The 72,089-nt window shown below is 47.9% G+C and overlaps 1 protein-coding gene and 1 long non-coding RNA gene across 2 annotated transcripts in view; one reads left to right on the top strand and one right to left on the bottom strand.

Moving 5' to 3' along the window:
- The window catches only part of LOC142589947 (uncharacterized), a 3,304-nt gene extending 278 nt beyond the window's left edge, over window positions 1-3,026 (top strand). The window contains exons 1-3 of the long non-coding RNA XR_012830007.1: window positions 1-142; window positions 1,894-2,103; window positions 2,934-3,026. The exon at window positions 1-142 is cut by the window's left edge and continues 278 nt beyond it. This is a non-coding gene — a long non-coding RNA (uncharacterized LOC142589947). The remainder of the gene's footprint in view (window positions 143-1,893; window positions 2,104-2,933) is intronic.
- Window positions 3,027-41,216: 38,190 nt separating this feature from the next.
- Window positions 41,217-71,684, bottom strand: LOC142589946 (uncharacterized). Its single transcript, XM_075701676.1, has 9 exons — window positions 71,424-71,684; window positions 63,829-64,021; window positions 57,479-57,747; window positions 53,062-53,188; window positions 51,390-51,772; window positions 47,645-48,085; window positions 45,631-46,058; window positions 43,513-43,836; window positions 41,217-41,633 (listed from the first exon to the last, which is right to left on the bottom strand). The coding sequence occupies exons 1-9, from the start codon at window positions 71,481-71,483 to the stop codon at window positions 41,384-41,386; spliced, it is 2,475 nt and encodes an 824-aa protein (XP_075557791.1). The 5' UTR covers window positions 71,484-71,684; the 3' UTR covers window positions 41,217-41,383.
- Between the last annotated feature and the right edge of the window lie 405 nt (window positions 71,685-72,089).

Here is a 72,089-nt window from a genome sequence, read left to right as displayed (position 1 = left end):
CGAATCGTAGTGTATGGAAGACTGTTGAAGGTTGTGCTTTTGTGGAGCTGGAGTTCATCGGAAGTTCTACAGTGCTTGCGCCAGAGAAACGTCGGTGCCTCTGTACCTGTTCGACGAAGGAGCGTTTGCCAAGTCTTGAAAGGTAAGCAAATTTGGCGCTTGCGCGCATTCTTGAAGCTTATGATTTACGTAATGAGCGTTGTGTAACTAGCTAGAGCAGAGCGCTTTCCTATCGTATGTTAGCCATGTTGCTGTGCACATTTAGCAAGCAATTTCACGAAAGCTTCCTCTGATGTTACAGCGTACTTGCATTCTGCTACCCGCCTTGATTGCTATGCCTGAATGGGCACACAATTATGAAAACACATTGAAAGTTGGTGTTCGTTCGGTAGTTTCCTGGCAAGAAGTTATTCGCTATATAGGCATTCCCGCAAGTACAGTACATCTGTAATGTATACGTCGATGTATCATGGTATTCGCGCGTTGACACACGATTGCTATGTTTGACGCTTAAGCAGATAGAAGCTTGTATGAAGGTTTTTGTATGTATACAGTTCGGTTTGGAGGTCCGCGTCGCGAGAACCTGTGTGTATTTATGTTCTTGAGTGTCTTCGCGTATTTGTCTTCTATGTTACAGAGCGTATATAGGCCGATATTACAATAACGAGGTTTATTTTTAATCTAGACATTTCAATCAGACGCCGGCCCTTAAGAAACACAGACCAACCAAATCTTAATAACGAGATGTCAGCTCTTGCAATCGTAGGTTACGGCAGTGCGTAATAATTTAAAGACTGCGATTCTATATCACTCTTCTCGCCCACCGCTAACGGCCGGCAGTTGCAGTACGTAGCACGGGCCGGGGCGTCGGTCAGACTACTAACGAATAGCGAAAAGGAATAGCATCGCTACAAAGTCGTGGTCTTTGAATTATTACGCAAATTTTTTGCACAATAAGATGTTATAAACACATCTTGCATGTACATGAAAAAAAAGTTTACAACAGAGATAACATATATGCATGGGCACATATATGTGTCAATAAAATACTCGAGCCTCTTTCTGCCTACAGGAAAAGAAGTTATGTCTCCTGGAGGGCATGGCTGCTTGCACTAATGAACCTCTAAGGGAAGGTTTTCTCTAATCCCTATTTTTGATATCTAAATGCTTATGTGACATGTCATGTACAAACTGCTTGCATCAATTTCTCATTGGGATGAGCTGTCTAAAATTTAATTTTCAGTAATAATTGCAATAATTAACTCCTTTCACCTGTCTTCTAATGACTATAAAGTTCTATGCTTCTACCTTGACAAACCTTTTATGAAATTAGTTTGATGAGGCCCAATATACAGGGCTTTCTAAATTGAAGGTGTCAGTACCTATTAAAGACTATGCTAACTATGAAAATGCTGCTTGTGTATGTGGTTTATTCGCTCTGTCAGACAAAATCTTTACACCCAAGTGCAGTCAGTAAATTGAAAACTGTATGTCTGTAAAGGGAAGTCAGAATTGTATGTGAAGACAACTGCATCTTGTTTGATAGTTCTCGAGCACAGCTTGGCCCAATACTCGATGAGGCTTGAAGTTTTGAATGTCTGCTAATCACTAAAACAGCACCAGATCTCACTCTGTGTCAAGGGGTGGCACACATTTGCTTAGTTCTAGGCAGATGCATGTCTTTCTTTCGCATTGAAGTTCCCAATACTTTCTAGTCTTACGTAAAAGTACACAGCTCAGTACAATGCATGTATGGTATACGTAAGGCTGCTTTGTTCTTTAAACCGAATCAACAAGAGCAGCTACTTCTGTTTTTGCAAACCTTACCCTATTTCCTAACCATTCCTTGATCATACGTGTATAAAATGAATCTGTGCTTGTATTGTTTCACAGGTAGACATCGGTGGCGGTGTATATGTTGAAAAGGACCTGCTGAAGAGGCTGTGCCTGGATGCTAACAACTCAGGCTTTCACTTCGCGGAGGGCCTCCTTAAAGCCCCTTTTTCAATAGAAGACGTTGAAGGGAGGTGCTTCTTTGGGCGGCTGTCAAATGCCTTCCACAGAAGGATCCGTTGGATTCCAACAAGGTCAACACCACACTAAGTATGTGTGTTACAAAGAAGCATCTTAATATTCTTTGTGCAGTTTTCAACAAAACTCCTTTCATGGCAATTTCAGTGCTATCTTAGGGTATACTCCTTTCTTTCCAGCTAAAATAGCTATTAACCTGATTATAATAGCATATTATAATGCAAGCTTTGCCACCATAACTAGAAAATTGTCATTACTGTTGGCATATGTATTTTTGTGATAGAGGCCCTGGTCATATGAATGCACTGATAATATAATATCCTGTCTTGTGGAAAGCTAACATGTTTAGTAGCAAGCTCGCTTTGACAATGTCTGCCTGCACAGCAAAGGCATTTTCTAATCTTGCTGTAGAACGTCCATAATGCCTGTTCAACTGCTTACATGTTGCTTGTATCATTTCGTGGTTCTTAAGTCCAACACAAAAGTCAACTCTTCTATGTACCTGTGCCCAAGCAAAGCTGCAGCACAGTTCTGAGTGGCACCTTGCCTTGCTAAGATAATTCACACATGAAACTTCCATGTACTGGTCACAATACGAATATCGAAGTTCATTAAACTGAAGTTGATTTACAGCTTTTGTTTGTAGATGACAATTGGTATGATAGAGCTTATGTGTCATGCATCTGTTGGTGTTACGCACATTCATCACGCTCCCAGCTCTAGTGCACTAATTCAGTCATTTCATGCATTTTAGGACTTTGCAAAAAACAGGTGGAGATGTTTAGAGCTCACAGGGTTGAAAACTTGTCTTGTGCACTTCCTTTTTAAGAAACAGATGCATGGTGTGTTGCAATGTCACTGTAGCAAAACTAATATATTGCCTTTTTTCTTCTCTTTTCTAGACTACATAACGCAACATTTCAGCCTACTTCCAGGGCAGCTGGAGAACTCGTCCTCGTTACTAGCCCGGGGATATTAAATGGATTTGTTCAAGCACAAATGTAAACCTGTCTTCTTCTGTTGCATGTCACACCTAGCCACTTGGCAATCGCTATTCGCCACAAACAGATAGTTGACAGGATGTTACTAGCAAGTCGTTAGGATATATAAAGGTGGTTAATAAATAGTCACTGCACAGCTTTTAGGAAGTACATAAAGATTTTATTCAGAGATAATTAAAGCTTATTTTTGCAATATATAATTGCAAAAGTAATTACCTCTGAATAAAATTTTTATGTACTTTCTAAAAACTGTGAAGCAACTTTTTATTAACCACCTTTATACATCCTAACGACTTCCTAGTAACATCCTGTCAACTATTTGTCTGTGGCGAATAGTCGACAGGATGTTACTAGCATGTTGTTAGGATGTATAAAGGTAGTCAATAAAAAGTCGCTTCACAGTTGACACTTTCTACCGACATAAGATAATAAGCAGTCTATCGACATTTTATATCTATACTTTCAATTCAATATCGGTGGCCAATAGTCGGTAGGAGTTTACTAGGAAGTTGTTACGGTGTCTAAAGACGGTTTATAGAATGTCGATAGGTTCTAGTAACATTTGTCTAAAGACTGTTTATAAAATGTTACTAAAAATTTTTGTAAGGGATGGTATGGCGCGTACCATATCTCTCTGCAGCGCTCGTCATGTCTGAATATTGAATTGATTGAATTGTGCGTTGTGTATTTTGCGTTGCTCGTTTCCGAGGATGATAATCTAGGCACTCCACCGGAAGCACCACTGGTCTCGCCTTGCCCCTTTTTTTTTTGTACTGGAGGTGTTTGCCTTCTAGCACTTATCAACGCAGCTTCAAAGTAGGTTGCTGCAGCAATGGCATTACAAGCAGAAGACAGGCGAGCGTGCGTAAATATAGTAATCTACGTCGACAGTTTTTAACTTTCGCAAGAAACACGGAACTCAAGAGAAGAGGAGGTGCACGCGCACGCACATGCGCGCACACAAACACACGCACGCACGATGGCTGCATTCATAACTGAATTCGTATTAGGAACTGAAGAGCTTCAAAGGTCGGTTTATGCCAACTCCCCCAATTTGTTATTATTGCGAGCGGAAATATATGGACACTCCAGGCGCATTTCTGCCGTCGTCGTCTTCATAACCGTCGCCGTGATGTTTGGTATGAGCTCCAAGGGAGACAGCATAGTCTCCGCGAGCCGTATGCAGTATGTGCGTGTCAGAGGGTGCGAGAGTGAGCCGACGATGACGGCTCAATCTAGCGCACGCAAAGAAGGAAAACAGGGAGGAAGCGGGCCTAAAAGCGCGCCGTCTTCCCTCCCGCGCAATGCGCCGGCGGAGTGGGTGCGCGTTCTTCTCCAGGCGGCTCGGGCAGCCGGGCGCGCAAGCCCGGACCTCTGTGTCTTGAAAGCCATCTGCGACATGGACAGAGTACGAAAAGGCGGGGGGGATGGGAGATGGTGTTCTATTCCGGCTGCTGCTGAGCATGGCCCTATCTTTAAAGCGATCTGCGGTCTAGACAGAGGGCACCGAATGCTGATAGTTTTGCTGGTGCCGGGCTTCCTCCCGTCAGCGTTTTGACGGCGAGTTTCTGCGGTCATCGAGTGACATGTGTTCACATTTGCTTGCGTGCGCCTGACACCATGCTTGTTCATTTAGTTAGCAAGCGAATGTTTACAAGTTTATACGGCAGATGAAACTACTATTCTTCCCTCGTATAGCTGTCTACTATATAAGTTATCGCAATCGCTGCTGCGCCTTTTAAGCGAAACAGCGACTTTCTTTTTCTGCTTAATCGGCGTCGGGTTTAATCAACATGATGTCGTTTCTCTTCAGCAAAACTCCGTTTTCTCCACTGATAGCCAACTTTTTCTTTTTTTTTTCGCTAAATAAATGTAACTCGATTCCATGGACTAAAAAGAAGAAATGTCACCAAGCACATATGATATTTCTTTTAAATGTACTTCAACCTAAATGCGAGCCATAGCTCCATGCTCTACAAAAATGTCCATTGCCATATGTTCAACTCAACAACCACTTCAGCCAGTGAGCTTTAATCTCTCGTGACACACATATTTATCACATGATGTCCGGCGCGGGGTCATATCCTTGGCATCGACCGTCTCGTCCGCCGAGCTCCCCGGTTTCGCGAAAGTTTCGAAGAAGGACGCGCCCTGGATGCCGGTACAGCGTTGCTGGCCTGGGCCCAGGATGAGAACCACCGCGTTTCCATCGGTCAGATAGCGCGTGACGTAGCTCGTCCTCGGCGTGTGTCCTTTCGGCTGCGGGCGCTCCTCGTTGGACCGAAGGCCGTGCTGGGTCGCGTGTCCTCCGGGTGCATCGATGACGACCAGGGCCGCGGCGACACGGAGGACCGCATGCAGGAGGCCGATCACGCGGCGCTGCGTGGGGCTCACGGTGCCGTCCTGAAGAGGCACGGTGTAGGCCCCCGTCGTGAGCGGCGGCTGCCGGTCCCGGTTCGAGGCCGCCGCAGCGGTGCGTGCGACGCGGTTGGTAGATGGCCGCCTGTGGGTCGTCGCCCGCGGAGCGCAGTATTCTGGAGGCGTGGACGGGGAGCCGGCCGTTACGTGCCTGTAATGCTCCGTGCAGCTGGCCGGCCCGCCGTACGGTGTGCTGATTAGAAGGCGGTCCCGTACGCGCGATGGCAATCGGGTTGGAAGGCGTCGGTTGCCCGTCGCCGGGAGCCGCCGGTGGCGACGTCGTCCGGGTTCAAGCACCCGGTCGACTTCGTGACAGCTGCCCGTCGCCATAGCTTGTTCTTCTTCTTCTTCTACTTGTGTCCAAACACTGCCTCATATCCACTGTACACGGGGGATGGGCCGAGAAGATGATGATCGTGATCCCTTGTTTAATTGCACAAACTCACTGTGGGGGGAAAGGCCACGAACCGGGTGGTAACATGATAAAAAAAAAAGAAGAAGAGACAGCAGGTGGTTTCACGTGTTTGATAGGACTGCAGACCACTTTGTATTCGTCGCGCGGATTGGCGTTGCTGTTTTAGAGCGCAATCGAGGAATCCTCCATGAGGGATAGCTGCAGTGGGGGCGCGGTTACGAGTGGAGAATACAAACAAGAAGATATTTAAAAGAAAAAGTTCAAGTAACTGAAAAAAGAAAAACCCGGTAGACTGAATCCGTGCGACATTACAGTGAAGAGGACAGTTGAATACAGAAATATATAACTCTTAAAAGAGAGAATAAGGAAGCAGTGGCACTCAAGCATCCCTTTCCAAAGAATTGAATACGTAATTACAAATATTCGTGCGGCTAACGTTAGGATTGCAACCATTGGGGCGGAGCGAGTGGCCCTGATGAGCCGGGAACCAGACTAGGTGCGAGCTATCCAGTTGCTCGTAAGTATGAGTATTAAGACTGTGTATACGTAACTTAATTGTGTGCTTCCATTGAAACGAATCCTAACGAGCAAGCTCACTCTGCTGTGCGAAATCTCACATGCCGCGCAGGAACTGCTCCAGGATAACTGCGGCTCCTACAAAGACCCACTTAGCGCTTTTCACGAGATGACCTCACACTATAGGGACGGCAGGAGGTTTCTTCCTCCCCCCTCCCATCAGAAGCTCAACCGAGCTCAGGCAGTCACATTAAGAATGATTCAAGCTAAATCTTATCCCACAACTTTCTGCTTAACAATATTGACCAGGACTTTTCCGCGGTATGTAAAAGTTGTGGACTCATGTACTCCGTGTCTATTTGCTCATATGTTCTAGCTGTGCCCCAACCAAAGGGCTTCGGATCTCAAGAGTGTGGAGGCCTGAAGTCGGCGCAAATCCAGCGAAGCCCTCCAAGATCAACTGCTGACCGTCCGGAGAGCTCACAACATCGCGAAAGCCTTTGGCCTACCGGTGCCTACGTGGGCGGAGCCACCGACTTAGCCTGGAGGCTTTTGCCCTCGGGCCCTAGTTTCTCTGGACCAAAATAAAGCTCTTGCGGTGCCATGCCATGCTAACGTCTGGCACTCAGTGTTTCCATACTTCTTTTACTGATGTCGCTAAGCAAAAAAAAAAAAGGTCGCTTGTTTTCCGCTAAATCTTGCTTCAAGGTCGCTAAACTTCTCGCTAGAACTGAGCAAAATTTCTATGTAATTGACGCTTTGGAATAATATAATATGGGCAAATGTTGCGCAGATCATCTACCGAAGCGCTTTATGTTTGTCTGTAGTGTCTGTGAAAGTGAGAAACAACAACTTTGACGGCGGGGTGTACATGACATTTAAGTTACTAGTACCCGTATAGCTACATGGCATCGAGGTTAAATACGTAGGGGTATAAGAAAATTACGGGTAGCCTTATCTTACACACCAAAATTTTAAAAACTTGAAGCAGATTTTACCCTCGTAAAAGAAGAACAAGACATTTCGACACGCGTTCTTTCGTATGCTGTTATCAAGGCGATGAAAATTGCATCATCTTTATACGTGCGCGGCCAGTCAGCGCGCGCACCTATCTGACAACGGCGCGTGCGTTTGCGCGGCAGAGTTCGCGTTGATGCGAGGCGCAGCACGAAGGTCAGCACGAAAGGTGAGGGGGGTTCTACTCCGGCGGCAGCGGCGTGTGGCGCTTCCGCGAGCGATCGCCTGCGCTGTACCTTGAAATCGATCTGCGATGCCGACACAGTGCACCGAGCTCTGATCGTGCTGCCGCTGCCGCGCTTCCTCTCGCCAGCGCTCAGTTGATAGTGAGCTTCCGCGGTCATCGAGTGAGGTATGTTCCTATTTGCAAGTGGGCGCTTGACACTATGCTTGTTAATTTAGTTAGTAAGCGAACGTTCACCAAGTTTGTACGGCCGGTGAAACTGCTATCTTAACTTCATTTATCCGTCTACTACATTTGCAATCGCAACCGAAGCTTCGCCTTTTAGGCGAGACTGCGAGTTTTATTTTTTTTTTTTGCTGAATCAATGTGTTGTTCAACCAACATGGTGTCGTTTGTCTTCAGTGAAACTGAGGTATAACTTTAGGGGGCAGCGTCCTCTGTCAGACTTTGCGCGTCTCTTTAGTGCCTGCTTCCTCTCGAGTGTTCGATAAGTTAATAAATGACATCAAATGAAAAGCTGTCGCGTTCCCCGCATACATATACACACAAGAAATAGAGATCCCGTATGAACATTTCTGCCCTTGCAGCCATTAAAATGCCTTAATCAATCAATCGAAGATTACATCGGAATCTGTAACGTCATACTGACCCATCCAAGCTGGGTATAGGATCGAAATTCTAGAGAAGATAATGCTTGTGCGCTGATCATTTTCTTCGCATATGGCCACCTTTTCTTCCGCCAGATAAAAGTACGTACATCGATTTCATGGAGAAAAAAAAAGCGTTACCAGATTTAGATTATATTTTTTTCAAGTTTACTTCAGCCTAAATCCGACTCGTCATAGCTCCATGCTCAACAAAAATGTTGTTCATCACCACATATGTTCAACTCAACATTCACTTCAACCAGAGAGCTTTAATACTTCGCGTCACACAAATTTATGACGTGGTATCAGGCGCGGGGCCATCCTTGGCAGCGACCGTCTCGTCCGCCGAGCTCCCTGGTTCGCGAAAATACAGAAGACAGCCGTTCCCTCGACACCGGTAGAGCGTTGCTCGCCTGGGCGCAGGATGGCCACCACAGCCTTCCCATCGGTCAGATCGTGCGTGTCGTAGCTCGGCCTCGGTGGGTGTCCTTTCGGCTGCGGACGCTCCTCACTGGCCTGAAGGCCGTGCTGGTTCGCGTGTCCTCCGGGTGGATCGAAGACGACCAGGGCCACGGCGACACGGAAGACCGCATGCAGGAGGCCGATCATGCAGCACTGCATGGGACTCACGGTGCCGTCCTGAAGAGGCACGGTGTAGACGTCCGTCGTGAGCAGCGGCTGTCAGTCCCGGTTCGAGGCCGCCGCAGCGGTGCGTGCAACGCGGTTGGTGGAGGGCCGCCTGTGGGTCGTCGCCCGCGGAGCGTAGTATTCTGGCGGTGTGGACGGGGAGCCGGCCGTTACGTGCCTGTACTGCTCCGTGTAGCCGGCCGGCCCGCCGTACGGTGCGCTCATCGGAAGGCGGTCCCGTAAGCCCGATGGCGATCGCGTTGGGCGGCGTCGGTTGCCCGTCGCCGGCAGTCGACGGTGGCGACGTCGTCCGGGTTCAAGCACCCGGGAACGGTCGTCTCCGTGACGGCTATCCGTCCCCATAGCTTCTTCTTCTTCTTCTTCTTCTTGTGTCCAAACAATGCCTTATATCCACTGTATACGGGGGCTGGGCCGAGAAGAAGATGATCATGATTCCTTATTTAATTGCACAAACTCAGTATGGGGGATACGCTACGAACCGGGCGGTAACATGATAAAAAGATGAAGAAAAAAAACAGCTGCTGGTTTAACGTGTTTGTTAGGACTACAGACCGCTTTGTACTCGTTTCGCGGATTGGCCTTGCTGCTCTAGAGAGCAATGGGGAAGTCCTCTGTGAGGGACAACTGTTGTGGGGGCATGGTTACGAGGGGACACTACAACCAAGAAAATATTTAAAAGAAAAGGCTCAAGTAAAAAAGAAAAATAAGCCGATGGACTGAATCCGTGCGACATTACCCTGACGAGGAAACTGGAAACAGGAATGTATAGCTCTTAAAAGAGAGAATAAGGAAATAGTGGCACTGAAGCATCCCTTTCCAAGGAAGGAAGGAAATAAACTTTATTCAAGGTCCGGCAGGCCACGAGAGCTTTGGGGCTCTCGTGGAGCCGGCGTATTTGACGACGGAACCGGGAGGTTGAGTTTCCTGGCGGCTTCGTGGACCTGCTGGACGGCCCAGAGTTGGGGAGCGAGTTCTTCGCTCCGGATTGCTTCCTCAAACTTGCGCTTGTCCGGTTCGGAGTTTATGTGAGCTTGCGAGCACGGCCAGAGTAAATAATAGACGTTAAAGGATGTATTCCAAATGGTGCAATAAGACTTGTCGTAGAGCTCAGGCATGTAGGGGTGCAGATTGTTTTGCGTGGGGTATGTGTCTGTTTGTAGCATTCTGAGTGTAACCGTTTGAGCTCGAGTAAGCGTGCGGTGTGGCGTGCTATACTCTTACGTTGCAGGTAGTAGAGTTTAGTGATTTCATTGTATGTAGTGGGGGCGTCCTTGTTCTCCGAGTGGTCGGGTGAAGCCGAGCGGTCTGTAAGCTTGAGCGTAGCCTCGTGTGCCGCCTCGTTAACGTTGGGGACAGTCGCCTATCTTTGGTCCTAAAGGTGCCGGGGACCATTATATGACGTCGTTCTTAATCTCTTTCTTTGTGACAATTCTGAGAGCCTGTGCGCAGACCGTGCCCTCTTGAAAAGCTCTGATAGTGGCTATGGAGTCGCTGTAGATGTGAGAAAGATTGTAGTCGGTGAGCGCAACGGTGATGGCAACCTGCTCGGCCTGTTTAAGCTTCCTTGCAATTACCGTGCCTGCATGTCTTGTGGATCCGCGGCCGTCCTCAACCGCCACTGCGAAAGTTCGTTTCCCGCGTATGTCGCCGCGTCCACAAAATCTGAGCGTTATCGGCACGCCAAGGCTTGGTTAAGGAGGAATTGTCCTCTCGCTTGTCGTCTGCCCCTGTTGTTTTCGGGGTGTACGTTTCTGGGTATAGGCCGGACCGTGATCTTGGCGCGGATGTCCCGTGGGAGGTCCGCAAAGTCTTTTTCTCTGTTTCCTTGCGCAAAGCCCAGCTTCATTATGATCGTGCGCCCTGGGGGCGTCGTCGAAAGCCTAGCAAGCTGGGTGCGCTGCTGGGCTTCGGCAATTTCTTCCAGGGTGTTCTGCATGGCCAGGTGCCCCAGCTTCTCGTTACTGGTGCTGGTCGGAATACCGAGAGCTTGCTTGGTGACCTTCCTGATTTCGGCATTGAGTCTGTCTCTTTCGGATCATGACCAATTCAGCATTGCTGCAATGTTTGCGAAGTGACAGGTGACGAACGCGTGTACGAGTTTGATGTGATTATGTTCCTTGAGGCCCCTGTGTCTATTGGATATTCTTCTGATGAGCCCGATAGCGTTGTTGGTTTTGGCGATGAGCTTCTGAACCGTAGAGGTATCGACGTCTTTAGTCTCTACGATCCTGCCCAGGACTCTGATTTTGTTGACGCACGGGATGGTGTGTCCCGAATTGGTTTGTACGGTAATTTCCTGATTATAATCGAAGTCTGACCAGTATGGCCTGCGGATCTTCTGCGTGGATCTGCGTACGGGCAGCTCCGACTTGGTAGGCGAGCATTTGAGTCCTGTGGGAATTAGAAATTCTTCGACGGCGTTCACTGCTTCTTGCAAGATGTCCTGCACAATGCACGGGGTTCCTTTGGACACCCACATGGTGATGTCATCTGCGTATATGGTGTGCTCGAGCCCGTGGATCTGTCCTAGTTTCTCAGCAAGTCCCGCCATGGCAAGGATGAAAAGCATAGGGGAGATGACCGAGCCTTGGGGGGTGCCCCTGCTCCCCAGTGAGAGTGTCTCCGTGGAGAAGTCGGCAAATCGGAGCGTAGCCGTCCTTTCCAAAGCAAAGAACTGAAGACTTGAGTACAAAGGTTCGTGAGTCTAAAGTCTGGCGCTCGGGGTTTCCATATTTCGTTGACTGATGCCGCAAAGCAAAGACAAAAAGTTGCTAGTCTTCCGCTAACTATTGCTTCAAGATCGCTAAACTTCTAGCTTAAATCGAGAAAAAATATAAATGTGATTGACGTTTTGGAATAATATAATATAGGCAAACGGGGCGCAGATCATCTGCCGAAGCGCTTCATGTTTCTCTGTAGTGCCTGCGAAGGGGAGGAACAATAAGTTGGGTGGACATGACATTGAAGTTACTAGTACTTGTATATCTACATAGCATCGTCGTTATAAAAACGTAGGGGTATAAGAAAATAACGGGTAGTGGTATTTTAGACACCAAAATTAGGGAACTTGAAGCAAATTGCACCCTCGTAAGGGAAGAACAAAACATTTCGACACGTTTTCGTTCGTAAGATGTTATCACGGCGATGAAAATTGCATCATCTTTATACGTGCGCGGCCAGTCAGCGCGCGCACCTATCTGACAACGGCGCGTGCGTTTGCGCGGCAGAGTTCGCGTTGATGCGAGGCGCAGCACGAAGGTCAGCACGAAAGGTGAGGGGGGTTATACTCCGGCGGCAGCGGCGTATGGCACCGCCGCAAGCGACCGCCTGGGCTCTACCTCGAAATCCATCTGCGATGCAGACACAGTGCACCGAGCTCTGATCGTGCTGCCGCTGCCGCGCTTCCTCGCGCCAGCGCCATGATAGTGAGCTTCCGCGGTCATCGAGTGAGGTATGTACCTATTTGCAAGTGGGCGCTTGATACTATGCTTGTTAATTTAGTTAGTAAGCGAACGTTCACCAAGTTTGTACGGCCGGTGAAACTGCTGTCTTAACTTCATTTATCCCGCCGACTACATTTGCAATCGCAACCGATGCTTCGCCTTTCAGAAGACACTGCGAGCTTTCTTTTTTTTTTTGCTGAAATAACGTCTTGTTCAACCAACATGAAGTCGTTTGCCTTCAGTGAAACTGAGGCAAAACTTTAGGGGGCGGGGTCCTCTGTCAGACTTTGCGCGTATCTTTGGTGCCTCCTTCCTCTCGAGTGTGCGATAAGTTAATAAATCATATCAAATGAATAGCTGTCGCGTTCCCCGCATACATATACACACAAGAAATAGAGATCCTGTATGGACATTTCTGCCCTTGTAGCCATCAAAATGCCCTATTCAATCAATCGAAGATTTTATTGGAATCTGTCACGTCATACTGACCCATCCAAGCTGGGTATAGGTGCGAAATTCTAGACAAGACATTGCTTGTTCGCTGATCATTTTCTTCACTGATGGCCACCTTTCTTTTTTCTCGCCATATAAACGTACGTACATCGATTTCACGGAGAGAAAAAAGCGTGACCAGTCTTAGATTATATTTCATTCAAGTTTACTTCAACCTAAATCGGAGTCATAGCTCCATGCTCTACAAAAATGTTCATCACCAGATATGTTCAACTCAACATTCACTTCAACCAGTGAGCTTTAATCATTCGAGTCACACTTATTTATGACATGGTATCCCGCGCGGGGCCATCCTTGGCAGCGACAGTATCGTCCATCGAGCTCCCTGGTCTCGCGAGAGCTCCGAACACGGCCGCGCCTCGGACACCGGCAGAGCGTTGCTCGCTTGGGCACAGGATGACCACCACGGCGTTTCCATCGGCCAGATCGCGGGTGTCGTAGCTCGGCCTCGGCGGGTGTCCTTTCGGCTGCGGGCGCTCCTCGTTGGACCGAAGGCCGTGCTGGGTCGCGTGTCCTCCGGGTGCATCGACGACGACCAGGGCCGCGGCGACACGGAGGACCGCATGCAGGAGGCCGATCACGCAGCGCTGCGTGGGGCTCACGGTGCCGTCCTGAAGAGGCACGGTGTAGACGTCCGTCGTGAGCAGCGGCTGCCGGTCCCGGTTGGAGGCCGCCGCAGCGGTGCGGGTGACGAGGTTGGTGGATGGCCGCCTGTGGGTCGTCGCCCGCGGAGCGTAGTATTCTGGAGGCGTGGACGGGGAGCCGGCCGTTACGTGCCTGTACTGCTCCGCGCAGCTGGCCGGCCCGCCGTACGGTGCACTCATCGGAAGGCGGTCCCGTACGCCCGATGGCAACCGGTTTGGACCGCGTCGGTTGCCCGTCGCCGGCAGCCGACGGCGGTGGCGTCGTGCGGGTTGAAGCACCCGGGGATGGTGATCTTCGTGACGGCTGTCCGCCGCCATAGCTTCTTCTTCTTCTTCTTCTTCTTGTGCCAAAACGCTGCCTTATATCCAATACGGGGGATGGGCCGAGAAGAAAATGATCATGATTCCTTATTTAACTGCACAAACTAACTGGGCGGGATAGACCGCGAACCGGGTGTTAACACGATAAAAAGAAAAAAAATAGCTGGTGGTTTCACGTGTTTGATAGGACTACAGACTCCTTTGTATTAGTCGAGCGGATTGGCGTTGCTGTTCTAGACCGCAATGGCGGAATCCTCCATGAGGGATGACTGTAGCTGGGGCGTGGTTAACGGGGGGACAATACAACCAAGAAGACATTCAAAAGAAAAGGCTCAAGTAACTCATAAAAAAGAACATTAAACCGATGGACTGAATCCGTGCGACATTACAGTGACAAGGGATATGGATACAGGAATATATAACTTTTAAAAGCGGGAATAAAGAAGCAGTGGCACTCGAGCATTCCTTTCCAAAGCAAAGAACTGAAGACGACATTACAAATGTTCGTGCGGCTAACGTCTGACGCTCAGGGTTTCCATATTTCTTTTAGTGACGTCGCTAAGCAAAGACAAGAAGTCGCTAGTTTTCCACTAAATCTTGCCTCAAGGTGGCTAAACTTCTCCCTAAAGCTGAGTAAAATTTAAATATAATTGACGTTTTGGAATAATATAATATAGGCAAACGTGGCGCAGATGATGATTGCCTTCGAGTGACTGGCTTAGAGCGGTCACGCGGCATTTACACGTCACCGTACTGATCACTCAACGTATACTGAGCGCCGCAACGAGCTGGCTTACGGAAACATACGCGTGAATAAGGATTCACTGCACGGACTTGCTTCAAAATGAGTGTTGAAAAAAATATGAAGTGCGATCGCCACAAACGAAAAGCTACTTGCTTTTGCCCGTGCATTGCAACGCATGGAGCTAGCGCTCCTCAACCTCTCAAGCCAGTTTTCCCCTAAAGTGCGTGAAGAAATCCCCTAGATTTCCCTAGATTTTTGTGAGAGAAACGTGTTTATTTTGTTAATATGGTTCCTGTAAATGCATATTTTTTGGTATGCTAATAGATTGAAAACATTGCGTGGCCACGGCGGCCGCATTTCGATGGGGGCGAAATGCGAAAACACCCGTGTGCTTTGATTTAGGTGCACGTTAAAGAACCCCAGGTGGTCAAAATTTCCGGAGTCCTCCACTACGGCGTGCCTCATAATCAGAAAGTGGTTTTGGCACGTAAAACCCCAAAATATTATTATTATTAAAACATTGCGTTCCCATTTATTCAAGCTCGTTTCATAAATTTAAGTAATGGTACATGCGCAGTCAGTGGAAAATGATGTTGCAGTGCAAGCCATACTAACCAGAGTTCTTCCTGATAACAACCGAACCTACATTTTTACAACAACTACCGCACATTTTTACTCGCGCCACACGCAAAACAAGCTTGAACAGCAGCCAAATACCTATATTGACACGGAATCTTATTTTGAATTTGACACCGGTCTACATCGAATCGAAAACGGAGCAATTTCACAACAGTGGATCTCTTGAGAGCACCTATATGAAGTATGTGCAATAAAAGTGTCTTACATGCGGCGACGCACCAGGGTAGCAGAACCACGTTTCCGCGCTTGCAATTCAATTGCAGCTAAGCACGCAGATACACGTCCAATTTGTTTTATTTCCTATATGCGAAAACAACCAAACACATGACCAGTAGAATGCTACAATGCGAGTCTATTGGCTCTGCATATGGAAGGCAACCTTTACCGCATGGTCGGCTACGCACTGCCCCGATCGCCCAGCCGTTGCTCAGCCCATAGGTGTCCTCCTGTATGTCCGCTTATATATCTGTCCGCTTATGCCCAAATTTGCAGGTGCTGCTTAGCTTGGCATTGCAACATACATTTCGTTTGCCATTTACAGATAAACATTCGCATTAAAGGGGGGGGGGGATGATCCACACCTTGTTGGACAGGAGGAGGAGGAGAAGGAAAATCTTTATTTGCCCTAATTGGTTGAAATTAGCGGTGGCAGATGGTGGTCGGCCGTCTTCACGGTCTTCTTTCATTCCCCGTAGTGGGTATGAGCGACTGTTTGGACACACGAGGAAGAAGAAGAAGAAGAATCTATGGCGACCGAACGCGGTCACGAACTCGACCGCCCCCGAGCGCTGCAACCCGCACGACGCCGTCATCGTCGGCTGCCGGCGACAGTCAACCGACGCCGTCCAACGCGACTGCCATCGGGCGTACGGGACCGCCTTCCGATGAGCGCACCGTACGGCGGGCCGGCCAGCTGCGCGAAGCAGTACAGACACGTAACGGCCGGCCCCCCGTCCACACCGCCAGAATACTACGCTCTGCGGGCGACCACCCACAGGCGGCCCTCCACCAACCGCGTCGCCCGCACCGCTGCGGCGGCCTCCAACCGGGACCGGCAGCCGCTGCTCACGACGCACGCCTACACCACGGTGCCTCTTCGGGACGGCACCGGGAGTCCCATGCAGTGCTGCGTGATCGGCGTCCCGCATGCGGTCCTCCGTGTCGCCGCGGCCCTGGCCGTCATCCATGCGCCCGGAGGACGCGCGACCCAGCACGGCCTTGAGTCCATCGAGGAGCATCCGCAGCCGAAAGGACCCCCCCCCCCCCCCCGAGGTCAAGCTACGACACGAACGATCTGACCGATGGAAACGCGGTGGTGGTCATCCTGCGCCCAGGTGGACAACGCTCTACCGGTGCCCAGGCCGCGGCCTTCGTCGCAACTCTTGCGAAACCAGTGAGCTCGGCGGACGAATCGGTCGCTGTCGAGGATGACCCCGAGCCGGATACCATGTCGTAAATATGTGTGACACGAATGATTAAAGCTCACTGGTTGATGTTGAGTTGAGTGTATATGGCGGTGAACAACATTTTTGTAAAGCAAGGAGCTATGGCTCGGATTTAGGCTGAAGTAAACTTAAAAGAAATCTAATCTAAGTCTGGTCACGCTTTCTTTTCTCCACGAAGTCGATGGACATTTATTTGTCCATCGATTTCAAAAAAAGGAAGGTGGCCATCAGCGGAGAAAATGATCAGCGCCCAAACATTAGAGATCTTTAGAATAGGGGCCCCAATAGTTTGGGGCCCCAAGGAGCTTTGCGGGTGTTTGCGTTGGGGCAGGCAGGAGTGAAGGGTTTTAGAATATGGCTTTGCAGTTTGCGGATAGTGTCTTGCGCTGACAGCGCCTCTACGGCGTCAAAGAAAAGCTATTAGAAATGATTAAATAAAATATATCATTTTATGATAGGAATAGTAATTTTGACTTGCGTGTATTCGCGTTTAATTGCAACTTAGAGGTCATACCGTAAGCAGCAAACAATTAGTTGCGCATAGTTTTGAGCAAACCAACTTTGCGTGCCTTCACCAGCGAAGCTTGGCCGTCTTAGGCCTACGAGCCATAAAATCCCCAATCTAATTCGGAATCAGCGGCGTCTAATGAATCAATCTTCATAACACACGCTAGATGAGAGAAAGCGATAACCGCAGTCACTTCTCCTAGCTTGCGAACTTCACGCGTTACCGCGAATCGAACTCAGTTTCGTGCTAGGTTAGAGCCGTCGCTTGGATGGGTGCCGCCATGTTTGCTGACGCAAACTTTTGGTGCCGCTATATGGGCTCCCGCTAAATCGGTGAAATGGCGTTCCCAACGCAAAACCCAAACTCAGTTCCCGTCTCGGGCATGCGCAGTGGCTTCGACGCTATTTCTTTTGGGGCCCCTATTCTAAGACTCTCTATAATACCCTCTAAAATTGCGTGCATAAACTCAGCTTCGGTGCATCAGTATGACGTGACAGACTCAAATCTAATCTTCGATAGATAGATGAAGGCATTTCACTGGCTGCAAGGCCAGAAATGCCCATACAGAATCTCTCTCTTTTTGTGTATATCTGATGGGGGAATGGCGACAGCTTTTCATTTGATACAATTTAATAACTTACCGTACACTCAAGTGGACGCAGGCACTAAATAGAAGCACAAAGCCTGACAGAGGACCCTGTACGCATAAAAAGTTTTGCCTCAGTTTCACTGATGGCAAACGACATCATGTTGGTTAAACGAGATGTCGATACAGCAAAAAAAGCTCGCAGTTCCGCCTAAACGGCGAAACATCGGTTGCGATAGCAAATGTAGTAAACGGATAAATGAAGTTAGCACAGTAGTTTAATCGGCCATACCAACTTGGTAAACATTCGCTTACTAATTAAATTAACAAGCATGGTATCAAGCGCGCACAAGGAAGTATGAACGTATCTCACTCGATGACCGCGGAAGCTCACTGACAGAGCGCTGACGTGAGGAAGCGCGGCATCAGCAGGACGATCGGAGATCGGTGCACAGTGTTTGCATCGCAGATCGATTTCAAGGTAGAGCGCAGGCGGTCGCTCGCGACGGCGCCATACGCCGCTACCATCGGAGTAGAACCCCGCCTTTCGTGCTGATCTTCGTAGGCAAGAGGGGGAGTGCATTCGTGGCCACCTTCGTGCTGCATCTCGCATCAACGCGAACGCTGCCGCACAAACACACTTGCCGTTGTCAGATAGGTGCGCGCGCTGACCGGCCGCTCATCTATAAAGATGACGCAATTTTCATCGCCGTCATAACAGCATACGAGCGAACGCGTGTCGAAATGTTTTGTTCTTTTACGAGGATAAAATGTGCTTCAAGTTCCTTAATTTCGGTGTCTGACATAACATCACTCGTAATTTTCTTATACTCCTACGTTTATAACTTCGATACTATGTACCTATAAGGGTATCAGTAACTTAAATGCGATGTACACACCGCAATCAAACTTATTACTCCCTTCCTTCACAGGCACGGCAGACAAACATGAAGCGCTTCGGTAGATGATTTTGCGCCACGTTTGCCTATATTATATTATTCCAAAACCTCAATCAGATTTAAATTTTACTCAGCCTCAGCTACAAGTTTAGCGACCTTCAGGCAAGATTTAGCGGAAAACTAGCGACTTTTTGTCTTTGCTTAGCTGCATCAAAAAAAGAAATATGGAAACCCCAAGCGCCAGACGTTAGCCGCACGAACATTTGTAGTTACGTCTTCAGTTCTTTGCTTTGGAACTGTTTCCTTGTTCTCTCATTAAAGAGTTATGTATTCCTGTATCCAGTTTCCCTCTTCATTGTAATGTCGCACGGATTCAGTCCATCGGTTTGTTGTTTTTTATTTACTTTAGCCTTTTCTTTTAAATATCTTCTTTGTTGTATTGTCCCCTCGTAACCATGCCCCAACTATAGTTATCCCTCATGGAGGATTCCTCCATGGCGCTCAAGAACAGCAACGCCAATCCATGCGACAAATGCAAAGCGGTCTGCAGTCCTATCAAATACCTGAAATCACCGGCTGTCTTTCTTTCTTTTTTTTTTCATCATGTTATCGTCCGGTTCGTGGCCTATGACCCACAATGAGTTTGTGCAGTTAAATGAGGAACCATGGTCATCTTCTTCTCGGCCCAACCCCCGTAGTGGATATGAGGCAGTGTCTGGCCACAAGAAGAAGAAGAAGAAGAAGAACCTACGGCGACCGACAGCGGTCCCGAAGTCGGCCACGTCCGAGTGCTTCAACCCGCAAGACGCCGCCACCATCGGCTGCCGGCGAAAGGCAGCCGACGCCGTCAAACCCGATTGTCATCGTGCGTACGGACCTGCCTTCGAGTGAGCGCACCGTACGGCGGGCCGGCCGGCTACACGGAGCAGTACAGGCACGTAACGGCCGACCCCCCGTCCACACCGCCAGAATACTACGCTCCGCGGGCGACGACCCACAGGCGGCCCTCCACCAACCGCGTCGCCCACCCCGCTGCGGCGGCCTCGAACCGGGACCGGCAGCCGCTGCTCACGACGGGCGCCTACACGGTGCCTCTTCAGGACGGCACCATGAGTTCCATGCAGTGCTGCGTGATCGGCCTCCCGCATGCGGTCCTCCATGTTGCCGCGGCCCTGGTCGTCATCGATGCGCCCGGAGGACACGCGATCCAGCACGGCCTTCGGTCCAACGAGGAGCGCCCGCAGCCGAAAGGACACCCGCCGAGGCTGAGCTACGACACGCACGATCTGACCGATGGAAACACGGTGCTTCTCACCCATGCGCCCAGGCGAGCAACGCTCTGCTGGTATCTAGGGCGCTGCCGTCTTCGGAACTTCCGCGAAACCGGGGAGCTCGGCGGACGAGACGGTCGCCGCCAAGGATGAACCCACGCCAGATGCCACGTCATAAAACGTGTAACGCGAATGATTAAAGCTCACTGGTTGAAGTGGATGTTGAGTTGAACATATATGGCGATGAACAACCTTTTTGTAGAGCATGGAGCTATGGCTCGGATTTAGGTTGAAGTAAACATAGAAGAAATATAATAAAAGAAATATAATCTAGGTCTCGTCACGCCTTTCTTTCTCCATGAAATTGATGTACATTTATTTGACAAAAAAGAAAGGTGCCCCTCAGCGAAGAAAATGGCCAGTGCACAAACATTATCTTTTCTGTAATTTCGTGCCTAAACGCAGCTTCGATACGTTAGTATGACGTGACAGATTGACAATGACAATTATGTTTATTTGCAGCAGTACATCAGTACATGAGACGAGAGGCATGCAGAAAAAGCTGCTACGTGGTCAGCTTGACAAAGCCGCAGGCCCCCGCATTGGCCTTTGCGCGGCGTTAGCAAACACAAAGGCAGTACATCATTATTTCGAAATGCCATTTATAGAAAATTTAGCATCGCGAACCATGCGATGCAAATGAAGAAAGAAACTGTGCTCTAACAACAGGGCATAGTAAAAAACATCTCCAACCAATAAGGACAAAAAGAAGTGACAGGTATAACGGTATCGCAACTGTTCGAAACACGAGGGCGAAAAAGATATAATCAAAACACAAGCCGTAACTATAACATTTCTTATACAAACTAAACAAAAGAAAAACCAAGAATATAATCTATAATGTGGGACTCGTTAGTTTGAATAAGGAATAATTTGCGAAAGCCAGGCAAACAATCCAATGCAGGAAGAAATAACTATACAGAGCTTTAAGAGAGGTACTTTCCAATCCATTGGTTTCGCTGTGTAGTCTATTTACTAGCCTTGGAAGGTTGTTACGAAGAGTTTGATGTCCGAATGTCGTGCTAACGGTTTCTACTTTCTAAAACTCTCTGTTCCTTGTCGTATATGTTCTAACGTTGATTTTTTGATTCGCTAGTGTTCTTAGAAAGCTGACTCCATTTTTTTATTTCTTGTTTGTATGCTCTACAGAGCCGATAATCGTACATGCTGGCAATTGGCATTATATTGTATTTTATAATAAATTCACGTATATGAACATATTTTGCAACGTTTTCTACACCTCGTAGGAATTTTCTTTTTGCAGTAGATAACGAATTCCCAAACTTCCCTGTGTGGTAGTAGCCCAAACAAAGTGACAGTATTTTAGACTAGAAAGAAACCTTGTGTTGAAAATCAGCGTCATTATTTTTGTTGGCAGTATATGACGTTTACGGTAAAGAAGCACGATTGTTTGAGATAATTTTGTCGCCACTGTAATGTTCGATTGATTGATTAAGGCATTTTATTTGCTGCAAGGCCCTGAAACGTTCATACAGGATCTCTCTTTCTTTGTGTGCATATGTGATGGGGGGAAGGCGACAGCTTTTCAATTGACATGATTTATTAACTTATTATTAGATTTATTAACTTATTTATTACAGGAGGCAGGCATTACAGAGACACACAAAGCCTGACAGAGGACGCTGTTCCCTAAACAGTATCGCATCGGTTTCACTAAAGGCAAACGATGTCATGTTGGTGAAAGAAGACGTCGATTCAGCATAAAAAGCTCGCAGTTCCGCCTAAAAGGCGAAGCATCGGTCGCGATAGCACAAGTAATAGACGGATAAGTGAACTTATGATAGTAGTTTCAGCTGCCCTACAAACCTGGCTAACATTCGCCTACTAACTAAATTAACAAGCACGATATCAAGCGCGCACAAGCAAATATGAACTCATCTCAGTCGATCACCGCGGAAGCTCACTGTCAGAGCGCTGGCGCGAGGATGCGCGGCAGCAGGAGTGCGATCAGAGCTCGGTGCACAGTGTTTGCATCGCAGATCGATTTCGAGGTAGAGCCCAGGGGGTCGCTCGCGACGGCGCCGGACGCCGCTACCGCCGGAGTAGAACCCGCCCCCCTTCGTGCTGACCTTCGTCAGCAAGAGGGGGAGGGCATTCGTGGTCACCTTCGTGCTGCATCTAGCATCAACGTGAACACTTCCGGGCACCTATTAAGATGACGCAATTTTCATCGCCGTGATAACAGCATGCGAACGAGCGCGTGTCGAAATGTTCTGTTCTTCTTTTGCTTCAATTGGATACAATCTGCTTCAAGTTCGTTCATTTTGGCGCCTAGAATAACAGTAAACCCGTAATTTTCGTATACTCCTACGTCATTAACATCGTTGCCATGTATATTTAAGGGTAGTAGTAATTTAAACGTCACGTACACCCCACCGTTAAACTTATTATTTCTCACCTGGACAGAGACTACATAGATAAACATGAAGTGCTTCGGTAGATGATTTGCGCCACGTTTACTTATAATATATTATTCCAAAACGTCAATCGCATATAAAATTTTACTCAGTTTTAGCTGCAAGCTTAGCGACCTTGAGCCAAGATTTAGCGGAAGACTAGCGACAGTTTGTCTTAGCTTAGCGACGTCAGTGAAAGAAGTATGAAAACTCTGAGCACCAGACGTTAGCCGCAGGAACATTTGTTATTACGTCTTTGAGTTCTTTGCTTTGGAAAGGGATGCTTGAGTGCCAATGTTTCCTTATTCTCTCTTTTATGAGTTATACATTCCTGTATCCAGTTTCTCTCGTCACTGTACTGTAGCACGGATTCAGTTCATCGGTTTATATTTCTTTTTTACTTCAGCCTTTTCTTTTAAACATATTCTTGGTTGTATTGTGTCCCCGTTAACCACGCCCCAGCTACTGTAATGTCGCACGTATTCAGTTCATCGGTTTATTGTTCTTTAGTTACTTGAGCCCTTTCTTTTAAATATACTCTTGGTTGTATTATCCCCTTGTAACCACGCCACCACTTCTGTTATGCCTCATGGAGGATTCCGCCATTACACTCTAGAACAGCAACACCAATCCTCGCTACGAATACAAAGCGGTCTGTAGTCCTATCAAACACGTGAAAGCACCAGCTGTCTTGCTTATCTTCTTTTTATCATGTTACCGGTGGTTCGCGGCCTATCCCCCAAAGTGAGTTTGTGCAATTAAACAAGAAATAATCATCGTCTTCTTCTCGGCTCATCCGCCGTAGTGCATATGAGTAAGTGTTTCGACACAAGAAGAGAAGAAGAAGAAGCTACGGCGACCGACAGCGGTCACGACGCCGACCACCTCCGAGCGCTTCAAACCGCACGACGCCGCACCGTCGGCTGCCGACGACAGTCAACCGACGCCGTCCAGCCCAATCGCCATCGTGCGTGCGGGACGGCCTTCCAATGAGCGCATCCTACGGCGAGCCGGCCAGCTGCGCGGAGCAGTACAGACACGTAACGGCCGGCTCCCCGTCCACGCCACCAGAATACTGCGCTCCGCGGGCGACGACCCACAGGCGGCCCTCCACCAACCGCGTCGCACACACCGCTGCGCCAGCCTCGAACCGGGACCGGCAGCCGCTGCTCACGACGGACGCCTGCACCGTGCCTCTTCAGGATGGCACCGTGGGTCCCATGCAGTGCTGCATGATCAACCTCCCGTGTGCGGTCCTCCGTGTCGCCGCGGCCCTGGTCTTCATCGATGCACCCGGAGGACACGTGACCAAGCAGGGCCTTCGGTCCAGTGAGGAGCGCCCGCAGCCGTAAGGCCACCCGCCAAGGACACCCGAAAGGACACCGAAAGGACACCCGCCACAGGCACGATCTGATCAAAGGAAACGTAGTGGTGGTCATCCTGCGTCCAGGCGAGCAAAACTCTACCGGTGTCCAGGGTACAGCCGTCTTGGGAACTTTCGCGAAACCAGAGAGCTCGGCGGACGAGGCGGTCGCTGCCAAGGGTGACCCCGCACCGGACACTACGTTATAGATGTGTGTGACGCGAACGATTAAAGGTCACTGGTTGAAGTGGATGTTGAGTTGAACATTATTGTGACGAACAACATTTTTGTAGAGCATGGAGCTATGGCTCGGACTTAGGTTGAAGTAAACTTAAAAGAAATATAATCTAAGTCTAGTCACGCTTCTTTTTACCCATGAAATCGATGGACATCGATTTGGCGAAAACAAATGTGGCAATCAGCGGAGAAAATGATCAGCACACAAACTGTAGAGAGTTTTAGTATAGGGGCACCAATAGTTTGGGGCCCCGAAGAGCTTTGCGGGTGTTAGCGTATGGGCACACAGGAGTTAAGAGTTTCAGGTAGGGCTTTGCGTTTGCGGATAGCATCTGGCGCTAGCAGCGCCACTACGGCGTCAAAGAAAAGCTATTAGAAATAATAAAATATACCATTTTATTAGAGGAATGGTAATTTTGACTTTTGTGTATTCGCGTTTAATTACAATTTAGATGTTATTCTGTAAACAGCAAACAATTTGATGCGCTTAGGTTTGAGCAAACCAACTTTACGTGACTTCACCAGCCAAGTTTAGCCGTGCTAGGCCTACAAGCCATAAAATCCACAATCGAATTCGTCATCGGCGGTGTTGATCTAATGAAGCAATCTTCATAACACACGCTAGTTCAGAGAAGGCGATAACCGCAGTCACTTCTCCTAGCTAACGAACTTCACGCGTTATCATGAATCCAACCCAGTTTTGTGCTAGGTTAGAGCCGTCGCTTCCATGGGTGCCGACATGTTTGGTGACGCAAAGCTTTTGGGGCCGCTATTCGGGCTCCCGATAAATTGGTGAAATAGCGTTTCCAACGCAAAACCCAAACCTAATTTGCGTCTCGCGCTTGCGCAGTGGCTTCGACGGTATTTCTGTTTTGGGGCCCCCTATTCTAAATGTCTCTATTATCCCCTCTAGAATTTCGCGCCTAAATCAAGCTTCGATGCGTCAGTAGGACGTGACAAACTCCAGTGTAATCTTAGATTCATTTATTTATTTATTTATGTATATATTAATTAATTAATTTATTTATTTATTTTAATTGCTGCAAGGGTAGAAATGTCTATACTGGACCTCTCGCTTTTATGTGTATATGTAATGGGGGGAAGGCGACAGCTTTTCATTTGATATGATTTCTTAACTTATCGTACACTCAAGCGGAGGCAGGCACTAAAGAGACGCACAAAGCCTGACGGAGGACCCTGTTGCATAAGAAGTTTTGCATCGGTTTCACTGAAGGCAAACGAAGTCGTGTTGGTTAAACAAGACGTCGATTCAGCAAAAAAAAAAAAAAAAAATAAAGCTCGCAGTTTCGCCCAAAAGGTCAAGCATTGGTTGCGATAGCAGATGTAGGAGACGGATAAATGAAGTTAGGGAACTAGTTTCATCGGGCGTACAAGCTTGGTAAACATACACACACTAACTAAATTAAGAAGCATGATATCAAGCGCGCACAAGCAAATATTAACACATCTCACTCGATGACCGCGGAAGCTCACTGTCAGGGCGCTGACGTGAGGAAGCACGGCAGCAGCTGCGCGATCAGAGCTCGGTGCACAGTGTTTGCATCGCAGATCGATTTCAAGGTAGAGCCCAGGCGGTCGCTCGCGGCGGTGGCATACGCCGCTACCGCCGGAGTAGAACCCCCCCCTTTCGCGCTTATCTTCGTGCTGCGCCTCGCATTAACGCGTACTCTGCCGGCCAAACTCACGCGCCCTTGTCAGATAGGCGCGGGCTCACCGGCCGTGTGCCTACAAAGATGACGCAATTTTCATCGCCGTGGTAGCAACATACGAACCAACGCATGCTGAAATGTTTTGTTCTTCTTTTACGAGAAGAAGATCTGCTTGGAGTTCGTTAATTTTGTTGTCTAAAATAACCCCACCCGTAATTTTCTTATACTGCTACGTTTTTAACCTCGATGCCGTATTAGCGGCGAGAACTTGGAGTGGTGCCCTCTCTCGAGTGACGTCACGGCCATGACGCCGCTCGCTCCGGCTAGCTCGGCTGCTGCACGCGCTTGTTCCCTTCGTGTATGCTTGGAATACGGGCGTCTCGAGCCGTACTTATTGAAGGATATGTCGGTTTCTTCCTACTGCCATGCCTGAACCACAGTTCCTTGTTCAGAAGCCCGTGAGTCGAGAAAATGTGCGACTTGGATATCGCAAGCTATGTAGCGTTGAAGGAGTCTACTGGTTTTGCAATGCATATATGCGCCGTGTCCGCCTATAAGTTTTGCGTAAAAAGAATGTCCCCAGATACAACACGCGAAGTTGTGTACGATGCTTTGCTAAATGCACAACATTCTCTTTGTACTTAGACATCAGAGACCTTGCATTTTACATGGAAGAAAAATCTTGGCATTTGGTATTAACACGTTATCCGTGTTAGAACGACACTGGCCAGCGAAGCTGTCGTCATGATTCTCATTACTCTCATGAGTTGTTCTCATCAAATATGGCCACTTTATTAATGCGTAAAAGAAAGGTTTAAGCGCACTTCGTATGAAAAAGCTTGTTGCTGCTTTCACCGCTAGTCTGAAACAGGCCCCCATAAAACGAATTGCTCATGGCTGCTAAGACGACGGCGCGTCATGTGGAGTATTTACAGAATTAATTCACAAACACCATAGAAGCAATCACTTGAGAGAAAGGTTTCGTGGTTAAGATCTAGAGCCAATCAATTGCAAGCAATGAAATGTTTCTTGGTGGGCCTCAGTAGGCTTGATCAACAATAAGCTAGCGTTGCGTGAGGGGCACACCCCTCAGGCAATGGTAGCAACCGACTGTCGGCACGCATTGTTCCCAAAACCCATCAGTTCATTACAATTTGGAACTGAAGCCGTGAAGCAGTTTTTTACAGCGCCAACTGCAATGCCTAAAGTATACTCGAGGTACTACAGCGCAGCTTAGGGTGCCTAGAAAAGGGAAGTTCAAGCACCTTCTGCCTCATCATGTCTCGATCCAGCGTTGTTTATTTATACAGACGGAGAAATATTCGCTTCATCAGTACATAAAAGAGAACCTCACAAACCTTCACGAGGAAGACACCACAAGTCTTACATATTTCACTTGATTTTTGACCCTCCATCGGGGTCAAATCTTCAATATGTCCCATACTGCTAATGAATGACGCTTCGGCTTCTTTAAGGCTACAGACATACGGTCCAAAAGACACATTTCACTAAAAAAAGTTGGGCAGAGCAGCCTCTGTCAGTTCGCCAAACAGATTCGTCATGTATATTCCTCAAGCGACAAACACAAGTAAATTGCTCAAGTGAGTTGAACGTGTAGCACGGAAAAGAGAACATATATTGGTACTTAAGAGGAAGCTTTAGCTCGGGCCCAACTCCGACGCGGCCTATTCAAATACATGTAAAACGCGAAAACGTTTTTCTGAGATAACCCCTGGGCCAATTTTAACGAAATTTATTGCATTTGAGAGAGAAAGCTAAATTCTAGTGACTGTTGGAAGCGGAATTTCGGTTTAGGGCTTGAATTTTCTTAAAACGATTTTCAAATATTTGACCGTTTGAAAAAAATAGAAGCACGAAGTTTAGAAATTCATAGCTCGGCATCAAGAACTGATATCGCGGTTCTGTAAAGGTATTCATTAGACCATTCAAAGCGGACAAATTTGATATGTCATTTTACATCTTACGTGAATTTGTTACGTTGGTTACAAGCGTTTTGCAAAAGTTGTGATTTCCCTATTATTAAATTTTTTTATATTCGTGTGTAACATACCAATTTTGTCCGCTTTAGATGCACTATTAGGTGCAATTCACAGAATTGTATTATCATTTTTAGTTGTTGAGTTGCAGAGTTGCAAACTTGACAGTTTCGTTTTTTGAAAATTTTGGATTTTCGCCAATTTTTAATAAAAAATTGTCAACCTAACTCAAAATTTCGAAACCGACAGTCACTAGATTTTAAGTTTTTCTTTGAAATACAATAAACCTCGTCAAATTTGGTGCAGTGGTTGCCGAGAAAAACGAATTCTCCTTTTACATGTATTTAGATAGGAGCACTCGAGCTAAAGCTTCCTCTTAAAACTTTTTGTGCGCAAACAAACAGGGACGAAGAAGAGGGGCAAAACAAGGACGAACGCTTTCTTTGTGTTGCCCCGATTCTTCGTCCCTGTTTGTTGGCGCACAAAAAGTTTTAAGATGAATCTGTTCCAACTAGGCCGACTCGCAGTTATGTTCTATATATTGGTACATTCCTTTTGGTATTCCGCAAACAGCTGTAAGCCTCAATTAGCTTTACTTCAATTTACCGCCACTTAAAATAAACACGTGAATGACTGCGTATATTTGAGAAGCAGTTAAAGGAGCAAGTGGAACTGGTAGAATCTAAGCTGCAATGTCAGTTAAGTCCTCGTGTTACCGCCGAGCGTTTCTGTGAGGAAATGCAAAAATTCCATATTATACCATAAGCTACACGTCGTGAGCAAACCTGTTTTAGCGGATTAAAATCAAGGTTTGTTGTAGCAGCCATATATAGTCAGCATCAGTGACATACTGGTTGCACCGCAGCAGGTATGTTATCATAGCTGGATTCTTATATGCTAGGTTTTTGCGATTGTCGATCCGCGCATAAAAAAAACCCGCAGTGGGCTGGTTTGCGCTCCTTCGGCTGGCACTGTAGCGTTGCCTTTGAGAGCTGCATTGTCGTCTAAGAAATGAGCTCGCTGAATAAATTTTCGCGAAAGAAGACATGGCAAAAATATATTTGGATTACCGCCATAAGTATACAAGCAGGAGGAACGAGAGCGAACAGACGAAAACACTGCCGAAGGCGCCCGGACACCGCCCAAACTTATCCCGAACTGCAGCAGAAGGCAGCTGGCGCGAGTCCGTGCCCTGACGTCACGCGAGCGGCGCTCGCAGGGCCCCTGTAGTTCGTTCTCGGGGCTAATAGATATACGGATACTATAGTAAATCAAATGTCATGTACACCCCACCGTTAAACTTGTTGTTTCTCACCTTCACAGGCACTACGGACAAACTTGAAGCGCTTCGGTAGATGATTTGCGTCACGTTTGCCTATATTATATTATTCCCAAAACGTGAATCCCATTTAAATTTTACTCAGATTTAGCGAAAAGTCTCGCGACCTTGAGGCAAGATTTAGCGAAAAAGTAGCCACTTCTTGTCTTTGCTTGGCGACGTCATTAAAGCAAATATGAAAACCCTGAGCGTCGGACGTTAGCCGCACGAACATTTGTAATTACGTGTTTAGTTCTTTGCTTTGGAGAGTGATGCTTGAGTGCCACTATTTTCTTATTTTCTCTTTTAAGAGTTATATATTCCTGTATACAGTTTCTCCCTTCACTGTAATGTCGCACGGATTCAGTTCATCGGTTTATTGTTTTTTTTAGTTACTTGAGCCCTTTATTTTAAATATATTCTTGGTTGTACTACCCCTCGTAACCACGCCACCACTTCTGTTATCCCTCACGGAGGATTCCGCCATTACGCTCTAGAACAGCAACGCCGATCCGTGCAACGACCACAAAGTGGTCTGCAGTCCTATCAAACACGTAAAATCACCAGCTGTCTCTTTTTAATTTTTTATCACATTACCGCCCGGTTCGTAGCGCGCCCCCCACAGTGAGTTTGCGCAATTAAATGAGGAATCATGATCAACTTCTTCTCGGCCTATCCACCGAAGTGGATATGAGGCAGTATTTGGAGTATTTGGACACAAGAAGAAGAAGAAGAAGAAGAAGGAGAAGCTAGGGTGACCGACAGCGGCCACCAAGTCGACCGCCCCCGAGTGCTTCTCACGCCGCCACCGTCGGCTGCCGGCGACGGGCAACCGACGCCGTTCAATCCTATCGCCATCGTGCGTACGGGATCGCCTTCGAATGAGCGCAGCGTACGGCGGGCCGGCCGGCTGCGCGGAGCAGTACAGGCACGTAACGGCCGGCCCCCCGTCCACACCGCCAGAATACTACGCTCCGCGGGCGACGACCCACAGGCGGCCCTCCACCAACCGCGTCGCCCGCACCGCTGCGGCGACCTCGAACCGGGACCGGCAGCCGCTGGTCCCGATGGACTCTTACACCGTGCCTCTCCAGGACGGCACCGTGAATCCCATGCAGTGCTGCGTGATCGCCCTCCTGTCTGCGGTCCTCCGTGTCGCCGCGGCCCTGGCCGTCATCGATGCACCCGGAGGACACGCGACCCCCTTCGGTCCAGTGAGGAGCGTCCGCAGCCGAAAGGACACCCCCCGAGGCCTAGCTACGACACACGCGATCTGACCGATGTGAACGCGGTGGTGGTCATCCTGCCCCCAGGCGACCAACGCCCTGCCCGTGTCCAGGGCGCTGCCGTCTTCGGAACTTCCGCGAAACCAGGGAGCTCGGCGGACGAGACGGTCCCTGCCAAGGATGACCCCGCGCCAAATACGACGTCATAGATACGTGTGACGCGAATGATTAAAGCTCACTGGTTGAAGTGGATGTTGAGTTGAACATATATGGCGATTAACAACATTTTTGTAGAGAACGGAGCTATGGCTCGGATTTAGGTTGAAGTAAACTTAAAAGAAATGTAGTAAAAGAAATATAATCGAAGTATGGTCACGCCTTCTTTTCTCCATGAAATCGATGTATATTTATTTGGCGAAAAAAATTATCAGCGCACAAACATTCTCTTCTCTAGAATTTCGTGCCTGAACCTCGCTTCGATGCGTCAGTATGACGTGACAGATTGACAATGACAATGACAATGATGTTTATTTGCATCAGTACATGAGTACGTGACGAGGGGCATGCATGCATAAAAAGCTGCCACACGGACAGCTTACGTCTGAAGACACCCGGAACTTGTTGATATCCTCGCGTTCCTCGACTACACACGGGGGGGGGGGGGGGGGGGGAGGTGACAGAAGACCTATGGGCCCCGGGCGCCAGAGGACCTAGCTACGCCACTGGTCCATATATCGTTCTAACGGTTTCTATTTCCCAAAACTCTCTGTTCCTTGTCGTATATGTTGTAGCGTTGATTTTTAGATCCGCTAGTGGTCTTAGAAAGCTGACTCCATTTGCTTTTTTTTTTGTTTGTATGCTCTACAGAGCCGATAATCGTACATGCTGGCAATTGGCATTATATTGTATTTTATAATAAATTCATGTATATGAACATATTTTGGTACAGTTTTGTACAAATTGTAGAATTTTTTTTACACTACATGAAATTTTTCCAAGTTTCCCTGTGTGGTAGTAGCCCAAACAAAGTGACAGTAGTTTAGACAAGAAAAAAAACATTGCGTTGAAAATCAGCGTCATTATTTCTGTTGACAGTATATGACGTTTACGGTAAACAAGCACTATTGTTTAAGATAATTTTGTCATGACTGTAATATTCGATTGATTGATTAAGGCATTTTATTGGCTGCAAGGCCAGAAACGTCCATACAGGATCTCTGTTTTTGTGTGTATGTGAGGGGCGAAGGGGACAGCTTTTCAATTGACATGATTGATTAACTTATTATTAGATTTATTAACTTGTTTATTAGAGGAGGCACGCCCAACAGAGACACACAAAGCCTGGCAGAGGACCCTGCCCCCTGAACAGTATTGCATTACTTTCACTGAAGGCAAACGACGTCATGTTGGCGAAACAAGACATCGATTCAATATAAGAAGCTCGCAGTTTGAAGCATCGGTCGCGATAGAGGTAGACGGATAAATGAACTTAGTATAGTAGTTCCATCGGCCCTTCAAACATGGTAAACATTCGCTTACAAATTAATTGCCAACCATGGTATCACGCGCGCATAAGGAAATATGAACACATCTCACTCGATGATCGCGGAAGTCAGAGCGCTGGCGTGAGCAAGTGCGGCAGCAGCAGTACGATCAGAGCTCGGTGCACTATGTAAACATCGAAGATCGATTTCAGGGTAGAGGCCAGGCGGTCGCTCGCGACGGCTCCATATATGCCGCTACCGACGGAGTAGAACCGACCCGACCTTCGTCAAAAAGAGGGGGAGGGCATTCGTGGTCACCTTCGTGCTGCATCTCGCATCAACGCGAACACTGCCGGGCACCTATAAAGATCACGCGATTTTCATCGCGCTGATAACAGCACATGAACGAACGCGTGTCGAAACGTTTTGTTCTTCTTTTACGAGAATAAGATCTGCTTCAAGTTCCTTAATTTTGGTGTCTAAAATAACACTACCGTAATTTTCTTATTCTCCTACATGTTGAACCTCGATGTCATGAAGATGTATACGAGTATTAGTAACTTAAATGTCATGTACAGCACGCCGTTAAACTTACTGTTTCTCAGCTTCACAGGCACTACAAACATGAAGCGCTTCGCTGGATGATCTGCGCCACGTTGGCCTACATTATATTATTCCAAAACGTTCATCACTTTGTTTTACTCAGTTTTAGCGAGAATTTAGCGACCTCGATGCAAGATTTAGTGGGAAAATAGCGACTTTTTGTCTTCGCTTGTAGACATCAGCAAAAGTAATATGGAAACCCCGAGAGCCAGATGTTAGCCGCACTAACATTTGTAATTACGTCTTTCAGTTCTTTGCTTTGGGAAGGGATGCTTGAATGTCACTGCTTCCTTATTCGCTCTTTACAGAGTTATACATTCGTGTATTCAGTTTCCCTCTTCAATGTAATGCCGCATGGATTCAGATCACCGGTTTATTGTTTTTTTAGTTACTTGAGCCGTTTCTTTTAAATATCTTCTTGTTTGTATTCTCCACTCGTAACCACGCCCCCACTACAGTTATCCCTCATGGAGGATTCCTCCATTGCGCTCTAGAGCAGCAACGCCAATCCGCGCGACGAATACAAAGGGGTCTGTAGCCCTATCAAACACATGAAACCAACAGCTGGCATTTTTTTCTTTGTTTTATCGTGTTACCACCCGGTTCGTGGACTATGCCCCACAGTGAGTTTGCGCAATTAAAGAAGGAATCATGATCATCTTCTTCTCGGCCCGTCCCGCGTAGTGGATATGAGGTAGTGTTTGGACACAAGAAGAAGAAGAAGAAGAAGCCATGGCGACCAACAGTGGTCACGAAGTCGACCGGCTGCTCGAACCCGGACGACGTCGCCACCGGCGGCTCCCGGCGACGGGCAACCGACGCCTTCCAACCCGATTGCCATCGCGCGTACGGGACCACCACCTAATCAGCGCACCGTACGGCGGGCCGGCCGGCTGCATGGAGCAGTACAGGCACGTAACGGCCGGCCCCCCGTCCACGCTTCCAGAATACTACGCTCCGCGGGCGACGACCCACAGGCGGCCATCCACCAACCGCGTCGCACGCACCGCTGCGGCGGCCTCGAACTGGGACCGGCAGCCGCTGCTCACGACGGGGGCCTACGCCGTGCCTCTTCAGGACGGCACCGTGAGCCCCATGCAGTGCTGCATGATCGGCCTCCTGCATGCGGTCTTCCGTGTCGCCGTGGCCCTGGTCGTCTTCGATCCACCCGGAGGACACGCGAACCAGCACGGCCTTCAGTCCAGTGAGGAGCGTCCGCAGCCGAAAGCACACCCACCGAGGCCGAGCTACGACACGCACGATCTGACCGATGGAAACGCGGTGGTTCTCATCCTGCGCCCAGGCGAGCAACGCTGTACCGGTATCCAGGGCGCGTCCTTCTTCGAAACTTTCGCGAAACCGGGGAGCTCGGCGGACGAGACGGTCGATGCCAAGGATGACCCCGCGCCGGACATCATGTGATAAATATGTGTGTCACGAGAGATTAAAGCTCACTGGCTGAAGTGGTTGTTGAGTTGAACATATGGCAATGGACATTTTTGTAGAGCATGGAGCTATGGCTCGCATTTAGGTTGAAGTACATTTAAAAGAAATATCATTTGTGCTTGGTGACATTTTTTCTTTTTAGTCCATGAAATCGAGTTACATTTATTTAGCGGGAAAAAAAAAAGAGAAAAAGTTGGCTATCAGTGGAGAAAACAGAGTTTTACTGAAGAGAAACGACATCATGTTGATTAAACCCGACGCCGATTAAGCAGAAAAAGAAAGTCGCTGTTTCACTTAAAAGGCGCAGCAGCGATTGCGATAACTTATAATAGTAGACAGCTATACGAGGGAAGAATAGCAGTTTCATCTGCCGTATAAACTTGTAAACATTCGCTTGCTAACTAAATGAACAAACATGGTGTCAGGCGCACGCAAGCAAATGTGAACACATCTCACTCGATGACCGCGGAAACTCGCCGTCAAAACGCTGACGGGAGGAAGCCCGGCACCACCAAAACTATCAGCATTCGGTGCCCTCTGTCTAGACCGCAGATCGCTTTAAAGATAGGGCCATGCTCAGCAGCAGCCGGAATAGAACACCATCTCCCCCCCTTCCCCCCCGCCTTTTCGTACTCTGTCCATGTCGCAGATGGCTTTCAAGACACAGAGGTCCGGGCGTGCGCGCCCGGCTGCCCGAGCCGCCTGGAGAAGAACGCGCACCCACTTCACCGGCGCATTGCGCGGGAGGGAAGACGGCGCGCTTTTAGGCCCGCTTCCTCCCTGCTTTCCTCATTTGCGCGCGCTAGATTGAGCCGTCATCGTCGGCTAACTCTCGCACCCTCTGACAGGCACATACAGCATACGGCTCGCGGAGACTATGCTGTCTCCCTTGGAGCTCATACCAAACATCACAGAGACGGTTATGAAGACGACGACGGCAGAAATGCGCCTGGAGTGTCCATATATTTGCGCTCGCAATAATAAAAAAATTGGGGGAGTTGGCGCAAACCGACCTTTGAAGCTCTTCAGTTCCTAATACGAATTCAGTTATGAATGCAGCCATCGTGCGTGCGTGTGTTTGTGTGCGCGCATGTGCGTGCGCGTGCACCTCCTCTTCTCTTGAGTTCCGTGTTTCTTGCGAAAGTTAAAAACTGTCAACATAGATGACTATATACTGACGCGCGCTTGCCTGTCCTTTGCTTGTAATGCCATTTCTACAGCGACCTGCTGTGAAGCTGCACTGATAAATGCTAGAAGGCAAACACCTCCAGTACAAAAAAAGGGCAAGGCGAGACCAGTGGTGCTTCCGGTGGAGTGCCTAGATTATCATCTTCGAAAACGAGCAACGCGAAACAAACAACGGACAATTCAATATTCAGGCATGGCGAGCGCTGCAGGGGGGCGGTGCGCACCATACCGTTATTTTGGGCCAAAGTTTACTATGGGGCAGGCCGGCCACTGTCTTAATGTTCGCCTCGGAGTACACAATGCCGCTGTCGAGAATACCGCAGGCTCACATCTGGCAGCACTTTGCAGAAACCTTGAAAAATGTATAACAGGGCGCAGACGGCCGGGCGTGAGCAGGTGAACGCAGGGCAGAAGGCATTAAACACCCAAGAAGTTCGATGCATCACCACGTCATGATACACGTCACTCCCCAATGACGTCACTCCGCCGTCACTCCGTTCCAGAGACTGATGCGACTGCCATGCGCGAGCTCACGAAAAAAATCACCTCTTGTTTATTTTTTTCTCATAAAAGATCTCATCATACCTTTCAAGGGGCTCGAAATAGAAGATTTGTTTCTAGTGTGTTAGTAAATTACCCTACTACAATACAAAAAGAAACCACTGCTACCACAAGAAGGCACTTGGTAAGCCAGAAAAGAAAAGAAAAACAAGAAGAACATAAAGCAAAATCGAAATACGGGTGGTGACGCCACCCTGAGGGTCCCACACTAGCACCCCGTGACGTCATGAATTTTGACGACGTCTGCTCGGGCGCATAGTTAATTTTTAATCAGTAAAGGATGGACTTCACTTTTGTCAATAGAAGCCAATTGAACATTCCGAGAACTTGTACCGAGCCATTATTGACCCGTATACTTTGAAATCTGTGACGTCACAGTGACGTACTGGCGCTGGAGTTCCGGCACGGATTTCGCGAAAAATGTAGTACTTTGACCATTTTCTCTTCCAATAATCATGCTATGACGCCAAAATTAACGAAAGTGGAAGAACGAGAGCGAAGAAGAGAATAAAGGCAGGGAGGTTCCGAGAACTTGTACGGAGCCATTATTGGCCCGTAGGAAGGAAGGAAGGAAATCAACTTTATTCGAGGTCCTCTCCTGGAGTGGGCGTCTCCCACGACGGAACCGGAAGGTTGGGTTTCCTGGCGGCGTCGTGGACCTGCTGGACAGCGCAGAGTTGGGGAGCGAGTTCTTCGCTCCGGATCGCTTCCTCAAATTTGCGCTTGTCCTGTTCGCAGTTTATGTGAGCTTGCGAGCACGGCCAGAGTAAATGATAGACGTTAAGGGATGTATTGCAATGGGTGCAATAAGACTTGTCGTAGAGCTCAGGCATGTAATGGTGTAGTCTGTTTTGCGTGGAGTATGTGTCTGTTTGTAGCATTCTGAGTGTAACCGCTTGAGCTACTTTGAAATCTGTAACGTCACACTGACGTACTGGCGCTGGTGTTCCGGTGCGGATTTTGAGAAAAAAGTAGTGCTTTGACTATTTTCTCTTCCAATAATCAAGCTATGACGCCAAAATTAATGAAAGTGGAAGAGCGAGAGCGAAGAAGAGAATAAAGTCAGGGAGGTTAATAATAATAATATTTGGGGTTTTACGTGCCAAAACCACTTTCTGATTATGAGGCACGCCGTAGTGGAGGACTCCGGAAATTTCGACCACCTGGGGTTCTTTAACGTGCACCTAAATGTAAGCACACGGGTGTTTTCGCATTTCGCCCCCATCGAAATGCGGCCGCCGTGGCCGGGATTCGATCCCGCGACCTCGTGCTCAGCAGCCCAACACCTTAGCCACTGAGCAACCACGGCGGGTAGTCAGGGAGGTTAACCGGCGACTCAGCGCGGTTGGCTACCCTGCAATGGAGGAAGGGGAAGAAATAGAAGAGGAGAAAAGAAAGTGCGCTGTTGATATCGCCGACGTATTAACAGTTCTTAGTTCCCTATCACACGAGTTTTGAATGGCTACTTTGTCAGACAAAACTTAGAGCTTCTCTTCAGTGTCAGTTTCTACGGGGGGTGCTTTAGGGCTCAACTCCGTCGCCAAGAATATCGCTTCATCGTCGCCGCGGTGTGGCACAAACGCGAAACTCTCCAGCGTACCCAGTTCTTCGCGAGCGGGCACCCGGCCGATCTCCGAGGCGGCGAGGTCGTCTATGGCCCAGTGACTAGCCGCAGCTTGCGGAGCCTGGCATTGCCGATCGCGCAGTGAATCACGAGACGCAAGCGAGACGCGGTTGTAATGCTAGCGGCGACACGGCCGTCAGCGACTCGAGCATGTGGCGTTTGCGTAGGCACTTCGACACGGCCTTGGTTTGCGCATGGGCGCTCGAGTTCAGTGCAACTACAGTTCCTACCGTACTTGCCCCAAGACGAACCAGGCTGCTCTGTTCTGAATTTTTCCTAGTTTATTGATCAAGCGTGTATGATATCAAAGAGTACAGGCATATTCTAAGACTAGGTCTTATGCATGCTGAGTACGCCGTGCTTCTAAGGTTGGAATTTGCACATTTCGAATTTCTTCGAATTTAATTTAATGCTACTGCGGCTTTGGCAACTATATAACCCACATGCGCATTCCAAGAGCTGTCGCCCGACGGCAGCACACCCAAATATTTGTTCGTGAATTTCTTACCTAAAGTATTGTTCATTATATGCAACAATTATTTTTTTTCTTCGTAAAACACACATGGACGCACTTATTCGCGTTCAGATTCATTTTCCACATGGAACGCCATTCACAAATACGTTCAAAATCGGCCTGTAGTTCTGGGACATTGTGTTCATTCATTTGTTTGTGTATAATAGAGTCATCCGCGAAGAGCCACATAAATTAGAGCTGATGCCTAAGTGAATGCCATTATTATAAACAAGAAATAAAGGAGGCCCCAGCGTGACGCCTGACGTGACCCCTAGATAATCTTACTTGGTGCCGTTCAAGAGAACGCACCGACAGCGCTGTGACAAGTATAATTCTCAATCCAGTTACACACACTTGAATCTGTATTAATCATGCCAAGCTTTTCAAGACGCAATGGGAAACAGTGTGAAATGCTTTGCTGAAGTATAAAAAAGTGCAGTCTACTTGCCCTCCCATATCAGTTGCTGAAGCTATGGTTGTTGTAGAGCTCAAGAAGTTGTGTCGTACGTGAAAACCCATTGCGAAAACCGTGTTGACTGTCCGTTAGAAACGCGCTGTCCATTAGACGCTTCAGGATAGCCTTGTATATTATATGCTCCATGATCTTACGCAAAATTGCTGTGAGCGAAATAGATATATAATTAGTAACGTCCTTTCTTGAACCTGCTTTATGAATTGTGACAACGTTTGCTACTTTCCAGTCCTGTGGCAGCTGACAAGTAGATTAGGATTTTTCAAAGATTAGATAAACTGAAACAGGGTGAGCACACTGTTTTAAAATTGTTGGAGAAATACTTTTGGGGTCATTAGCCCTACTTTCATGAAGATTCCCAAGCAGAGCTTCAATGCTGCCAACGCTAAGTTCGATTGGTTGCATAAGAGGAGTGCTGCTATTAGACAATTGTGGGCTACGCATGCAGATTTAGAAATAACTGATTGAAAGTAGCTGTTTAAGCACGTTCCTTTTTCTACATCATCAAAAACAATGCGTTCAATGCTAATAATTTCATTTATACGAACAGGATCAGGCCCACATCTCTTCAGGTCCTGCCAGAAATGTTTAGGGTTTATTCTTATTTTGTCATGTAGTAGTTTCAAATACTGTTCTTTCGCATTTTTCAACAGCGTTCTGTACTCACGTGTTCCTGTAGACTTATAAAATGGACTTCCCCTATCGTTCTTCTTGATATTTTTCAAACATGCGCCCTTTTTTAAATTAGCTTCGAATTACCAAAGGTCATCCACGGTTCCTTTTTTAAGCAGGATCAATACTTCCTATGAACACCCCTGTAAGTTCGAGTAACCTATTTCTAAATGTGTTCCACAAGTAATCTACATCGTGTTCCTCTACTAAGTATTCAAATACAGGCAAATGGTTAAACAGTTTATCCGAAATTTTGAATGGTCGCCCTTATAAAAGAAGGATACCACTCAACTGGTACGCTTTTTTGTGTGCCGAGTTTTAGTTCTAATACATGCAAGAACGAACTGATGATCGCAAATTCCTGGAATATCAACATTGTTAAGTAAATTAGGCAATCTACACAAGAGGAGATCAAGGGTATGAGTAAGTCTATAGCGGGTTTGACAACATTACTGCATCAAGCCAATACTGTCAACCCCGTTTTCTTTTTTTTTAATTTCTACATTAATACGGCTTGCATTCAAGACCTTGCACGTACCATTTTTCCCATTTCAAGTCTGGTAAATTAAGATCGCCCATTAGTAAAACGATTCAGTCAGACGCCTCTGAAACGATATCGTATAGTGTTTCCAAAACAAGTCAATGTGTGCTGGGTGGTCGATAAAACACCCCAGCGACAAAAGAAAAATTGTTAGCCAATGTAAGTGTACACCAAACTGACTCGACTGCGCCATGACTGATGTTCAGTATTGTAGACTAACAAAAGAACACCCCCGCCAATACTTGGCCTATCGTTGCGTAGCATAGTAGCATGGTTGTTGGGAAACAACTTCTTATCATCGATGAATGGGTTCAGCCAAGACTCCGTACCAAACAATCTGCCTTCAATGACTCAACCAATCCAGCAAACTCATCTGTTGCGTTGAACATACTTCGGCAATCTATACACCACAACAATTAAATCAGTATGAACCCAGGTAGTATCAACGGGGTGTCTCCTCTTAGACATGCAACTTCTTCCTTCTCATGGTCCCACATAAACGCTCTGCCATTTATGATCAGCTTGTCGGCTTTTAGTTTAACCTGGTTTTTCTTAATTTTATCCGCCTTAATATTCTTTCCCGTATTTGCAGGATTTCTTTCGCAATGCTGGAGTTTCAAATGAGAAGTCCTCTTCCACATGCACTTGTACTGTGAACCCTTGAAATTGATTGCATTTTTCAAAATGGCCTCCTTTATCAGATGAAAACGTTACAATAATTGGTCTTTTTTTCCGTTCATTGAAACGGCCAACCCAATGTGCCCTTTCAATTTACTTCAATTCCCAAATTGGTAGTGCAGATGCCCTTAATCAAGGCTTTGGACTGTTCCCACGTTTCAGACCGGTCGTTTCCATCTATCCCATAAAACAAGAGGTTTAATATACGGCTTCTATTCTCGAGGTCTATATTTTTCTTTTCTAGAACTTTTACTTGACGATTTGGATCCTTAATTATACGATTGCTTGCTCTTTTACGAATTTTATAACGTCGCCTATGTATGGCCCTAGGTTGTGTCAAGCTTGCTGTTTATTTTGGTCATCTTAGCATCATTGTTAGTTATCCTGCGGCCAATTTTACCCAGCTTATAGTCAAAATAGTGGCCTGTAACTTCTTTAAATAATCCATTTCAGCTTTATCGAAAGGCCCAGTATTGAGCTCAGTGTCTCCAGAAAGTAGCAAGAACAGAGCAAGGTATATAGCACTCTGTTCACACACGCACGCACGCACGCACGCACGCACGCACGCACGCACGCACGCACGCAAAATGAGAGCGTTTATCAAGTCTGGTGCACAGTCGTGGCCGCCATTTCTGCAACCTGGTGCGCGATACGTTCAAAGAATCGAGAGAAACTTCACACAGCGTACGAAACTTCGGTCATCCGATTTGGACTGGCCATACGGGAGAGAAGCGCGGGGTGTGGCTCGGCATTATTGCAGTCACCCGCTGCCGCCTGAAAAATCGACGCTGTAACGCCGCATGCGGTGAGGCTGAAGGTATTTGAGCTCACTGAAGAAACAGTGGTACGGGTCCTGGAGAGTTCTGGCTCGGCCAACCGCGGGTCCACGCCATGCCTCTTTCGTTGGTGCGGAGAGACTGCTCTTGCGCACCGGCAACCATCACTGCGTTACATATCGGCTTTCTTCAACTCGTTTTTGCTGCCTTCACTGTAGCCGTCTGCTTCCAATTTCTGTCGCCCACTTTTCGACTTCTCGCCTCTTTGTCTGCTTATGTGTTCCGGCACATGTCGAATGGTATATGCCCCTTTCATGCGTAATGGCCGGGAATGGGCACAAACCCATTGTGACATTTCCTATAGCGCGTAAGCAACTATTAAGTGCGACAGGTTGTCAATTCCTTCACAAACTGGGCGAGAGAGAGAGAGAGACCCGAGTTGTTGCCTACTCGGCAGAACAGCATTTACAAAGTGGAGTAAGGAGGTCAAGCTGCACTTTATTAAAATGCAAATAAAATTTCGCCCAACACTATATACACCAGTGGGCACAGATTTACATCTTTGGGACCAAGCTCGCACAGGCAGTGCATGTTGTCTGTGCAGTGCGTACAGCGCGTGTCTGCATAGCTAGTACTTTAGTAGTACTACAGTACGTCAGCGACGCTCAGGTAGCGCCGTACGAAAGCCCAGATGTCGTCACCGATGTCTGGAAGCTGCCTTCGGCCATTCGGGTCCGGGTGGCACTCGACCGTCTTCCTCACCACGCCCGCGGCCCGCATGTAACCGTCCAGGGTGAGCAAATAGCGAGCGCTGTCCCTTATCATCTGGCAGGCCCAGTCGTGGTCAACGTCCAAAAGCGCGAGTTCCCGTACCTTGGCCACTAGTCCAGGGTTTCTGCGTGAACGTTGTTGATGGCATGTTAATCCCTACCGATCGCGACCACTAAAATGTCACTATTGTCAACATCACTGCCGGGTGGAGGAGTCACTATATACTGTCGCCGTTATTGCCATTTATGATTTATGCCAGGACTGTCACCGGCACCTCTATTGTCTACGAGGGTTGCAAGTATCCCCCGTTCAGCCGGCAAGCGAACTGTGAATAGTACGTGTATACGCCTGGACTTGTTTCCCCTATGCTCCCAGTATTGATCATTTGTACGAGCACAATACGGCGTTACCACTGTGACAATTCGCAACGATTCTGGAACTTCTCTTCGGGTCCCTCTATTCTCCGACCGTGTTTCGATCTTGGTAACGTCGCTTATGCTCTCTTTCTCTGTCTCCGCCCATGTGCACAACACGAGGCATTGCGGACGCACTCTGGCAATCTCGATAACAAAGTTTAGTAGACACTTACGTACAAAATCTAACAGAAGTCCTGCATAAAGATGCAAGGGCCGGGAAATAACGCTGGAAAATTTGGTAAAAACATTTCTTTGTCCTTTTTTTTTAGCACAAGAAAATACATTAAGATTTCCACATACAATTATGCTTGCCATTTTTCGCTCTGCCGTATACAATTCTAGGAGCGATGACGAAGATTAGACATATCCATGTATGACACTATGTCAACTATCTATGTCAGTTTCAGAGCGAATAGCGATCTGCGATTACCTCTATTGATCCAGCTGACGCCATCTATGCCAGAGAATTTCCCAAGTTCATCACACCATCCAGTTGTCTGCAAGCCTCGACTGCGCTTTCCTTCCCTTGGCACCCATTCCGGTAACACTAATAGACCACCGGTTGTCTGCCCTACGCATTGCTACATAGCCTGCCCAACTCGAATGCTTCATCGTAATGTCAACTACAATATTGACTAACACTGTTAGCTCTCGAATGCGCACCACTGTCTTCCTGTACTTTAACGTTATACCTAACATTTCTTTTTCTTTCATGGCATGAATAATTTACCGGCTCTAATCTTGCTTTGAATTACAAGGAGTGCAAGTGTATATACCAAAGTTTTCAATGACACCAATAATGCGCGCGTTCAAACACGTTCTCGTGGCGTTATCTAATGCGCTCCATCTCGGCGAACTTACGAAACACTATAGGCTTTCTACAGATAGAGGAAGTCAATTATCCACCGCGCATACGACGTCACATTACGAATGGTTGCACTTCGGATGGAATATAAAATTGAACTAGATCCTACACTGGAGAAGTCGCGAAACTGTTCGGAGCTACAAGGACGAACTTTATGCAAAATCGGTGTGCTGTCCCATCATTACCACGCTGGCCGAACCGCCGCCGACACTAGCGGCACAGTTTCCGTCGTGGTGGTGATCGTAAACTATTGAAAAGGGAAAGGGGGAGGTGGCTGAGGGATTGGGCTCAAGTAAGGCTCTGGGCCTGCTTGGCCTTCTCCGCCCAGCCCACCAGTTCAAGCAGTCGGTCGACGTCCCCGGAACTGAGCCAGGCTGTCCAGTCAGTTTCGCTGCTGACGGGGGGGATGAGAAAAAGAGAGAGAGAGAGAGAGCACGGGAAACGCAGGGAGGACAATTAGACGAGCCGCCGATTTGCTACCATACACTGGGGGTGAGGGAAGGGGGAACTACGACGGAAACTGGCACCTCGCTCCAGCTACCGTCGTTGTTGCCCCTTCCCTCACCCCCAGTGTATGGAAGCAAACCGGCTGATCGTCTGGTTGTCCTCCCTGCCTTTCCCGTCCTTGCTCCCTCCCTCCCTCTTTTTCTCTCCAGCTCCGCAGAAGGCAAGTGCCACAGTTAAATCTGCGGTATAACTAGTATACCTGATTCTGCGCGTACCTTTCACAGACGGTGCCTCGGTCGGCCCTGGCGATCTGGTGCAGGGCGTCGGCGCAGCGGGCGTCGGTCTTCCTTCCGGTCACGTGGTGGGCGGCCAGGGTGGCGACGTTGCAGTTTCGTCGCACGACGTCCGTCAGCGCTGCCGGCACGGCGACGGGCGCAGGCTCGGGCCACACCGGCTGAGGTGGAACGAGGCCATAATGCTGATGGGGCTGGTGGTGGTGGTGGTGGCGGTCGTGGTGGTCGTGGTGGCGGTCGTGGTGGTCGTGGTGGTGGTGATGATGATGATGTCCGTGCCGCGAAGCATCCGCGTTATGATGCGAGCTTTGAAATGAACGACATCGGCGATCGCCGTCAGTGAAACAAAAAAAAACCCATTTTCTTTTTCATTGAGTTCCTAATCTAACGCGCCCCACGCCCTCCTTTTATAATAGCGTACGATTTACGAAGCGGTGGTGTTTACCGCTACACCGGACCAAGTATACGGTTCGCAGACAGTTCGCCAATCTTATACTCTTGTTCCAGGGGCACGTCTAGCGTCACTTTGAGAAAGTCAACTTCGCAGCTACAGTGTCATTCGCAGGCTGTCACACGGGAACTCTTAGAGACAGTAGCTGCAGAACGCGCTCGGCAGTGAGCGTGTTCGGAAAACTCGCATGGCTGCATCGAAGTGTGCAGCCACGGTAGCCATCTTTAAAGGATAACTGAACTAATACGGAAAGTAAGATCTGTGGTATTCTTCAAACACGTTTTTTGCGACTGGAAATGTTATAAGTTTATAAAATTCGTTAGACTGTAACAGAAAAGATAACTTGCTACTCTCGCTCTCCGACTGTTTACGCCAAAAGACGCGGCAGTTGTTCATGCCTCTGTATGCCTGTGGTAGTCGCACTGCCTAGGCAGACGTCTTTCGTTCAGAGTTTGACGGAAGTGGCCAATCAGTGACGACATCGTTGGACGATGGAGACAAAAAGGAGCGTCTTTGGCGCTCTTGAATAAGCGACATTGACACGATTCTCGTGTATTGTCCGAGCACCTGAAAAAGCGAGTGGAGTCTGAGCACTCCGTAAGCCACAGATAAGCGCTGCCACAACACGTTCCAAAAATGCTCGCCATCTGTTCTTGTCCCGTTGCAAAGGAATCGGTCGTTTTTTTTTTCTCCTCTGCTCGCCTCTGATGAGACGGTTTCCTCTCTTGGAAAGTGATGATCGATAATGGTATTGCGGTAGCAATTAACTACGCCATTTGCACCAAGGTTTATGCTAAAAGTAGTTTTTCTGTAACACTTATTTGCAAGGAATGCTGAAAATCCCAAGTGTATGTTGTGCCGACTGACTCAGTGTATGCGCAATCCGTAAACGATGGTCTTTTGTAGGTTTTACTAGTGTGACCCTCGCGGAGTGGTAGGAATATCGTGAAACTCAAATAATCGCAGACCTGCTAGCGCATATCCAATTGACATGTTACTGGTAGTACTCGCTGAAAATTGTGGGTTGGGATGGTAACCTTGGCAAGGCGTTACCCCAATTTTCTCGATGGGTGAATTGCCATTCATACCTTGGCATACGTCTTGGTAGCGAGCGCCGCGCGTGGCAACCTAAGGAACTCCAACTGCGCGCTCTTCGTACAAGTGGCACGGCCTCGGAAATGCCCGGACGCGCCATCTGATTTTGGAGGCCATGATTTCGAGAGATCAACACGCCGCGCCTTGCACCATGTTACGGTGGCTGGAGCTAACCATACCACGCCGGCGATCCCATGACCTATCGACATTTTTGGAGACTCCTGCCATAGGCCAAAGGTGTTCTGGGGCATCTTTGCGTAATTTGGGCCATTTTACCCAGTTTTTTTTTTGCGTTGTCAGGCGCAGAAACTTGCGCCTACTTTACCACTTTACGTGGATCAAAATGGAACCCCATATTACAAATAAGCACATAACCTTACATATACGGACTGTATGGAGAAATGTTTGAGCACCATACATGGAAGAATAAATATTTAAAACATCTTTCTTTTTGGTCCACGACCCAAGAACGTTCAACGAGATTTGATTAACGTTTATAGCCACATGAAATCAAACGCGCATCGAATTAAAAAAAAAAAGAAGCATAACTGTACCCCGCGGTCTGCTTTTCGTGAGTGCAGCGAACACGCAGGTTTGTCAGGCTCCGGTTGAGTTCCTCCAATCCGGGCGGCTCCATCAGCGCGCTTAAGAACGCCTCGACAGCGCGCGTGGGATGGAGCACGGTCAAGTCGTAGACGCGCCACCCGGACCGCAGCGCCCTCGCCAGGGCCTTGCATGCGTCGTCTGCGAGGGGCAGGCCCGACAGGAACACCCGAGTGACGCCGCCGTTCGCCACCAGGGAGTCTGCGAAGGCGGCGAGGCTATCCGCGGCGCTGCCCGACAAAGCGGGAGCGGCCGCGCCTCGCCAACCAGAGCGGTAGCGCGTCACCGTCACGTTCAGCTCCCGCAGCTCCGTCGTGCGGGCGAGGTACTCGGCCATAAGCCGACACGCACCGTTGTTTAAGAAGTCGTCTGCCACCTCCTGTCGACGGCGCCAAAAGAAAATGTGTAATAAACATCATTGTTATCGCATCATCCGCGTGGTGTCATTTGTTCACTTTCACCTATCACAAGAGTAATCCGTACGCTGGTAAAGAATCTTTCACGTCGTTGCTCAACGAGAGTTGCTCTCTGTTCTATGTGGTAATGAAGAGAAACGACGCCTGGGCAGAGGCAGCGGCATGGGGAAAGCAGTGCATGGCTGCAAGCAAATCGAGCTTGGCAGCTTTGCTCCGTGGATCACCCCATACCCGCGCTGGGCTCCGCGTTTTGTCTTCCAGCTCCTTGATTAGCCCCACATGTTAGCAAACGAACACCTGCTGCTAGCATTGAAACAAGGTTTAGAGTTCTGCCCATGTTTATAGACTGATTGATCTACATTGACATATTTTGCGTCCGCTGAACGACGATGGCATCTACCAGCGATGTCCATCAGGGTAAAAGCGAAACGCTGCAAGCGCGCTTCTCCGCGGGTACCGCTTGGCCCGCAGAAGTTGGCGGCCAACACCTGAGGATGAGTACACAAAGCATGAATGCACGCGCTGTTGCTGCCATTGTCGCCACTACTCGTTTTTTTTTGTTACGTTAATTATTACATTATATCTTGGCTGCTTGCGAACCTATCCTCGCTCGACAGGTCGGTGAACGGAAGCTCGGACGTCTGGTGTAGGGCAGCCGAATAGTATGGGAAAGCCTACTTGCAGTATATTGATGTCCCCTAGCTGTTGTCCCCGTCTTCCGTCAACTCACTGCAAGTTTCACAAGTTTCATCACGCCGCGTCGTTCTCCTCCGTCCTCTGACGCGTTCCTTTTTTTTTCTTTGCGTGTGTGCGTGCGTGTCCATTCTGTAACTATAGTGGAGCAACGGTTATCCGTTCCATGCATATCTCTCTTAGAGGGGCCCCCGTTGAAATGCCGCCGCATGTCCATGGCGGTGCAATGCCGGGACGCTCGTTTTTCTTAAATTTAGGTGCACTCTGACAAGGTTACTTTGTGTGGACAAGATTACTCTTGCGTGTATTGCGTCTACAGTGCGCATCTGCATGTTGGACAACGTGTATATAGTAGCTCATCGTACCATAACATAATCACCCGCCACCTACCTTTCCCTGTATTTCCCACTTCCCCAGTGAATAGTAGGCTAGAGACACGCTCTACAGGCCGACCTCTCCTGCTCTCTCTTCTCTCCTAGGCGCACTCTGAAGAACCCGTCAGATGGTAAAAAGGTCGAACGACCACTCAGCGGCGTTAAATTAGGCATTATTGCTTTCGCATTCACAACTCACGAGAAATTCTTAGGTGTCCTCGGATTTCCTGTTAAACGATTCCTAATGTGCAATCTTATTGCGGAAATTTTCTTACGTTGTGATTGTACCAGGGTGTGACAATCGTTTTCGTACTAATGGTAAAATAGACTGCTCACTATTCGAAAACTATTCGATAATCGATTCGATTCTGACACTACTCGAGTCGCGTTCGATCCCACCCCGGCAATTCCAATTCGCCGCCCTCCCCTCCCCCCCCCCCCCATGCACATAAGCGAACGCAGACAGACATAGCCGTGCTCACCCTCACGCAGAGTGACGTCACCGTCTCGAACGAAGGCATCACGTAGATCCCCCGCGGACAGCGCTCCACGTCTTCCCTCCAGATGCGACTGTGGTCGAGGACTAAGCGGGAGCACTGGAGCCGGTCTCCGACCCACTGGGGAAGGAGCGTGCCGGATACGTCCCTGCGACTCGCGAGGAGGAGGTCCCGGGCGTGGCCCTTGTCCCGGAGCTCCTGGCAGATGGCCCGGACCGCGTCGAAGCGCTGGGGCTCCAGGGTGATCTTGCGCAGCGTGGAACAGCGCAGCAACTCCCCGACCAGCATTTCGCAGCCGCTGGGCGTGAAACTGGACAGGCTGAACGAGGCTTCGCGCAGGCTTCGGTTCTCGCCGATGCCGCGCAAGATGGCACGCACGCCCTCTTGGCAGACGAGAGAAGGCGAGGATCTGTCGACAATGGCAAACTGAAAGGGGAGTCGCGGAACAGACATTCTGTCACGTGTAGCCCCTTTCAGGCATAGTGCGCGCAGTGGTGTGTGCGCGCGACTTCCGTCTTTGCCAGTTCTGTCCAGCCTAGCGAGCGCCAAGGAAAGAAACACAGACGGACGCTAACGTGAAGATTGTGCTTTACCTAATAATGCGGCCTCCACTTCAGTTCATTGAGCAGGGTATAGCCCCACACGACCGTGTTAAAGGCAGGGCCATCTTTGAGGGCACGTTCGACGTACACCGTTACGTCAGCACTGGTATAAGAATGTAGTACAGCACTGTAGCTTCTGTGACATTTGTATTACGAGAAGCCAGCAACAACATGGGGGAAAGGAATTGTACTTACTAAATGGATTAAATAAATGATAAACTAATGGCAATGAAAGAGGATGAAAAAACTTGCCACGGGTGGGGAACGATCCCCGTCTTCGCATTACGCGCGTAAGAGCATCGCCCGCGTAATGAGAAGACGTGGGCTCGTTCCCCACCTGTGGCAAGTTGTTTTTTCATCCTCTTTCATTGCAATTAATTTGTCATTTAAGTCATTTAGTAAGTATAATTCATTTCACCTATGTTCACGTCCTTGGCGTCATTGTTGGCATCTCGTGATAGGATTAGTAAAAATAGGGCCTCTTGATTAACCCCATTTCTTCACGTTTATTACATTTGAGTAACTTTCCCTGGGCGTTGATTACAATTGTGTGTATAAACGACATACAGGGGCAAGATTTTAATTGTGAGAAGCAGAACTGAGAGATTATCTCAGGCGCTGCCAATAACAGTACCGTTGCCAGCAAGTAAATGACTGACGCCTCCCGCGTGTCGTTAGAATTCCATCCGAAGAGTTCGAGTTCTTCAATGTTGCTGACCCGGCAACGTCGCTGAGTTAGTGCTTGCTTGCTGCGCAATTTCCTTTCCTTTGTCGCAACGCCGGCAGCAAACGACTTGCGCGTGCACTTAATTAGAGCTGCTCACTGAATTCTCTCTTTTTTTATGAAATACGCTACGTGACAGACTGCACGATAACTTGAAAGTTTAGCTACCGTATAATACGAGGACTCGTTAGAAAATTCATAAATCATCGTCTCATTTCGAAATTCCTTGCTCCGACCCTTTAATTTGTGAGCGCGGAACACTGCAAAGGTATACCACGCAGGAAAGGCTGAACGGCCCGATTCGTTCTTTCACAAACGCATCGCTCACATCTCGAGCACAAAAAAAGGTCCCCCAGCACAACTGCTATACCGTGACAAGGAAGGAGTAAAGTTTGTTCTTTCTGCAGAAGGGCAGCGGATTGGGCGAGTTGGTGTTGCATGGTAACAATAAAATTCAAACAGCGCCAAACGAACGGGACCAGAATGAGGAGGAGACAAACAGCGCTGAACTTACAAATGATTTATTTGAAGTAAGAAGTCAACATTTATACATACAAAACTGGGCACGCATGTGCCCGGTCATACATCGATGATCAGATACAAGCTCCGGACAGCCAACATTCGCATGCGCTGTACCTGCCTTGCAATCTACCCTTTATGCAGCAATGCCATTTCAATGTCGCTGAAGCCATTTCATATCATCAGAAAATCTAATAGTTGCGTTAGCAAAACATCTTTAATCTTATCAGCGAAAGAAATGGCATTGCTGCATAAAGGGTAGATTGCAAGGCAGGTACAGCGCGTGCGAATGTTGGCTGTCCGGAGCTTGTATCTGATCATCGATGTATGACCGGGCGCATGCGTGCCCAGTTTTGTATGTATAAATGTTGACTTCTTACTTCAAATAAATCAGTTGTAAGTTCAGCGCTGTGTTTGTCTCCTCCTCATTCTGGTCCCGTTCGTTTAGCGCTGTTTGAATTTTATGTTCTTTCTCCCTGAAGTTGCATGGTCTAGTCACTTCAAGGTGATAATTGGGCAGGAGTCATGATGGAGGTAACAAAACTTTGAGGTATAGTGCAGCGAAAAGTCTGCAGAACAGCCATGATAAACCCAGAAGTAACTCCTTACTCATCCTTTTCCTACGTTAGAGCCCAGCACAACTGTCCCTACATACGACCAGCCGTGTCTCGCTGTTCGACAACCAAATGGTTACGACCCAGACTAGCGTTGCAACGTACAGAGTCTTACTGATGTACCAGTTTAGCGATTACAGCCAAGACTGAAAGGAACGGGTTCCAGGCAGTCATTACGTACACTCCAGTAAACAATAAAAAGGGGAGGTGGCCACTTCTGGCCCGCCTCAACATTCCCCTAACGAATGAGGTTACAACTGAATTTAGACCACGTACTGGGTTGTGCCTACTCTCGTTAGCATAGTCGGTAGACCTTGGGCAAGCCTTTGGCACTCATTCCCATCATGGCTCCCTCCCTCTTCTATTCCCACGCTCTCAGCGATTCCTCGCTGCCTGAGTGTCTCATTTCCGTCCTCACATTTCCGCGTAATTAGTCGGCAGGCCCGTCGTTTTCATGGAATAGTAGAAGTGACACGCGTACCGACAATTTACAAGAATTCCTTCAAATGAGCGTGTCGAATTGCTACAATACCCTACGCTGTCACTACGCTGACCTCTACGAGCGTTCCACGTCTGAGCCATTGGCACCGTCTCCGTGCAGGTCACAGACCACGTAACATGTGTTTGCCATGGTGGGTCCTTTGCCAGTGGCATGCGCGCCGAAATCAGCCACTTCTCCCCCCCCCCTCCCACACACACTGTGACAGTGTCAACGTTCCCAGATTCATGGCTGGGGGTGAATAGGTAAATTACCCCTGCATTCGAGCTCTTCACGCACAGTGAATTACAGTGTAGAAAGAGAGCCAAAAAAGTGCTTACACACTTAGTGCACCACGCCACCTATTTTGCATGCTTGAGAGATGGGCGGCTTAACAGAAGGGTCCAAGGAAAGCGAAGGTAGGGAACGTGGATACAGAGGACAAGGAAGGGTCGCTGGCTCTTGATTACACGTTTCCTTTACAAATGGCGCGCATCGCGAGGAAGAAAGACCTATCTTCGCATTGTGTTCGCATTCGCAACTAAGAGAATAGCACGTCGCATGCGAAAGAAAGAAAAAGGAAGGTGTGTATGCGCCATCGGTTCAACGTAACATTGAGTTCTTTACGTCGCAAGATGTAACGCAGCGCAACGCTAAGCCTTGTCATGACTGCCGATGCTTCGCCTTTCGGGAGAAACTGCACTTTCTTTTTTGTCTCGTTTGACCACTCCTACTTCTAATGCCTTTGACATTTGAGAAAAATAAATGTCCCCCCATTGCACACAGACTTCACCGGAAATTGATGGCGTTCCACTAGAGGCAGCGCTTCTCGAGCCGCCGGCCAGTGGAAGCTGTCTGTGGCGCCGCGTGGCGGCACAAACGCGAAGCTCTCGAGCGTGCAGTCGCCAGAGAACAGCTGGCCGATCGACGCGGCGGCTTCCAGGTCCATGGGCCAGCCGACGAGCTGCAGTCGACGCAGCGTCCCCCTGTTGGCGACCGCGCAACGCGCCACGAAATCCAGCGAGGCAGAGCTGTGGAGACTGTCCGAGTGGACCGTGAGCGACTCGAGCGTGGCATGTCCGCGCAGGCACGCGAACACGGCTTCCTTGTGCGCCTCGCGCTCCGCGTAGAAGTAGCGCAGAGTCAGCGACTTCAGGCTCCGGTTCCCGAGCAAACCTGCGCCGTCGCGGGGGACCAATTTGGACAAGCGCACCTTCGTGGCTTCGACTGTGCAGTACATACATACATACATACACCCATATACTTACATACACATAATATGTATACATACACACATATATACCTACATATATATATATATATATATATATATATATATAAAGCTAAGCTTTCCTCGCGAGCCCTCCCGGATCGAACTTGGCTGCTGTTACTGTCTGTGATTAGCACACACGTTACAAATCACTCGTTAAGATAAGGCGTGCATGTAGTGACCGGATGCTTATAAGCATCCGGTCACCACATGCACGCCGAATCTAAACGACGCTGTTTTCGACCCCTACAACCGGCACTAGTATTATACAGTCGACGTTAAAAAGCTACAGCGCTGCTGATGGCGTTTTTTTTTTTTTTTTTTGAAGAGCAGATATTACCTCAGCGCATACTTCGATTTCCGCATTCAAATGCACATAAAATGTGGAAACAGTCTCATTAAAGAACCGTTGAGAACTATGGAAGGAACCTGGTTGAACCAGTCTGAATTAAATTTCTTACAATTGAGAGAAACTAAATTATGTAGAGTTGAAGGGGGATCTTGATTTTATACAATGGAACTTGTGAATTAAGATCTCTAGGGAGAACTTTATCGAAATGACTTTAGAAATTGGTTCATTATCTGAAGAATAAAAGGAATCAAAAATGCGGAGCCGCCGTGCCGACAGGAGGCGAGCTTCACTGCTAACCAGAGGCGCGCTCTCTCTCCCTCTGTCTGTCTCGAATAGCAACCGAGCGGAGAGAACACATCACGTGCCACAATCGGCGACGTTGCAGGCGCATTTGGAATCGTGACCCGGAATCGTGACCCGGAATCGTGACCCGGAATCGTGACCCGGAATCGTGACCCGGAATCGTGACCCGGAATCGTGACCCGGAATCGTGACCCGGAATCGTGACCCGGAATCGTGACCCGGAATCGTGACCCGGAATCGTGACCCGGAATCGTGACCCGGAATCGTGACCCGGAATCATTTACGCGTGCGACGTCAATTTACCGGCAGGAAGCGGGGCTCACTCAAGAGGAAGGGCGCGCGGGCATTCGGTCGAAATCTGAATGTCTTAATACATCTGAGAGAGCGCTTTCATACTTCCGAGAGAACGATCGTCAACGCGCGATTGAACGAACCACGTTTTGTCTCCTCGCGACGTCCCTGCCTGGTGAGGGGTCATATACAAATATGAATCGTTTTCGCAGCGTTGTCCGCTGTGGAGTAGAGTTTGAGCCAACTTACCTCTGTACAGATCGTCTCTTGCCGCCGCCGGAAGGGCCGACTGGGTCAGGTCCAGCACTTGCAGGGAGGTCGTATTCGCCAGGAAATCGACGAACGTTTGCATTCTCGCGTCGTGACCCAGGACGTCCTTCAGTTGGAGACGAATTGAATCGTTTATTAATGTCACTAATAACAGCCTAATTGCTTTCTTATTTTATTATAATTATTATTATTTAACAATACTGTAGGCCTTTGCACAGGCCCAAACAGGAAGTGGATTGTACAATATACACACACGAGCATGGGAAAAACAGGAAGAAAAAATATATATAAAGCAAAAAAGAAATGCCATACAACAGCACTGGTATACAACGCAAGACACCCTTTTTTTGTTTCACATGAATCAGGGAAAAGGTACTCAAAACAATTGCAATATTTGTCGTATAATATTCTTGTAGTTATTGTGGATCTATATAACACCACTACTCAGCACATTGCAATATTTACATTTGAAATGCAATCACACGTGCACTAGTGTCCAGTCAATCAACCAACGCATTACCTTTAAACTATGCGCTCAACTACTTTCATGACCAGCCAAAATAAGACTCCAATTTTGCGACAAAGCCATCCACAGAATCTGAGTCTACAATTTCCTTTGGTAACGAATTCCAGATTCCAATTGCCCATGGGAAATATGAATAGCTGAACGCGTCGCACTGTGTCGGATATTGCCTGATGAGTTTATTATGACAGGTTCTATTGGAGTGTCGGTGTGGTGGCTGCACGTAATCTCGCTTATCTATATATTTGGCGTAGATGCAGAGAAAGAGAACTGGGAAAGAGAAGGAGAAGAAAAAAAAAGTTTAACGCCCAAGCACTCCGTACAGATGGTTCACCAGAGAAGCTGAAACGTGCGGCCCCGGTGTTTCATCACTGGGTTAATCCCGACAGTGCATTGAAGTCTTTCTCAATTATTGGTTCCGTCCTTGCGTTTCTTCAAGAGGTTACACACACGTTCGGATGTGACGGAGAGAAGGACTTCAGTGACGGTAAGTCCGCAGTCCGCCGTTGTCGCTTGCGTTCGATGTCTCGAGTATGCTCGGGGGCGTGGTCAGCCGCATCCGCCCGGCACTGCCACTCGCGATTGTTCGAAATTGAATTGCTTCAAAATTAGATCTGTCCGTCACGTTAGAAAATGAATGCCTCAAACCCCCTTACGCAATGGCTTATACACCCCGTAAACGCGCCCTCTCGATTATGATGACAGAAAAGTGAAATTCTACGCTGGAATGACTATAGCTGGCAAGGGAGCCAGCCATGGAAAAAGACGACACTCGAGCCATTGTTGATGATGATAGTCCTTTTCCTACACGCGGACACAATAGTGGGGAGACTAGCCCTTAACAGCTTCGCTGTGAAAAGGGAATCATGAGCCAATCCACTCTGAGGTTGCAGGACCAGCAAGATCGTTTAGCACTACACAGAGGTGATACAGATACTTTTGAACAGAGGTACGAACACATTTATTGTCCTGGTCGGTGGTCATCGCGACGATATGTACGCACACACACATTCTCGTATCGCCTTTGCTATTAAATGCGTAAGCATTTCTATGCCTACCCAACGAGAAATTGGCTCGTGACGCAAGACAATGAATGGCTCATACCCCCTTAAGCAATGACCCACGCTCTCCGTAATCGGGAAAAAAAGGAAAAGATTGTTTTCTATCTGAGAGGCTACTTATATTGAAGATGGTGCCTCTTGATAACTAATCTACTGAAAATGCATATCCAAGTGATGATATATACGTAGAAGGTTTTGCATAGAATGAGGAAATTCTTGCATCGAATTCGGAAGCCGAGTTTTTGCACACGGATTTGTTGACGGACATGAAAAATCCAAGAAACCCTAGCCATAAATCGCTGCGCTGTAATAAAGAAAACTGAAAGGAATAGTTATTGTACGATCTTTTAAAAAAATGTGTCATATACGGAATTGTCAGCGCTGTTATTACCACGCAGGGTGTTAAACGTTGTGATCGAGTGATGAGACATAAATGACACTATTTGAGTACCGTTATACAAACGCATGATTCCGAAATAACGGAAAATAGAAACAGGGCTCTCATAGGGCGCCGACTAGTATAGCGCTCGTTTTTATACATGTACATACACATACATGTACATACACATACACATGTACATACACATATGCATATATATATACATATATACAAGTATTTTTAGCTGCACCAAATTGAAGGAATTTTAACCCTTCATCCAAATTCCTCCATAAAGTCCTCCGTAAAGAAAGCAACAAAATCCCAATAAAGAAAGGCGTCAGGCAGAGAGATACGATCTCTCCAATGCTATTCACAGCGTGTTTACAGGAGGTATTCAGGGACCTGGATTGGGAAGAATTGGGGATAAGAGTTAATGTTACTTAGTAACTTGCGATTCGCTGATATTGCGATTCGTTGATGATATGAGACCCAATTCTTCCCAATCCAGGTCTCTGAATTACCTTGCTTAGCAACTCAGGGGACCAACTTCAATGCATGCTCACTGACCTGGAGAGGCAAAGCCGAAGGGTGGGTCTAAAAATTAATTTGCAGGAAACTAAAGTAATGTTTAACAGTCTCGGAAGAGAACAGCAGTTTACGATAGGTAGTGAGGCACTGGAAGTGGTAAGGGAATACATCTACTTAGGACAGGTAGTGACTGCGGATCCGGATCATGAGACTGAAATAATCAGAAGAATAAGAATGGGCTGGAGTGCGTTTGGCAAGCATTCTCAGATCATGAGCAGCAGGTTGCCATTATACCTCAAGAGAAAAGTTTAACCAGCTGTGTCTTACCAGTACTCGCGTACGGGGCAGAAACCTGGAGGCTTACGAAAAGGGTTCTACTTGAATTGAGGACGACGCAACGAGCTATGGAAAGAAGAATGATAGGTGTAACGTTAAGGGTAAAAAAGAGCACATTGGGTGAGGGAACAAACGCGAGTTAATGATATCTTAGTTGAAATCAAGAAAGGAAATGGGCATGGGCAGGACACGTAATGAGGAGGGAAGATAACCGATGGTCATTAAGAGTTACGGAATGGATTCCAAGGGAAGGGAAGCGTAGCAGCGGGCGGCAGAAAGTTAGGTGGGCGGACGAGATTAAGAAGTTTGCAGGGACAACATGACCACAATTAGTACATGACCGGGGTAGTTGGAGAAGTATGGGAGAGGCCTTTGCCCTGCAGTGGGCGTAACCAGGCTGATGATGATCCAAATTATTCGATGAGGCGGTCATTACTCCTACGAAAAATAAAATGTCAATTGAATAATTAACGTAATTACGCTAATTAACTTCTCGATTGCTTTACATCACATATTTAAATCTACGAATTACAGCCGCTGAGTTCGCAGGGCATGTCCACTTGGAACGAATTCTCGGCACAGCACCAGTTAGGAGATAATTTTCAGTGTCCGACGAAAGGCATTGGCGTTCCAGTAACGTTTAAAGAAACCGCTGTTTTATCCACTGGATCACAAAAGTAACTGGAACACGAGTGCATTTGGACGAGCACTTTGAAAATTAATATCTCGGAACTGATGCTGTCCCGAGAATGCGTTCCAGGTAGACATGCTGCGCGAACTAAGCGGCTATAATTCGTATGTTGAAATATGTGGCGGATGGTAATTAAAAGGGTAATTGGCGTAATTACCTTAATTATTTAATTGATTTTCCTTACTGGCACTATTGGTAATAAAAACCCTTCAAGCGCTTGTCGAATGGGTGCCGCAGGGCTACATTTTTCAAGCCGAAGGGGAGAGGGGGGTATCGAGCCCCTCCTAGTAGGAGGGGCTTGATACCTCCGCCTCTGTAGGAGGGGCCTGACCCCCAAGGCGCCCTGACCTTAGGCACTAGAAATATAGATTGAAGCACGATCGTACACTCAAGATATCCAGGAATACACTTGTGAAAAAAAAAACAGTAAGTATGGAACTTCACGTCACCTATTTAATGTTCTCATTTAGCACATATTAAGAACTCTCTTGAAACTGGAAACTTAACGACGCATGTAAACCTGGTCCCACGAGTGGGAAGCCCACATACCATAGGATACAGTAGTCGTTATTGTAGTGGAGTTGTAATTTGTAGTTGAACACACCGTAGTTAAAAATGAAAGAAAGAACGGGGAGTCGGAGTGGGTGTAACGATTGGTACGGAGATTTCTAAATTCAGGATTCGTACCATATCTAGAGTATCTGTATATGTTCCACGTTACAATGGCTATAGGCTACCCTTTGCCAAAGCTGGCGAAAGTATGGGGTGCCACACTTAAGAGAGGGAGAGATACAAGGCCTTAAACGACATGCCGGAGAGGTCAGCCTGCTGCTGATCGCCAGGCATGTTCCTGCAGGTTGCCGAGATGATCAGCTTACCTCCGAGATGACCAGCTCCTGCAGCTTCAGCATACCGCTCAAAGCATTCACAAAGTGTTGACGGCAGTTGCAGAGTCCCCAGGTCCCACCGGTGTGGCCCAGCAGAGACAGCCGGCGGACGCGTCCGTTGACACGCAGCGCATCGAAGAAGCGTGGGTCGTGCCCAAAGGTGAACGGCCTGCTCAAGGTGACCGACTCGATGCACCGGTGCTCCTGCAGGAGGAAACTCAGGAACAGCTGGTGGTGGAGAACCTTTTCCCTGCTGCAAACTGCACAACGAACCGTGTGGGACAGTTTATGGAGTCTACATACGATAAGCGTGTGCGAATATGTTGAACACGTTCCTAAGGGGTGGGCATGCAGCGCAACCCGGACGAAAGACAGAAGGAAGCACAAGATACGAGCGCGGACTAACAACTGGTTTATTTTTTCAGACAAGTGACTATAATGTACAGAAAATGTAAACGCGTGTAAAGTGACGCTTACAAGGGTGAAAGGGTGTTAGCCTATCTTGCCATCGAAAAAAAACTCGGTTTCTTTGTCCTGCAGAGCAATAGAAGTCTGGTCGACGCTTACGTCTTTCTACCGCGTTGCGCCGCCCACACCCTAGCGACATGTTCAATCACCAACTCGCCCAGCTTGCCGTGTTAATATGTGGAAAAATTTAGAACAACAAATCTGAACACTGCGCGGAAGTGAAATCCCCTAGGCTAGCTTAGACGTTAACGTGCGTTTGTTTTTTATCCTTGAAAATAGGATATAGCAAGACCTATAACCAGATGTTCTTTCTTGATTTCCGGATTTCTTTTTTATTGCATTCAAGCACAATCGGGCTCAAATCGTTTTGACATTATTCCACCTGCAATCAACACACCCGTGTAGGGTAGCCAACCGTATCTTTCTTCTGGTTACACTCCATGGCCTTTCTTTCATTTTTATTCTCACCGTATATTATTCAAAAGAAAAATCGGAAAATAGTTTCTTTACAGCAACACGATAGTACGAATTAGATGATGGTGCGACAGTTTATTCCGGCATTGCGCCTCAAGAAAAGAGGACGAAGAAAACCTGGGCGGAGAAAAGATACAGTAAATCGCGCATAGCAAAGCGGTCATTAACGATGGGTACATGTTTTTTGGTGTTTCGACCATTGTCAACACAAAACACTGCGAGCTGATGGGCTTCTACTACAGAGATCAACGTCAGGATGCCACGTCTGTCTGTCCACTAACCACGAAGCAGGCTAACTAAATGTATGTGCACCTCAGGTTCAACGTTCTCGAACCGCAGTGGGTACAGTTTTCGGGTGCCACCCGATCGTTCGCGATTTACGCACCCCGCACAAGTTTTGTGAAAAATGGGCTAAACCCAATCGCTTCTCAAAAAATTCTGCCTTCGCGAAGGGTAGGCAATGGGGGTACGTACAATTGCTCGCGTATGGTTCTTGGAATTTATACTTTGATGCCGTGCTGCGTGTGGTACGCGATTCAGAGATTTTCGAGCACGTGTCTGCCCGGGCGGGTCTTGGATAGGCGCTCGAGTTGGGACACTTGTTGCGCCTCGCAACATGCACCCCCAACACCACACGGGGAGACGCAAAGCCAGAGTGCTACACATGAACCAAAGTTACTCCAACAACAAGGAGGCGGTCTTCACCGACGCAGCCCGCTATCGAGACGAAGAGTTTCGTGGCGGCAGTTACACAGCCACCGAGGCAACCACCTGACGAGCGTCACCGTGAACACGGCACATGCCGAAGCAGCAGAGGAAGCGGCCATAGCACTGGCGCTCACACAAACCAAAGCAACATACGTGATCTGCCATTCGCCAGCGGCAATTCGCAATTTTGCAAATGGGCGCATCTCGAAAGAGGCGCATCAGATACTCCAGCGAGACATACCATACACCAGGGAGAGGCCGACTTCGATACCTGAAGGCACTTGCTATGGATCCCGGCAGACACTGGACTGAGAACCCCCCAACGAAGCGGCTCACCGCGTTGCTCGAGGCCTCAATCACCGAGCATCACCGGAGGAAGAGCCCCCGCGGGGTACTGCAAACGTCTGGGCGTGGGAGGATCGTTTGACCAGGTTCCACGACATCACGACACACTACCAGTTACAAAGACGCGTATACCCATTCCCTCACGCTAGGTTAGACAGGATGCAAGCAGTACACTTCAGACAACTACAAACTGATCCTTACAGAAACCCCAGACTCATGCACGCCATATATCTAGACATGTACACTACAAACAGATGCACATCGAGTGGCGAGGTTGCCACACTAAATCACATGTTATGGTTACGGCACACTACCAGTTACGAAGACGCGTATACCCATTCCCTCACGCTAGGTTAGACAGGATGCAAGCAGTACACTTCAGACAACTACAAACAGATCCTTACAGAAACCCCAGACTCATGCACGCCATATATCGAGACATGTACACTACAAACAGATGCACAGCGAGTGGCGAGGTTGCCACACTAAATCACATGTTATGGGAGTGTCGGGACTTAACAAGCAAGTCGGGCCTCCGCCAGCCTCCGGTCGCGCTGGAAGACTGCACTGCTCAGCTCGAACCTGACAGCACAACTCGGGGCCGTCCAGCGAGCCGAGGAAGCCGCTTCGAGACAAGGTCTTGGAACCGCGTCCACGGCGGGTGCCCAGACCCACTGAAAGGACGCCGGACTCAAACCTTATTGATTCGAAAATAAAGTTTACGCTCTCTCGTGAAGGGTAGCATTAAATGCAGGTGTTACAAAACGAATGAATACTGCCCGCCTTGCGACACACTTAGCATTTCCCGCACATCGCCTGCGTGCGGCTGGCAGTAATGCACCGGGATCCGAACGCAGCGCCGATGCTTCTCTGCATTCGCGAACGAATGAGTGGTTCAGCGGGACCGAAGCGCCATCTGGCTTACAGTGAATAAGCGAACTAGCCAGTGGCGTAAATTTGCGGCAGCGACCTATTGGTAAACGCGCAGCCTTCTTTGTGCGTCATTTCCACGACAAGAGCACCCAATTCATACGATCTGGATCGCGTGAAGTGGGTATCACTGCAGGAATCAAAACGACAACGAAATTGGGCAGCGTGATGGTGTAAACGAGAATAGATGTATTCATACCATTTGTACAAAATGATTAGATCAGAGTCCCGGGTGGGCCAGAACGGCCTTAAATAATCTCCCGCATATGGTCGAGACAATAGGTAGAAAGTCGACTGTCAAGGAAAGCGGAGGGGCCTTTACACTGGTCGGACCCTGGTCGGAGGGGCCTTTACAGAGGTCGGCGGAGCCTTTACAGAGGTCATGCTCCCCTCGTGAATTTCTTGGTCGTCTGCGGTAGGGGCTGTGGGTACGCTCATGCCATGATCACACGAAGAGCTGCTCCTTAGATGCAACGAATACGGTGAAGAGGGTGGTAATGGAGGGAGCTCGTACAAGAGAAAATTAAATATGCAAGAGCAAGTTCGTTAAAGAGACAAAGGCGCACCGAAAAGATTCTGGAACAATGCAAGTGCACGCGGAGCTTCAAGTAAATATTCGCCAACAGCTATAAGGGATGAATACGGAAATGTCTTCGAAGGGGACAGTGCGCCGTGGTTATAACCAGAGACGTTATAAGGCATAACTTCGGCATGAAAGAAAACGGAGTTTAGACTCAAACAGATCCAGCAACAATAGAGAAGCCCGAGAGATCAAAATTTAACATAGAACACATTTACTTCCAAAAAGCATAAGAAATTGTCCCTAACAACAAGGCCGCGGGGCCCATTGAAATATTAAGAGGTAATCAAAAACCTCGGTCCAAAATGCAAGGCACCGCTGACTAATGTCATAAAGCAAGGGACTAAAAAAGAAAATTCCGGTTGGATGTCTTGAAAGCAACATGAACCTCATGAACAAAGACAAAGGTGATAAGGATAACAAGAACTCGCACAGGCCAATTACAGTGATTTCGGAGATATAAAGAATGGCAATGCAAGTCAAAATTAGAACTATCGAAGTTGTCGGGAAAATATCCACTGGAGGAATTAGACAAGGAGTTCAGACAGAGTTCAGGCCAGGTAAACGCTTAGAGGATAATATGTTTCTACTAACTAAGCGCATAAACATTTGAATAGCTCAGAATAGAACTTTATGGACAGCATTTCTGTATACTAAGGAAGCCTACGAAAACGTAGAAAGGGAATGGTTATGGGATATTCTCAAGCAAGAAGGCATAGATGACGATTTCGTGGAGCTGCTGAGGGATATGTATATATACACAGAGAAAACCGAGTACAATTTCTGTGGGAAGGCCGAAAATGTAATGAATTGGTGTAAATTCACCAAGAACTGAACCAAGGATGTCCTCTGTCTCCATTGTTTTTGATGCTTTTATTTAAGGGCATAGAAGGACGTCTGGAAAACAGTGCATTAAGGTTTGACTTGTCCTACATGCGTAATGGGCAAATTGTGCAACAGAGGGTCCCCGGAATGATGCACGCGGACGACGTACTGCTACTAGGGGACAGACACTTGCGAGTATGTGTGGGAACGCTGCCACAATTCTAGGTTTTACGTTTAACACACAGGAAGCTGGAATCATCCTTTAGTGATGAGACGAGTAATGACGCGGTGTCAATTGAACAGCAAGTTATGCCCATAGCAAAGCAATATAAATTCCTCGGCTTATAGATAAACGAAGGAAAGACTTATTCAAGCACCCACCAAGATAATCTGAAAATAAAGGGTAAGCGGAACGCAGCAATAATGAAACAGAGCACTTTGAGGTCCCAATAAATATGACGTGGTGCGTGGAATCTGGAAAGGAGTAATGGTGCCAGCGCCAACGTTCGCAAATACTATTTTGTGCTTAAAATCTGATTTCTTGTCAGGGCTGGAAGTTAACCAGAGAAGGGTATAGGTCGGGTGCCTTTAGGAGCCCACGGCAAGAGCCACAAACGAGGCAGTGCTGGGTGACGTGGGTCGGGCCTATTTTGAAGTCAGAAGCACAAAGCAAAATTAGTTTTGAAGAAAGAATCAAGAACATCGATGAAAATAAATGGGCGGCTAAAGTGCACAAGTACGCGTAGCTGAAGATCGTGGGCACAGAATGAAGAAAGGTCCAGCAAGTTGGCAACCAAGTGGAGGGTAACTGAAAGTGAATAAATAACCAGGAGTTAAAGATCAACAGAGACAGCGAAGCGGATGAAAAGAACGGAAACAAGAAAGACCATAGAAGTTTACAAGAATCGGAAGAAAGAAACTGGAAGGGAAAATCTGTACGACAACACGAAGGGCAATGCCTCGCTATCTGTAGCTCGAGCTGGTTGCGTAAGGACAAACATACCGGAGCCATTCACCCAGGGAGACCCGTAGGTAATGTACACCTTGCAGAAGCGGTTGGATTTTAAAGTGGTCGGAAGCATGAACCTACCAGCAGTTGACATAAGCAAGAGACGTTAAGAGTATTGATGGGAAAAAAAGCAGGTAAGAGACTGATACGACCGCATCCGTTACAGGCACAGGTAGCGGTAGAATATACAGAAGTTGAGGAAGCGAAAAAATAACAAGCAGATGTACACAATGTTATAATGGAAAGTATATATAGCGTACTTGATTAACTCAAGCTGGCTAGGTGATTCGGCATCTCCCCGTTTCAAAGAGGATGCCAATAATCACCTCCCGTTTACGCCACCGCAAACCCGGTAACCAGCAAACGATACCGGATTACCGGTTACGCGAAAGCTCTCTATTGAACAAATAACATTGGAGCAAACCTTCGTATGTCTCGTCGAAGGCCACACACAGCTTTCCCGGCGAGCGGTCGTCCTCCCTCTCCTCGTTTAAAATGGGATGCCAATAAATAATCACCATCTCACGTTTACGCCACCGCAAACCCGGTAATCTGCAAACGATACCGGGTTACCGGTTACGCTAAAGCTCTCTATTGAACAAATAACAGTGGAGCAAACCTTCGTATGTCTCGTCGAAGGCCACAGCTTTCCCGGCGAGCGGTCGTCCTCCCTCTCCTCGTTTAAAATGGTATGCCAATAAATAATCACCATCTCACGTTTACGCCACCGCAAACCCGGTAATCCGCAAACGATACCGGGTTACCGGTTACGCTAAAGCTCTCTATTGAACAAACAGTGGAGCAAACCTTCGTATGTCTCGTCGAAGGCCACACACAGCTTTCCCGGCGAGCGGTCGTCCTCCCTCTCCTCGTTTAAAATGGGATGCCAATAAATAATCACCATCTCACGTTTCCGCCACCGCAAACCCGGTAATCCGCAAACGATACCGGGTTACCGGTTACGCTAAAGCTCTCTATTGAACAAATAACAGTGGAGCAAACCTTCGTATGTCTCGTCGAAGGCCACACACAGCTTTCCCGGCGAGCGCTCGTCCTCCCGTATCTCCACGCCCACTTGCCGGCACTCAGTGTTCCACAGCAACGCGTCCTGGACCAGCGGACAGGGTCTGTTCCTGTGGTTCCCGTCTGTGCAGGCTTGCCACGTGTGGGGCAAGAAGTCGTACGCCCATCTCATCTGGTTTGAAGAAGAGATTAGGAAGTTTTAGAAACACCATACGAAAGTAGCTGCACAGCGCCAGCGTATCTTGGTTTATCTTGGTAGAAATGGACCACCAAAGGAGACAACACAAAGGACTAGATGACAAGGCAGGCGTCTGTTATGTGCATTGCGTTACCTTCCTTTTGCCACTCTACCAATATGAACTCGGGCTAACAAGACATAATCAAGCATCCGTACTCTGTGGTCTTATCTTGATTTTGTATCTTTTGGCTACTGCGGGGGGGGGGGGGGGGGGTCTCACAATCAGATCGTGGTTTTGGAACGTAAGACCTCATAATTATGCGCTCTGAGGCTTCCATTTCCGCGTCGAGCGTCGGCGTACCTCGTAACCGAGTGAAGGATGGAAGAGCAAACGTGGAGCGCAACGGCAGATGAAAGACGGCGAGAGCAAAGAGAATTTAGTGTTCGCCAGCCTCTTGTGATAAAGCAAAGAAATCTATACTACGCGACCACTGTATCCAGAAACAAAATTTGGCCTCGGCTGCTGCTTCGTAGATTTTCCGGCGTGCAGCCTAATGTGCCCGCTTGCAAAAGGGGGGGAGGGTCAAATAGCATAATTTGGCCGCAACCCCCTCCCGGTAAATGCGCCTACGGTTGGGCACGCGCGAAGGGAAGCGTTCCGTTCAGTTCAGACGATGCCTAATCGCCACTGGAAACTTCAACGTCGATCTTCACACATGATTCGTCGATTCGTAAACTAGCATATGAAATTTTCATCCGTACCAAATTAGAACATGCGTCTACAATTTGGAATCCGCATCAAAAGTACTTGATTGACACTTTAGAAGCTACTCAAAATCGTGCCTCCCGTTTTATCTTATCGAATTATGACAACGCTATCAGCGTTACTAAATTGAAGTTATCTATTGGTCTACCCCTTTTAGCATCAGGACGAATAATTTCGCAACTCTGCCTATTCCATAAATTGTACTGTAACTTTCCTGACCCTCGTTCCTCGCTTTTATTTCCACCCGTGCGCTCATCACATCGTCTATTACATTCTTTAAGTATCCAACGCCTTCATGGTTCTATATAACGCTTTAAATCCTTCCTTCCCGTTGCAATAGAACAACGGAACTCGCTCTCGGAATCTGTTGTAGAGCGAAACCCTTCGAAATTTCGCGAGTTACTAACCACCCATATTTGCAACTAATTATGCAAAAACCAGTTTTTTAGTGTCTTTTCAGTTGTTGCTTTTTGTTGCTTTGTACAGGACCATTCCTTCGATGTTCGTATTGTTTTGCCCCCCCCCTCCCACCCCTATGTAATACCCCACATGGGGCCCTTACTGGAATAATAAATGATAATAATGACAGTGATGATCCCCAAAACTAGGCTTGTGCGAAAAGTAGTTTCTGGGACTAAGTCGAGTACAAGTCGAATAGTGAGCGCGAATTGAGTACTTTCGAATAGATTTCAGATAATGCATGGCCGTCTCACCACACTCTTAGGCAAATGTACACCCTTCGAGGTGTGTATTTGGCACATAATCGTCATCTGCCTTGCTGGCGTTTCCTTTCTTGAACTCTGCGCTCGCTACATTCCTGTCGAGAATGCTGCGTCACACTGATAACGCGCATGCCGTTAGTGTTTGGGAAGTACCGGGCTCGCAGCGTTAAAGAAAGGAAACGCGGGCAAGACAGATGACTATTATTGTGGGACAAGATAAGCCCCAAAGGGTGTAAATTTTTCTAAGAGTGTGAAGATTATTGTTCTGTGGCAAGATTCGACCCGAAGGATGCGATTTTGTTTATGATGAGTGCACGTAATTTTAAACATTCTTCATATCCTGGTGTTGTGAACACCAGGATACGAAAAATCCACGCGTTGTTTACTAAAAGCACAAGCGGAGCATCAGGAACAAGGAGACATTTTTGTTCACAAATTCGAGGCTCTATGTATATACTTCGCCGCTTGCACGCATCTCGACATTTTTACAGCGAAGCTGCGAGCCCCTCGGTGGTTGGCATTTTTCGCGTCTGTCCGGGAACAAAATTTATCAGCAGCGATGACCCGTACCCCCCTAAGCTAGCAAAAATACAACGGTTCATCCCCCTCGTTATGCACAGGCTACAAGCACTCGGCAAAGTGAAACGAACGGTCCATACATTCATTGGAATTACGTATACAACGTACACAACAGCGTACGTTTAAATAACGAACAAGCTCAAAACAAGCATCCGAATCATCAACACCTGCGCCAGCAGTCGTGGTGGTTTTGTAACAGCTGCGCTGGACATCCACTTTTGCAGGGCCGGGATGACGAGGCACTTTTAATGCGATATCCCGTGTCGCAGAAAATCCGTTGTCGGCGCAGACGTCGGCGGAGTTGTCCGTGAGCGAAAATCTACGTATATATTTGGGTCTATGTATATGCCACGCCTTGCTATATGACAGGCGGTATATACGTGTTTTTTTAGAATCACGGATACAACGTACAGAACAGCGTACGTTTCAATAAAGAACAATCTCAAAGCATCCGACACCACATAATTGATAAGGCGCCAGTGATCGCAGTACGAAGCACTATAGCGCTCAGCGCATACCTTTCTCGATAAAGATTACAGTTGCGCAAGCTGCGGCGGCGACGGCAGCTCGAGACGTGGGGAGTGACGTCATTAAGCCTTGCACATATAAAAGAACCAGCCTAGTAACTGATTTCAGTATTGTTGCAGCAACGCTATGGGCGGCGACGTGCAGTAAAAAAAAAGATTACGATGACTCCCATTTCTACCATTTCCTCTAAAGCCATAAAGCATTGCGTACCACCCTTCGCCGTCGTAGCGGTGGTTTTCAGCAGCTTCGGCGGACATGCACTTTCGCAGGGCTGGGATGGCGAATTTTGCTTTGTTCAATGCGAAAGCGTTATATGCCCCACTTCGCAAAAATACGGCGGCAGCGTGAAGAAAACGTGGTATACAAAAAAATAATGGCCATCGGCGCAGAGTAAAAACACGTGAAGTGCTCGGACTGACATCGAATATCTCTGCGTCTTAAACAACGTGGCATCGTGTCTTCCCTAGATGCAAACACTCAACACTTGCTTGCTTCCTATATTATGGCGCGTATACCCACTACGGGGGACTGGTCAAGAAGCTGGCCGGTTAAACGGAAACAGTTATGGCAAACGTGTGTTTTTGAGAGGATAGCAAGCAAGAAGGTAATAAGTTTTAAGCAATTAAATTGGAATTTTGTAAAATAATAACTCCGTAAATTAATCTAAATTGAAATTTTTAAACATAAATCAGTAAGTTAATCAGGTATTTTTGTGTCACCAAGGAACTTGCATAGGGCCCTGCATGCGTTCCTGTGGCTAAAACCCAATGTAGATGCCCCGAAGGAGAGAATGTTTTCCGTGTTTATAGCAATGCCTAATTTTCGTTATGGGATTTCAAAGTATTTCTGTGGATTGCGAATCACCGGCAAGTTAATAAAAAGTTATCCCCGGCATTGGGTTCTTTGCAAAAATGACAGGGGACAGCGCTAGACCAGACCTGCCTATAGGTAAAAATTTAGGGATAGAATACGGCATCGTAATTTTGTGACTGAGATTTCCAATTTACGCCAGGGACACCATCGGGTTGTCCCAAGGGTAAAGCAAGTGGTTTAAGTCTGTTACTTGGGATGTGTTTTTCGGAGCATTATTGAAAAAGATAGCTTTATAAATCTATAGTGATCTGAGCCTAAGTCAGCAGAACATGAATAACTGTTGTATGTATAGGGATGTGCGAGTGAGTGCGTCGGCCATTTCATTCAGGAACAAACCACGATGACCTCGTATACCATATCAAGCGCACCAGACTTAATGTCGATGGGATTAATGCTTCCAGTTCGTTGAAAACTGTATACTGCTTGAGGATGAGGCGAGAGTGCGGAGCACACTCAACGAATCATGTTGCCTCAAAACGAATCTTCATGGTGTGCAGGCCGCCGTCGTCATCGTCTTCTATCACGCGCTAACGGTCCTTTCGCGCTAACTAAATCGTACCACTGCGCTCCGCGTATCCATTTCTTGGCCAATCCCCCATAATGTACCCCAAACCCCATAGGACCCATACCCCATGAATACTTAGTTAAGCGCAAAAAGACAGACACAAGAAAGACGACAGGACAAGGCGCTACTCTCAACTGACATTTTATTGCGTTTTATTGCATCATTTTATTGTCTATAAAGGAGTGACGCAATAAAATGTCAGTTGAGAGTAGCGCCTTGTCCTGTCGTCTTTCTTGTGTCTGTCTTTTTGCGCTTAACTAAGTATTCATGGATTCGCACCAACTAGCCCGCCAACGCATTGTGCTGAACTATCCCATACCCCATAATGTACCCCAAACCCCATAGGACCCATACCCCATAATGTACCCCAAACCCCATAGGACCCATACCCCATAGGACCCATACCCCATAGGACCCATACCCCATAGGACCCATACCCCATAGGACCCATACCCCATAGGACCCATACCCCATAGGACCCATACCCCATAGGACCCATACCCCATAGGACCCATACCCCATAGTGGGTTGGAGCCACACGTGACGGGAAGCAACAACGACAACATTCTCGACGCCAAATCACCAGCGCGTAAAATGAATTCAAAACACACGGGAAACCGCCTGCTTCTTGACCGATCCCCCATAGTGGTTATGCTCCAGTGTTTGGGAGACGAGACGAGATTTGTACCACCGCCATCGTGTCTCAAAAGGAACGCCGCGGGCAAGTTTACAACGTGCACGACGACATGCGGACAAACATCTCACATTTCACCAAAGCGACTATACAACGCTTTCGTATTCCCACACGCAAGCAGCCGTAAGTGCCTCTGCTGAATTAATTTCTCCGTAAAGCGAAAAACAGTTAGGTTCCGTAATCAAGGTATGTCGCTCCAGTCACTGCGCGTTCATGATGGGCATGTTGCTTCGCCCACTTGTTTTTGTCACGGCAACAGGAAAAACATCGCATTTAGGACCAACGCTGTCTTGGCGTGACAACGTGCACGACAATGATGCGAACAAGTTCTAATTTTTTTTTCAATGCTCAAAAATATTGCCCGTGACAATTTGGTGGAGCTGCGGAGTACCAGAAGCGCTGTACAACGGAGCTCCGCAGTGGGTGCGATTTATACCGAGTGGACAAAATTAATCAGACTCAACTCCGTGGAGAGGCTGGATAGTGCTCAGTTAAGTTGTTCGAGCTAATATCAGGGCAACTAAAATCACGGCGAAGAATACAGTTAGCTCGTGGAGAAAGGGAATTTAGGTCACGTAGGCCTGAGTAAGGTTCATCAGCGAACGAAATGCCGCAATAAGAAGCACAAGTTAGCACAATAACAAGACAACACTATGTTAGTGCTTGAAGGAAGAGATACAATAACACATTATCTAGTTATTACGTTTTATATTCAGAGCTACAGAAGACAGTGGACTTAAACACCAGAACCACTCATCCACGACGCCCAGCTACTCAAGCGAGATAGGTTGTTTAGTGGCCACATCAGAAGTAAGCCATGGTTTCGTGAGAATGGCTATATACGTCGGAGTCTTCTTCCAAACTGGCTTGCAGAGTTTCCTCTTTTAGATAGGTAACCTTGCACGTTTGCCATCAAAAATTTTAAAGGACGATGACAAGGAGCGGTCTTCAAGAATTTACAGAAAGAACAGGGCTGGTCCTGATACGTCAGGTTACCTAAATTCATATATTACAACTACTGAAGGCTTCCTTGGTGTTATTTATTTTCTGTTAACAGACACCTTTCGGGAGCGCACTTAATTTCCCTCGGCTGCCTGAAATACAACTTTAGCAGGTCCACCAGTGCCAACACGGCGTAGTCACTTCTGTCGCAGCAGCACAGGCTCGCAACAGATAGCGCAAAAATAAACAACCACGCAGGCAGATACCAACAACAAGTTTGAAGTTCACGCTGCCATTTGCGGATTTCGGCCGCAAAAATATGCAGGGGAAGCATGTGAAACTAAGCGCGCACGCGTGAATTTTAAACAACGTAGTTAGAGAACAAATCTTTTTTTCCTTGTAAAGTTGTTGCGCTGTACGTACGTATACGTTATTTAGCACGAACCAACTCGCACAAACGAAGCTGTCGTTGCGCGAATATTGAGTAGCTTGATAGGCTGATCAGTGACGATAACTCTCGCTCCTCGACATTACAAAAATGCGTCTAAAGACCAGGTCCAGGTGGTACGATTTCACGCTGCGTTTTTCGAAGCTACGATTTCTGCAAATGAGAACTTCGCATTACCGTTTCTCATGCACAGAGCGGGGCCGTTGCGATTTTCGCATTTGCGAGCCCCTAACGGAGGGTTGAATTATTCTTGGCGTCAGTTCGCTTCGGTAAGAACGAAGTAAAGCAACTCAGAAATTGTTTTCGTGAAAACTTGTGTGCGTTACCTTGTGGAGGAGGAGGCATTAACGTTTATTGTAAGAAACAGCAAGAAATTATTTCTTCGCCCTAGGTGGGCGGCTCTCAGTCCAAATACGTTACCTTATGAAGACAAAAATTAAGCAGAAAGGCGACAGTGACGTGTGTACGATCTACGTTGCGATTGGTGGCCCGTTCTTTGCCGCGCGTGCGTTTTCGCGGAGAAGTTTAGCACTCCGAACGTATAGAAAAATCACGAAGGGTGCGGAGACCCATTTGCGCGCTGAACTGCGAATTCGTAACTTCGAAAACGCAGTCAAATTCGCACCACGTGAAGCGGGCGTAACACGAGCTGCGCGTTTCGTTTCTTGCTCCTATCGGCTACAGTCACGTGCTACACGCGGGGTGGATCTGGGGTATACAGTGAAGGCTATCCGACGGGAACTGCAAATCCGCCCGGCCCCCTCAGCAGTGAGGTGCGAGAAAGCTATGACGGCGGGAAATTTTCGCTGAAGTTTTCGAAGAAGCCCTATTACACCCGCGACCTCGAGGTGTGCGGCAGAACCTTGTACAGCCACCGCTAAGCAAATCTACGCCAGTGCAAACGTTGTCATTTCGACGCCATGTTTCAGGAAACCCAAGGTGCCGCTTAGAGATGAGAATTCCCAACAACGCGGAAAGCGTGTCGAGGCCTATATACCGCCTTCTTAAAATATTCCACCCAGTGCGTGTTTAGCACGAACGTCTATCGCGCCGAGCAACAGGGAAGTAGTGCATTTCATGAGCTAACACTACTAGGATGCATCTTGGGCCTCGCGTACCTTTGTACGTGGGTGTATAATCTTGACAGCTTGATGAAACTTTCAGTTGCGAGCAACAGCACCCGCGTTTGATTCCGTTGTCCTTAGACACTTTCACGCTGTTTGATTTCGGCGACGTAATTTTACAAGGCAGCCGTTTGGCTGCGCCGTGAGACGCTTACCTCATGGTATATCCGGCCGACGTCGGCGCATGGGAGAACAGGCGGTAGACTGCGTTTCATCGAGACCGAAAGCGAATTCGGTACTGTGTATCGGGGTGGAGGCCTTTCACGATCTCGTAAGTCCTGTTGTCACCTCGCCGACTCCCTCGCAGTGACCGGTAAGCATCAACAGGCGCTCGCAAACGAAACGCGATTACTGCCCCCGCAGCCAGCACTGAGAAAGGGCACGTCCTTTTAGTCTTCTGCCGTCACAGAAGTCACCTGACAATGACGTCACCGGGCTCACGTGCACGGGCGGCTGCGAATAAGCGTCGGCACTTCTTGCGCGGGTTCGGAAAGTGGGCGTATACGCCCGAATTGTCATTCGTCGACGGCTGCTTGATTGCCCTGACCACGCGGAGAGGGAGAGAGAGAAGGAGAAAGAGATTGCGGAGATAAAAAGCGGCTCCGTTTCCTGGCTGAGCGTATTTCCTTTCCCTTCCAGTCTTTCCAGCAATCACTGCGGCCACTCTCTCCCCCGTGCTCCCCCTTTCCTGCACCGGCGCTCAGCCCAGACAAAGCACCAGATATGAGCAGCATGGCTAACCACCCCAACGCGGCGAAGCAAACCGCGCGTGTCTCTTTTGCTTTTGACAAGCGACGCTTCGTCGAAAATCTCTTGCCAAA

This window comes from Dermacentor variabilis, chromosome 8, assembly GCF_050947875.1.
Source record: "Dermacentor variabilis isolate Ectoservices chromosome 8, ASM5094787v1, whole genome shotgun sequence".
NCBI classification, from domain to species: Eukaryota; Metazoa; Arthropoda; class Arachnida; order Ixodida; family Ixodidae; genus Dermacentor; species Dermacentor variabilis.
This window is presented reverse-complemented; position numbering and strand designations above follow the sequence as displayed.

Bases quoted from the DNA above. Each gene is read 5' to 3' on its own strand.
- LOC142589946 (XM_075701676.1), bottom strand. From the start codon at position 71,483: ATGAAACGCAGTCTACCGCCTGTTCTCCCATGCGCCGACGTCGGCCGG. The intron at 53,189-57,478 runs GTAAGCTGATCA...CTCCAACTGAAG, and splicing joins AGGAGCTGGTCATCTCGGAG to GACGTCCTGGGTCACGACGC. The intron at 43,837-45,630 runs GTACAGTTATGC...TTCATTTCAAAG, and splicing joins CACGAAAAGCAGACCGCGGG to CTCGCATCATAACGCGGATG.